A 72,089-nucleotide genomic window follows, 5' to 3' on the forward strand; every position below is an offset into this window, starting at 1 on the left:
AATATAAAAACCCATGCAGAAAAATAATCCAAAATTTTGTTTTGATTTCAAAATGAAGAGAGTGTTTGTTCAGTGAGTATATAGCTTCAGTTTTAATAAGAGGAAATGTTCTGTGGGGCAGTTGCGCAATAATGTGAAGACACTTCACACACGGAACTGTACAGTTAAAATATTTATCTTATACATTTTTTATCACAATTAAAAATCAAAAAATAAATGTATAATAAAAAAGATAACAGGCTTTGTGTAAATGATGAAAATGCTTTTTTTAAAATTTTTTTATTTTTTATAAACATACATTTTAATCCCCAGGGGTACAGGTCTGTGAATCACAAATTTACACACTTCACAGCACTCACCAAAGCACATACCCTCCCCAATGTCCATAATCCCACCCTCTTCTCCCAACCCCCCTCCCCCCAGCAACCCTCAGTTTGTTTTGTGAGATTAAGAGTCACTTATGGTTTGTCTCCCTCCCAATCCCATCTTGTTTCATTTATTCTTCTCCTACCCACTTAAGCCCCCATGTTGCATCACCACTTCCTCATATCAGGGAGATCATATGATAGTTGTCTTTCTCTGCTTGACTTATTTCGCTAAGCATGATACACTCTAGTTCCATCCATGTTGTCGCAAATGGCAAGATTTCATTTCTTTTGATGGCTGCATAGTATTCCATTGTGTATATATACCACATCTTCTTGATCCATTCATCTGTTGATGGACATCTAGGTTCTTTCCATAGTTTGGCTATTGTGGACATTGCTGCTATAAACATTTGGGTGCATGTGCCCCTTCAGAACACTACGTTTGTATCTTTAGGGTAAATACCCAATAGTGCAATTGCTGGGTCATAGGGCAGTTCTATTTTCAACATTTTGAGGAACCTCCATGCTGTTTTCCAGAGTGGCTGCACCAGCTTGCATTCCCACCAACAGTGTAGGAGGGTTCTCCTTTCTCCGCATCCTCGCCAGCATCTGTCATTTCCTGACTTGTTGATTTTAGCCATTCTGACTGGTGTGAGGTGATATCGCATTGTGGTTTTGATTTGTATTTCCCTGATGCCAAGTGTTATGGAGCACTTTTTCATGTGTCTGTTGGCCATCTGGATATCTTCTTTGCAGAAATGTCTGTTCATGTCCTCTGCCCATTTCTTGATTGGATTATTTGTTCTTTGGGTGTTGAGTTTGCTAAGTTCTTTATAGATTCTGGACACTAGTCCTTTATCTGATATGTCGTTTGCAAATATCTTCTCCCATTCTGTCAGTTGTCTTTTGATTTTGTTAACTGTTTCCTTTGCTGTGCAAAAGCTTTTGATCTTGATGAAATACCAATAGTTCATTTTTGTCCTTGCTTCCCTTGCCTTTGGCGATGTTCCTAGGAAGATGTTGCTGCAGATGAGGTTGAAGAGGTTGCTGCCTGTGTTCTCCTCAAGGATTTTGAAGGATTCCTTTCGCACATTGAGGTCCTTCATTTTGAGTCTATTTTTGTGTTTGGTGTAAGGAAATGGTCCAATTTCATTTTTATGCATGTGGCTGTCCAGTTTTCCCAGCACCACTAATTGAAGAGGCTGTCTTTTTTCCATTGGACATTCTTTCCTGCTTTGTCGAAGATGAGTTGACTTTAGAGTTGAGGGTTTATTTCTGTACTCTTTATTCTGTTCCATTGACCTATGTGTCTGTTGTTGTGCCAGTACCATGCTGTCTTGATGATGACAGCTTTGTAATAGAGCTTGAAGTCCGGAATTGTGATGCCACCAACGTTGGCTTTCTTTTTCAATATCCCTTTGGCTATTTGAGGTCTTTTATGGTTCTATATAAATTTTAGAATTATTTGTTCCATTTCTTTGAAAAAGATGGATGGTACTTTGATAGGAATTGCATTAAATGTGTAGATTGCTTTAAGTAGCATAGACATTTTCACAATATTTATTCTTCCAATCCAGGAGCATGGAACATTTTTCCATTTCTTTGTGTCTTCCTCAATTTCTTTCATGAGTACTTTATAGTTTTCTGAGTATAGATTCTGTGCCTCTTTGGTTAGGTTTATTCCTAGGTATCTTATGGTTTTGGGTGCACTTGTAAATGGAATTGACTCCTTAATTTCTCTTTCTTCTGTCTTGCTGTTGGTGTAGAGAAATGCAACTGATTTCTGTGCATTGATTTTATATCCTGACACTCTACTGAATTCCTGTACAAGTTCTAGCAGATTTGGAGTGGAGTCTTTTGGATTTTCCACGTAAAGTATCATATCATCTGCAAAGAGTGCTAGTTTGACTTCTTCTTTGCCGATTTGGATGCCTTTAATTGCCTTTTGTTGTCTGATTGCTGAGGCTAGGACTTCTAGTACTATGCTGAATAGTAGTGGTGATAATGGACATCCCTGCCGTGTTCCTGACCTTAGCGGAAAAGCTTTCAGTTTTTCTCCATTGAGAATGATATTTGCGGTGGGTTTTTCATAGATGGCTTTGATGATATTGAGGTATGTGCCCTCTATCCCTACACTTTGAAGAGTTTTGATCAGGAAGGGATGCTGTACTTTGTCAAATGCTTTTTCAGCATCGCTTGAGAGTATCATATGGTTCTTGTTCTTTCTTTTATTGATGTGTTGTATCACATTGATTGATTTGCGGATGTTGAACCAACCTTGCAGCCCTGGAATAAATCCCACTTGGTCGTGGTGAATAATCCTTTTAATGTATTGTTGGATCCTATTGTCTAGCATTTTGGTGAGTATTTTTCCATCTGTGTTCATCAAGGATATTGGCCTATAGTTCTCTTTTTTGAAGGGATCCTTGTCTGGTTTTGGGATCAAGGTGATGCTGGCCTCATAAAATGAGTTTGGAAGTTTTCCTTCCATTTCTATTTTTTGGAACAGTTTCAGTAGAATAGGAATTAGTTCTTCTTTAAATGTTTGATAGAATTCCCTCAGGAAGCCATCTGGCCCTGGGCTTTTGTTTGTTTGGAGATTTTTAATGACTGTTTCAATCTCCTTACTGGTTATGGGTCTGTTCAGGCTTTCTATTTCTTCCTGGTTCAGTTGTGGTTGTTTATATGTTTCTAGGAATACATCCATTTCTTCCAGATTGTCAAATTTGTTGGCATAGAGTTGCTCATAGTATGTTCTTATAATAGTTTGTATTTCTTTGGTGTTAGTTGTGATCTCTCCTCTTTCATTCATGATTTTATTTATTTGGGTCCTTTCTCTTTTCTTTTTGATAAGTCTGGCCAGGGGTTTATCAATTTTATTAATTCTTTCAAAGAACCAGCTCCTAGTTTCGTTGATTTGTTCTATTGTTTTTTTGGTTTCTATTTCATTGATTTCTGCTCTGATCTTTATGATTTCTCTTCTCCTTCTGGGCTTAGGGTTTCTTTCTTGTTCTTTCTCCAGCTCCTTTAGGTTAGGGTTAGATTGTGTAGCTGATACCTTTCTTGTTTCTTGAGAAAGGCTTGTACCGCTATATATTTTCCTCTCAGGACTGCCTTTGTTGTGTCCCACAGATTTTGAACCCTTGTATTTTCATTATCATTTGTTTCCATGATTTTTTTCAATTCTTCTTTAATTTCCCGGTTGACCCATTCATTCTTTAGAAGGATGCTGCTTAGTCTCCATGTATTTGGGTTCTTTCCAAACTTCCTTTTGTGGTTGAGTTCTAGCTTTAGAGCACTGTGGTCTGAAAATATGCAGGGAATGCTCCCAATCTTTTGATATCGGTTGAGTCCTGATTTAGGAGCGAGGATGTGATCTATTCTGGAGAATGTTCCATGTGCACTAGAGAAGAATGTGTATTCTGTTGCTTTGGGATGAAATGTTCTGAATATATCTGTCATGTCCATCTGGTCCAGTGTGTCATTTAAGGCCTTTATTTCCTTGCTGGTCTTTTGCTTGGATGATCTGTCCATTTCAGTAGGGGAGTGTTAAAGTCCCTTACCATTATTGTATTATTGTTGATGTGTTTCTTTGATTTTATTATTAATTGGTTTATATAGTTGGCTGCTCCCACGTTGGGGGCATAGATATTTAAAAATGTTAAATCTTGTTGGACAGACCCTTTGAGTATGATATAGTGTCCTTCCTCATCTCTTATTATAGTCTTTGGCTTAAAATCTAATTGATCTGATATAAGGATTGCCACTCCTGCTTTCTTCTGATGTCCATTAGCATGGTAAATTCTTTTCCACCCCCTCACTTTAAATCTGGTGGTGTCTTCTTGCTTAAAATGAGTTTCTTGGAGGCAACATATAGATGGGTTTTGTTTTTTTATCCATTCTGATACCCTGTGTCTTTTGACAGGGGCATTTAGCCCATTAACATTCAGGGTAATTATTGAGAGATATGAATTTAGTGCCATTGTATTGCCTGTAAGGTGACTGTTACTGTATATGGTCTCTGTTCCTTTCTGATCTACCACTTGTAGGGTCTCTCTTTGCTTAGAGGACCCCTTTCAAGATTTCCTGTAGAGCTGGTTTGGTGTTTAAAAATTCTTTCAGTTTTTGTTTGTCCTGGAAGGTTTTAATCTCTCCTTCTATTTTCAATGATAGCCTAGCCGTATATAGTATTCTTGGCTGCATGTTTTTCTCGTTCAGTGCTCTGAAAATATCATTCCAGCTCTTTCTGGCCTGCCAGGTCTCTGTGGATAAGTCAGCTGCCAATCTAATATTTTTACCATTTTATGTTACAGACTTCTTTTCCAGGGTTGCTTTCAGGATTTTCTCTTTGTCACTGAGACTTGTAAATTTTACTATTAGGTGATGGGGTGTGGGCCTATTCTTATAGATTTTGAGGGGCGTTCTCTGAACCTCCTGAATTTTGATGCTCGTTCCCTTTGCCATATTGGGGAAATTCTCCCCAATAATTCTCTCCAGTATACCTTCTGCTCCCCTCTCTCTTTCTTCTTCTTCTGTAATCCCAATTATTCTAATGTTGTTTCGTCTTATGGTGTCACTTATCTCTCGAATTCTCCCCTCATGGTCCAGTAGCTGTTTGTCCCTCTTTTGCTCAGCTTCTTTATTCTCTGTCATTTGGTCTTCTATATCACTAATTCTTTCTTCTGCCTCATTTATCCTAGCAGTGAGATCCTCCATTTTTGATTGCACCTCATTAATAGCTTTTTTGATTTCAACTTGTTTAGATTTTAGTTCTTTTATTTCTCCAGAAAGGGCTTTTATATCTCTCGAGAGGGTTTCTCTAATATCTTCCATGTCTTTTTCGAGCCCGGCTAGAACCTTGAGAATTGTCATTCTGAACTCTAGATGTGACATATTACCAATGTCTTTATTGATTAGTTCCCTAGCCTTCGGTACTGCCTCTTGTTCTTCTTTTTGTGGTGAATTTTTCCGTCTTGTCATTTTGTCCAGATAAGAGTATATGAAGGAGCAAATAAAATACTTAAAGGGTGGTAACAACCCCAGGAAAATATGCTTTAACCAAATTAGAAGAGATCCCAAATCGTGAGGGGGAGAAAGGGGATAAAAAGAGGTTCAAAAAGGAAGAAAGAAAAAAGAAAAAAGAAAAAAAAGAAAAGAATTAAAAAAAAGAAAACGAATAAAGAAAAATATAAAAAAGAAAAAATATGTATATTAGATAAACTAGTTAAAAAACGTTAAAAACGAAAAAGGTAAAAGTTAAAAAAAACTTTTACCAGAAGGCGAGAAAGAAAACAAAAAATGAAAAAGAAAAAAACTAAATTAACTGCAAGACTAAAAAAAATCACAGGGAGAAAGCCATGAGTTCCTTGCTTTGTTTTCTCCTCCTCTGGAATTCTGCTGCTCTCCTTGGTATTGAAACCACACTCCTTGGTAGGTGAACTTGGTCTCGGCTGGATTTCTTGTTAATCTTCTGGGGGAGGGGCCTAGTGTAGTGATTCTCAAGTGTCTTTGCTCCGGGCGGAATTGCACTGCCCTTACCAGGGGCGGGGTGAGTAATCCGCTCAGGTTTGCTTTCAGGAGCTTTTGTTCCCTGAGCGCTTTCTGTAGAGTTCCAGAGGACGGGAATACAAATGGAGGCCTCCTGGTCTCTGGCCCGGAGGTGCCGAGAGCCCGGGCCCCACTCCTCAGTGCGCCCTCAGAGAATAGCGCCTAGTTACTCCCGTCTGCCTGACCTCTGGCTGCACTCCGAGCTCATCGAGCCTGCAACGGGTTCAAGGTAACACCGAGCTGTGAGTTTACTGTTGGCTCTGTCTCTGTAGCTGGCTTTCCCGTTCCAATACCCGCAAGCTCCGCTACTACCTTTCAGAAAGTGGTTTTTCTGTTTCCAGAATTGCTGTTCTTCTTCTCTTCGATCTGCCGATGGATTTGTAGGTGTTTCCAATCTTTAGATAAGCTATCTAGCTGGTCTCCTGCTAGGTGAAATAGTCTCAGCTTGCTACTTCTCCGCCATCTTGACTCCTCCCTGAAAATGCTTTTTTTTATAGCAAAGCTTAGATTATTCATAGTGAAGGTTATTGAATTTTAGCAAATTATTATGGTTATATTCTTTGGCATACTTTTTAGCACTTTGCTTCTGCCCTGTGATTGCTGATGTTGTTGTCTTCAATGAGGAGTGAGCACCAGGGCTCATAGATTGATGCCATGCTGACAGTCTGTCACACCCCTTCCCATCTGAGACAGCTTTCCATTTTATATTTAAATTTGATATAAACATTCCTGTCATAATCCCAAATCAGGTATCTCTATTGGATTATATACTTACCTGATAAATACTTATCCTCTCAGGGAAGAAAAAAGTGAAGGACTTTTTGTCTATTTAGTCACAGAAAATTAATGGACCCATTGTAATGAAGTGATATCTGAGGTTTTCAGCATGTTTGTGTTAGCCAGAGGAGCTCTACTAAATAGGCCCGGGTCCTTAGAGCCAGAGTGCTAAAGTTGTGTGACCTTGGATACAAGATTTAGCTTCTTTTTGCCTTGGTTCTTTCATTAGCAGAATAAGATAAAGAATAGAACTTGGCCAACAGGACCTTTAAGAGAATTGGTGAGTAGTGTGCCTTGTGTCAACCAATGTCTGTAACATAGTAAGGTCTATTTAAGGGTTAGCTCTTATCCTTACCTTGAAAGTAATAAGGAAACATAAAATATTTACATATTCTTACCCTCAGGCAGGCAGGAAGACAGCAGCAGGTGAAAGCAAGAAAAATTTTAATGTCATCCTGAATAAAAATTAATATAATTTTAGAGTTAGCCTCCATTTGTTGGCAATGTTTTGTGATACAGCCTTTTCTGAACTACTTTCTGAACTACTGATGGGTGTTTGTATTTTCTACAAAGGAGACCTGTAGGGCAAGAAAAAGCCCTGATACACAGTTATTGGGACAAAGGGAGATGCACGGAATACAGCAAGTACATTTTCCATAATTTGAAGCATTTGGTAACAGTGAGAGATGCTTTTGAAAGGCAGCTTATTCTCTCATATTACCTAAAAGTGTAACAAAATTAAGATATTTTTCAGGAATATGGGTAATATCTCAATGTCAGCAGATGAGTGTATTAATGAAACCAGTATCTAATTTATTTTATTTTTTAAAGATTTTATTATTTGACAGAGAGAGAGAGAGAGCACACAAGCAAGGGGAGAGGCAGGCAGAGAGAAAGGAAGAAACAGGGATCATTACCTGAGCAGAAAACATATGCTTAACCAACTGAGCATAGGCACCCCATAAACCAGTATTTTAATGTATATGATGTGTTCTTTTAGTGATTTTGGCAAAACGCTACACTTTGAAATTGCTCCACACCTTATGCACCAACTCTTCTCATAGAACTGTACTTAAATTTTCTAAATGAATTACATCATTATATCTAATGTGTTTCACTGTGTATTATATATCAGTAGGGAATAAGAAAAGTTTTGGAATATCTTAATAAATAATGCAATAAATATAAAAAGCCTAGATTTTATTTAAATACTTTGAAAACCTTCAACCGATTATTCAAAATGATAGCGTTATTAGGGAAATGCTTTTTAAATATATTTTTCATTTGAAAAGGCATTTATTATTTCTAATTTTTCTCTTTAATTATCCAGTTACATTCATTGGTATTATTTTCTTTCTTAAAAAAAAAAAAAAAAACTTCCTTTTAAAAATTTAAATATGAAATCCATGGTAGAAATCATAATGGAATCCTGAAAGATAATTATGCCTATGTAAGTCCATTCGAGGTTTATGGTTCATAGCTGAAATACTCTTCTATGTAAATGAAATGAATGTTTGAGTTCCTCAAGTCCCTTTCAGAGTATTTGTATTTCTTTACAAATTTTCTTTATAAAGGCGATTCCTTAAATCAGCTTTCCTTGTGTCCAGGACACAGAAATTTTATCATATCATCTCAAAGGAAGGATATAGTATGATGGTGACCACACCAGTCCATAGTAACAAAGGCCAAACATAAGCAACTGAAATATATCTTGTAGATTATTTATCTTTGTGAAGTAGAGATATTCTACAATCTCTGATAAGTACAGACAAGCCAGAGCAAATCTGTATCCATCTTTAAGTCAACAGAGTCAAAATTTCTCAGATCTTAATGAAAACATGTCATAAAATTGGCTAGCACATAGGTTCTACAATATGACAAGTTGCTTGTTTTTTAATCAATAATAGAGTGGTGAGCAGAGAAGTCCAATAATTATTTTACAGAAACTGTCAAAGAGAAGCTAAAAAGTTTTATAAGTTAAAAATGAAAAATAAAGACACATCAAAATTTGTAGGATGCCCCTAAAGAAATGTACAAGTTATTTATAGTACCTGATGATTATTTAAAAGGATCAAATAAAAATGACCTTTACTTTCACTCTAAGAAACAACCAAGCAAACCAACAAGCAAAACCTCAAATTAAATGGAAAGCATGTAGATGGGCTGGAATAATAGAGTAGAATAAGTGAAATTTTTAGAAAATGATAGAAAAAAAAATCAATGACCAAAACTAGTCCCTGGCACAGATTTATCAAATTGAACAGGTTAAGGAGGGAAAGACAACACATCTTAATATCAGAGAGCAGAGAGTTAACATAAGAGAATAATATAAACAATGTATGCAATAAATTTAATTACCTAGATAAACCAAATGGATTTAAAAGTCCTAAATTTCTAAAGTTCATTCAAGAAGAGATAATAACATGAAAAGATGTAAAAATAATAAAAATACTTGATTTGTATTTAAACATTCCAAATGAGAATTTCTGGTTTAAATGACTTTACTAGTTATGTTAATATTTAATCTTACATTTAATTAAGAAGTGATATTTATTTTATATATACTTCCTGAAAACTGAAGCACAGATAAGCTTTGGTACATATACTATGAGGTCATAATTAACCTGATTAAAAAACCTCCCCAAGAGTTTTCATGAAGAAAAAATTCTGTAGTTCAATATCTCTCAGAAACATAGACTAATATTTTTAACATGAGTATGTCAACTACAATAATACACAATGGTTAAAACATCAGAATATGGGGTGCCTGGGTGGCTCAGTGGGTTAAAGCCTCTGCTTTCAGCTCAGGTCCTGATCCCGGGGTCCTGGGATGAGCCCCACATTGGGCTCTCTGCTCAGAAGGGAGCCTGCTTTCCTCCCTCTCTATCTGCCTGCCTCTCTGCCTACTTGGGCTCTCTGTCTGTCAAATAAATAAATAAAATCTTTAAAAAAAACCCACAATATACTGTTGTGCAACCTCAAAATGCAATTTTGTGTCAATATACAAAAATCAATCAATGAAATTCAACATAGATATTATTTGTCCAATGTTGCTATAACAAATTACTACAAAATTAGCAATTTAAATTTTTAAAAAAATATTTATCAAATTACAATTGGAGGTCAGAGGTCCAAAATGAGTTTTAAGGGTTTAAAATAAATGTGGCAGCAGTGCATTTGTTTTGTGGAGTCTAGGAAAGCATGCATTCTTTGTCTTTTCTAGCTTCTATAGACTTCATATTTGTTGGCTCATGGCCCCCTTCTAACAGTAGCAATAACAATAGGACATTACTAAGATAATAAGGAAGACCTAACTAACTAAAAAGGACAGATCATGGATGGTAAAACTCAACATGCTGAAGAAGTTATTTATACAAACTTAAATGTATATATAACATATTTTCAATGCAATGCCAATAAAAACCTCAAATTCCTGCAGGTTTTTCCTTTTATAGAATTTGACAACTTAATCTGAAATCTATATTGAAATTCCAAAGATAACATAAGGCCAAGACAATTTTGACACCAAAAACAATGTTGGAGAACTAATACTACCTCATTACAAAGCTGTATAAGGAAGAAACTGTACAACTGGAATAAAAATAGTCATATAGATCAATAAATCAGAATAAAGAGTCCAGTAATAGATGAAGACGTATTTTGTCAATTGATTTTCAAAACAAGTAGTAAGGCAATACGAAGGAAGAAGAATCTTTTAACAATTGAGGTTGAAACAACTGATAGTCATATAAAAAAAAATTCTCATCCCTTATGTCACAAACATATGGAAATTAACTTAGAAGCCATCATATATCTAAATATTAGAGACAAAGAAAACCAATAGTGAAATAAAATTTAATAAATTAGACTCAATGAAAGTTAAAAATGTTTTCTTTTCTAATATCACTGTTACAAATGTAAAAAGCAAGTCATAGACTGGAAAAAACTATTGTAAACTATATAAAGTAGGTTATATCATATATAACAAATACCTGTTTCTAGAATATATAACAGACTCTTAAAAAGTCAACAGTAAGAAGATAAGTAAAATCAAACCAAATCAAACCAAGCAATATTTGAACACACATTTCACCAAAGAAGATACAGGACTGTCAGTAAGAAAATGGGATATGTTCAACATAATTAGATATCATAAAATTGCAAGTTCAAACTACAGAGACAAACTCTTCCACAACACTAGAATGGTTAAGATTTAAAAGGCTGACCAGTTCAAGGGTTGGTGAGGGTGAGGAGCAACTGGAATTCTTTTTTTTTTTTTTAATATTTTATTTATTCATTGGACAGACAGAGATCACAAGTAGGCAGAGAAGCAGGCAGAGAGAGGAGGAAGCAGGCTCCCTGCTGAGCAGAGAGCCCGATGCGGTGCTCGATCCCAGGACCCTGGAACCTGAGCTGAAGGCAGAGGCTTAACCCACTAAGCCACCCAGGTGCCCCAGCAACTGGAATTCTTATACATATATTTTTTCTTTTTAAGATTTTATTTATTCATTTATTTGAGAGAGAGGTTGGGAGAGAGAGAAAACACAAGCAGAAGGGAAAGGGGCAGAGGGAGAGGAAGAAGCAGATTCTCCCTTGAGCAGGAAGCCTGATTCAAGGCTCCACCGCAGAACCCTGGGATCATGACCTGAGCTGAAGGCAGATAACCTAACTGAGGCACACCGGTGCCCTTCTCATATACTGTTAATGGAAATTTATTCATTGTTTAAAGATTCCATTTACATCTCTAGGGAGAGGGGGAGAAGGAAAGAAAGAGAGACAGAGGGGGAGTGGTGGGAGAGAGGCAGAGGGAGAGAACCTCAAGTGGACTCCCTGGCTTGGCTGACATGGGGCTCAATCCCATAAGCCATGAGATCATGACCTGAGCTGAAACCAAGAGGTGGATTATCAATCACCTGTGCCATTTAGGTGTCTGGTTAATGGAAATTTAAATGGTATAATCCCTATAAATACATTTGGCAATATGTTAAAAGTTAAAATTATTCCTACCATATATTTCACACATCCATACTTTGTCTTTACACATAAGAAATAAAACCGTGTATCAGTCCCAATCCCTATGCATGAATATTCACAGTGGTTTCATTTTTAGTATTTGAAAACTGGCAAGAGATCAAATATCCAGATATATGAATAAAAAAAGGAAAACAAATCTATGGTATATCTTTGTACATGGGATGTTAATCAGTAATAATAAAATCAAACTATTGTATGCAACAAATCTGATTTTTTTGTTTTTATTTCTTTTTTTTTTTAAATTTTCTTAAACATCTATTTATTAGAAAGAGAGTGAGAGGAGGTAGGTGTTGGGAGCCATGGGGCCTGGTGGAGGGCATTGCCTCACTAGGTTAAGGTTTGAACTAATGCAGGCCTAACAGCTAAGGGTGGGATCACCCCGCAGGTGACCACCGAGGGTGGGATAGCCCTGCAGATAAGCATGGTCTATTATTCTCTAGCCTTTTCCTCTGATCCCCGTATCTCTCTCAAACAAAGATCCCCTTGATAATCTGCAGCAAACATCTCTCAGGCTTATGGGCTGGAGCAGCTCCAAGAAGATACATTATTCTGTACCTAGGACAATGGAGAACTTTAAATGTGTACCACAATAAATGGTTTCCTACCTAAGTTGGTGTTTGTCCAAGGCTTTCACAAGTCGAGCCATTAAAATATACCCTGCCTCACACCCTGCCTCCTACAAAGGTAACACCTTCTCATTCCTACTTCTTTCCTATATACTTCGTTTCTTCAGATGGCTTCTCATTTTCCATTAACCTATCTCTTGTTTTCCTACAGTTCTTTACTATCTAGTTTATCCTTAAAGCTCCTCATTTTCCATTAACCTATCTTTTGTTTTCCTACAGTTCTTTATTATCTAGTTCATCCCTATAGCTTCTTGTTTTCCATTAATATATATCTCATTTCACTGCAGACCCCAAAATAAGTTACTAAAAAGCACATATTTGTGCTACCTCCCCTGGCTTTCTGAGGGACATGATTACTCAAGAAGTCAAGAAGACTGTCCCCCATCCCTGAGCCAGTCTGTACCATTATGGCTTAACTAAAATAACATGTGGTGAACAAAGAGAAATTATCTGATGAGTGCTTGTAACCCCCTACCCCAATTAAACTGCCTATATAAGAAGCTCCTTAATCAGAATAAAGATGGAGATGCCCGACTACTGACCAGAATTCGCTGCATGGCTCTCCCATTCATCTCGTCGGTGTCACCTCTCCTTCAGAAACACCTGAACCTGCCAAGGCTGGACCACGGTGGGAAGGGGCAGAGGGAAAGAAAGAATATTAACTTTTATGGACCCCCATGCAGGGCTTAATCCTATTATCCTAAAATCATTACCTGAGCTGAAACTGTAAGGGCCTGGCTGGCCAGAGGGAGCCATTTCGTTGTGGGCTTGGGTTGACCCTGCCCCTCCCAGAGAAACTTGTTTGCAGGTGGCAAATATAGGGGTGGGCCAGGCTGGATGGAGACATCCAATCAGTGGGGCATGCATATATTTGCTATGGTGAGTTGGAATTCAATTGGCCACCCATATTGCTGACTGAGCATGACTGTGCAGTTTTCCCTGTATGTTGCAGTCTCATTGGCCACCTGTGTGTGGGCCGGGCTTGACCACCTCCATAAGGGTAGTCTGTGAGGCAGGGGAGGAGTAGTGATAGTGTCGGGGTCCTTGGGAGCATTGTGGTGGTTGGGAGTGTCCATGAGTGTTGCCTGGGAGTGGCCTCGCTGCGTGAGGGGAATTGTTGGGTAAGGGGAATTGTTGGTGTTAGTGTCCTGGTCGTGGTCGCCTCTTTGTAAGAGATGGCCCTGACTGATCGGTTTGATTTTTGATGCTTGGCGGGAAATAAAGTTGTGCTTGACTTTTGCTTTGTGTTGGTCTCATTCCTTTGATCACAGACCCTAACAAAACCAAAAGTTGGATGCTCAACCAACTGAACCACCCACGGGCCCCTAAATATGATTTTCTTAGTAAAAAAGTAGGATACATAAAAGCAGATATAATTCTATTTACATAAACCCAGAAAATACTGATTAATGTACAGTGAAAGAAAACAGATCTGTGATTTTCTAGGCATAGCAGCAGGGGAGAAACTGATTAAATAAAAGACCAAGAGAACATTTGAAGTGAGAAATATGTGAATTATCTTCTTTTGTTTGTTTGTTTGCTTGTTTTATTTACTTATATGAGAGAAAGAGTGTGAGTGACAGGAGGGACAGAGGGCGAGGGAGAGGGAGAATCACAAGCAAATTTCCTCTGAGCTTGGAGTTCAGCTTGGGGTTTGACCCCAGGACCTTAAGAGAATGACCTGAGCTGAAATTAAGAGTCAGATGTTTAACTGAACCACCCAGGTGCCCCAATATATTGATTATCTTGATAGTTATGATGTTTTTATGATACACACATCTATTAAAACTCTTCAAAATGTAGTTTTTAATATGCAAATTTTATCATATGTAAATTTAAATTTAAAAAGATTTTAATAAAAGATATAAAATATCAATAACAATTACCAATATTTTCAGCATCCAACAAAACTGATGTTGACAGTTAATTGATATCCTTCAAATCGATTTTTGTTCTGTGTATGTTCGATACTTTCTTGTTTACTAAATGAAAATATAATGCATATAAAATATTTTATCATATTTTTTCAAACCACCCACATTTCCCTTATTATTGATTTGTTATGCAAAAGACAAATAGAGTGTGTGTACATATATATATATATATGATATATATGACTAAATGTTTATATAATACTTAATAATTCAATGTAGCTAATAACAACTCAAATAATCTAGTAACTCAATAAAGTATGATGTAGTAAAAATAATACTAATCCTGGCTAGATTTAAATACTGGAAATCTGACTTAGGTTTTCTTATTATTTCTGATATTGATAAATAACAAATTTTCTGGAAACCCACTTTCTCATGATTAGAATAAAGTACAAAATGTTCAAAATTAACTGATTTCAAAATTCTGTGTCTATTACAGTACCAAAGGACAAAAAGTAACTTCATGACTATCATTTACCAAGTAATTAAAAAAAATGATTTCTACTTTATTAATACTATTATTAATTTATATGTTATGTACTTTCAGAAAGAAATACTAACAGGTCAAAAACCAAAACAAAACCAAGCACTGAAAGAGGAAGAGTATTCATTTTCACAATAGAAAATATACAAATATGCCTTTCATAATCTTATTCTGTTTCTGGGGAACCAAAGCCTTTGAGCCTGAAGAAACTTGATTAAGAAGAAGGAATTCACAGGGTCAGACAATTCCTAACTCTTGCAAAGCATCCCCTCTGTGATGCCCTCAGAGCCCATCCCCCATCCAGAGCATCTTTTTTCACTCCCAGATCCCTCCAAGGTCAATTAGTTCCTTTTGTTCCATTTTCTCCAATTTTCTCAATACAGAGATTTCCAACTAGAAAATCATGATCCAGCCCATAAAAGCATGGCTGTATGCCCTTCTAGGGTCTCTCTGACATTCCAGTCCCTGAGTTCTTACCTGCACATGGGTCAGTTCTTGAGTGAAAAAGCTTTAGTGCTGGAGCCCCTGCCTGGCTCTGCCACACAGAATAGGTACACATGGGGAAACCACATTTCTGTCAATACCATTGCAAAAGCTACTGTTTGATCATAGACTGCAGCCAAGCAAAAATTGAAAGAGAAATTTGAAAAGGAGTTCAGAAATATTTGCTTTCAATCTAGATGGGCATGGCTATTTCGACTTCCTCTTATTATTATTATTTTTTTATTGTGTTATGTTAGTCACCATAAAATACATCATTAGTTTTTTGTGCAGTGACTTCTGTTGACAAAATGTTTCCACCCACCACTTCCATTGCATGACAGGGACAATTTAAAAGGAAACTACAGAAAGTCCCCAATTAATGATAGCTCAACTTACTTCTTTTCGATCCTTTAATGGTGCAAAACTAAAATGCATGAAGTAGAAACTGTACTTTTGATTTTGAATTTTGTCCTTTCTGGAGCTAGTGATACTGTCTATGATCTTCTTTCCTGATGCTGAGCAGCAGCAGTGGCTCCCAGTTAGCCATGTGATCACAAGTTTAAAGAAATGATACATTTACTATCGTTTTATGCCCAACCTGTTTTTCACTTTCAGTGTGGTATTCAACAAATCACCATATTTATTATTATGAAATAGACTTTGTGTTAGATGATTTTGCCCAACTGCAGATTCCTAGTATTCTATTGATTTCCTCATCTAATTATCTTTCCTTCTAACATAGCACTACCACATAAAGATTAAGACAACTTAGCTTTTTCACATTATTATATTTCAAGTATTGACTGGTGTTTTGTTAGTGACTCCAAAGAATATCTGGTAGAGGGACAAAATAAAATGACTAAACCACTCAAACCACAAATATATATTTTCTTAGGGTATATAACACTGAGTTCCTACTAAACTTTATTATTAGTTATTAATTTAGATAAGCAGGAAATAAGACAAATCCATTATGTGAGGACTTGAATGGGAATTTTAATTTTATTAAATTGATGTAAACAAGATTCATTTAAAAATAAACAAGACAAATCATCTCCAGCTCAGCCTAAACTCATGAGAGAATTGTTGTGTTGCTGAGATTACATTTGCAATTTGCACTTCATATTCACTTAAAAGTCCAAATTGTCGCTGCAAAAAATGTGAATAATGTTCTATTATGTTCTAAAAATATTGTTCTAGAAAATGTTTGTTTCAATGAAATATTTCAAAAGTGAACCCTTAATTAAAATGTTAACAAAACAGTGATTAGAAACTATTGAGTTCAAGTAAGCAGTAAGTTATTTTTCTAATGATACTTCAAACACTAAGATTTTTCAAAATGTAGTTTTAAACATTTTTTGTATGATAATATTATCTATCGCTATGAGTTGTTATTTTTTTATATTTTATTTTATTTTACATATAATGTATTATTTACCCCAGGGGTACAGGACTGTGAATCATCAGGCTTACACAATTCACAGCACTCACCATAGCACATACCCTCTGCAATATTCATAACCCAGCCACCCTATCCCTAACCGCCTATCCCCCAGCAACCCTCGGTTGGTTCTGTGAGATTAAGAGTCTCCCTCCTGATCTTATCTTATTTCATTTATCCCCTACCCCCCACGAACCCCTGCCTGACTCTCAAATTCTTCATATCAGAGAGATCATGTGATAATCGTCTTTCTCTGATTGACTTATTTCGCTTAGCATAATACCCTTTATTTCCAACCATGTCATTGCAAATGGCAAGATTTTATTTCTCTTGATGGTTCCATAGTATCCCATTGTATGTGTGTGTGTGTGTGTGTGTGTGTGTGTGTGTGTGTGTGTGTGTATCACATCATTTTTACCCATTCATCTGTTGATACACATCTAGGTTCTTGTCATAGTTTGGCTATTGTAAATATTGCTGCTGTAAACATTCGGGTGCATGTGCCCCTTCAGATCACTACATTTGTATCTTTAGGGTAAATATACAGTAGTGAGATTATTGAGTCATAGGGTAGCTCTATTTTCAACTTTTTGAGGAACATCCATATTGTTTTCCAGAGTGCCTGCACCAGCTTGCATTCCCACAAACAGTTTAGAAGGGTTTCCCCTTTCTCCGCATCCTCTCCAACATCTGTCATTTCCTGACGTTAATTTTAGCCATTCTGACTGTTGTGAGGTGGTATCTCACTGTGGTTTTGATTTGTATTTCCCTGATACTAAGTGATGTTGAGTATTTTTTCATGTGTTAAATATATATATATATATTTTAAATCATAGGACAAGGTAATAAACTGATTAATCAAAACTTGAAATTGAGGTGCCTGGCTCGCTCAGTTGGAAGAATCTGTGACTCTTTATCTCAGGGTCATAGATTCAGACCCCACATTGGTGTGAAGATTATTATTATTTTTTTAAGATTTATTTATTTATTTGACAGACAGAAATCACAAGGAGGCAGAGAGGCAGGCAGAGAGAAGGAGGGAGCAGGCTCCCTGCTGAGCAGAGAGCCCGATGCGGACTCGATCCCAGGGCCCTGAGATCATGACCTGAGCCGAAGGCAGCGGCTTAACCCACTGAGCCACCCAGGTGCCCCTGGTGTGAAGATTATTTTAAAAAATAAATAAACTTTAAAAATAATCCTGAAATCAAATTGAACCTGCGTGTATAAATGTCTTCTAATATCCAGTCCCAGGAGTCTTATTTTCTTACATAAATTTTTATTACTGAAGTGTTTACAACTTCCCATAGGAAATAGAAAAATGTCACTGAGGTAATTTCTCAATGAATTTTCATAAAACATATCTTTTTATCACTATCATCGATAGGCTTTATCCTTAAGAGGTCTGCATAGTGTAAAATATTTTTTATTAAATAACTTTATTATTATTTATTATGCTAAATTTTATAATGTATTATCAAATTTATTCCTTATTATAAAGATTTATTTATTATAAGAAATATAGATTTGGTGTTCATCTCTGTTTCTGGTTCACAGTTCTCAAAACACTTGGAATTTCATAAGTATTGGGAATGAGAAGGGTGTCTTTTGTTATGTTAATGAGGTTTCCTTTCCAAAGAAACTTTATTAGGTCTCACTGCCTGGAGGACCAACTAGGTGATTAGAAGGTTGGAATTTTCAGTCCCACCCCCAGACCTCCAGGGAAGTGACAGGGACTGAAGGTAAAATAAGTCAGTGGCCACAATCATACCTCTTTCATGAAGCCTCCAAAAAACCCAAGAGGGAAAGCTTTTTAGTCTTTCTCTTTTGAAGCACACCCAGGCTTAGAGAACCTGAACACCCGTTTGTGTCACTGAGCCAAGGACCCAAGTTCCAGGAGGACAGAAGCTTCTTTGTCCATAACCTTGCCCTATGTCTCTCTTCACCTGGATGCTGAAACATTAAGTGTTTTCCTGAGCACTATGGGGCTCTTAGCAAATTATTCAAACCTAAAAAGAAGGTCATTGCAACATCCAATCTGTAACTTATAGAAACACAGGTAATAGATAATGGGTTGCCTCTGTCATCTGAAGTTAGGGGGGAGGGGCAGGCTTCCAAGACTGAACCCTTAACCTAGGAAATATGATAATCATTCAAGTAAATAATGGCAAAATTAAGTTGAGACACTGTGGTGTCTGAGAATTGTTAGGTGTTGTATATGAGGGAATCCCCTACCCCACTTCAGCACTTGGTCCAGGAATCTTAAAATTGACTAATTTTCCCACTGTGATGTAAAATGTGGATTCATCCATTATAACATGTTGAATATAACAGTGCCACAGAGGAGATGTAACGATTTTGGAGAAGATAGTTGTAGTCAGTATAAAGTCTAGTGAAAAGAAAGACAAAGAATGAAACTATATGTCTTTGTGTTTCCAGCATTAAGTAGGTCTGAGAGTTTTTAGAGTATGAAGGGGACAGGATAATTAACTCGAACAACCTTAACAGAAATATCCTACAAAAATATAGATACTGAAAACATGGCCAGAAAACACAACGTTTCTTATAAATTAGAGACTTAAACAATGCATGCTTCTTTCCTGTTCCTCCTCTAGCCCTTGAGATGACAGAAGCAAGACAGGAACTTTGAAAGCCTCTTTTTGCAGTTGTAAAACAGAAGTGATGTGGATGGATCCTAAGATGGTTAGATCAGTACTAACTAAACCTGGAATTTATGTCAGAGCAGTCAGCACAGTAAGTCAAGCGGAGAAAGACAACTATCATATGATCTCCCTGATATGAGGAAGTGGTGATGCAACATGGGGGCTTAAGTGGGTACGAGAAGAATAAATGAAAGAAGATGGGATTGGGAGGGAGACAAACCATAAGTGACTCTTAATCTCACAAAACAAACTCAGGGTTGCTGGGGGGAGGGGGTTTGGGAGAAGGGGTGGTATTATGGACATTGGGGAGGGTATGTGTTTTGGTGAGTGCTGTGAAGTGTGTAAACCTGGTGATTCACAGACCTGTACCCCTGGGGTTAAAAATATATGTTTATAAAAAATAAAAAATTATATTAAAAAAAAAAAAAGAGAAAAAAAAAAAAAAAAAAAAAAAAAAAGTAAGGTGTCAAATGAAAGGAAATTGCAAAATTAAAGGAAGAAGAGGAAACCTGTACCTAGTCATGAGTGTCCTAGAGAGATTTTAAATATGTGTTGCTCTTCTTTTGCCAATTACAGAGTAATGTTGAGTGTTGAAACCATGCCTGGGGCAGGGAGACCAAGGAGCTAAGAACCTAGAACAATAAATATACCTAGTTCTGGCAGCCTCTGGTCCTTTTTAATTGGAAGTGTTGCAGCCAGGAGGAGAAGTTATGGAACAGAAAAGCAGAGGTGTTATCTTGAGGATGAATAATTGTGATGAATATCTTGTGCGAATAATTGGGGAGCAGATGACCAGTGATTGTAACAAAGCTTCAGAATGAATGTCTTTTTCCAACTCTACCAAAACACACCATGAAAAAATCAAGAACAAAACCCTATCTGATCTTTACAGACTTAAAATCCAAACTAACAAATATATTCATGGGGAAAATTTCAGTATATCTGAGTTACCTTCAGTATTGTGGGACAAAGATAACAATGGAGCATTTGTTCAGGAAGCTGAATTATTGAAAAGTCAGTACACATTTAAAATAAACACAACAAATATCATTAGAGAAAAAAATGAAAATTAACTAATCAAGTGTTTATAAATCATAACCACTTGGAAATAATGGAAATAAAAAAATAGTTGAGATGAAAAACTCAAAATGAAAGATCACATAGTAAATGAGATACAAATGTAGGTAAAGTATAAATTAGTAAAAAGAAACATTGATGGAGATATTGCCTATGTATTTGAAAACCTTTTTTTTTAGAGATTTTATTTATTTATTTGACAGACAGAGATCACAAGTAGACAGAGAGGCAGGCAGAGAAAGAGAGAGAGGAGGAAGCAGGCTCCCTGCTGAGCAAAGAGCCCCATGTGGGGCTCAATCTCAGGACCCTGGGATCATGACCTGAGCTGAAGGCAGAGGTTTTAACCCACTGAGCCACCCAGGTGCCCCTGGAACATCTTTTTCTTTTTTTTTTTTTTTAATTTTTATTTATTTATTTGACAGATAGAGATCACAAGTAGGCAGACAGGCAGGCAGAGAGGAGGAAGCAGGGTCCCTGCTGCGCAGAGAGCCTGATGCTGGGCTCGATCCCAGGACCCTGAGATCATGACCTGAGCCGAAGGCAGAGGCTTTAACCCACTGAGCCACCCAGGCCCCCCTGGAACATCTTTTTTGATTGTTGCCTTTTTATCTGGTTTCCTTGATGAACTATCTAATAAATTTAAATATAAATTTTAATAGAATAACATAAAAGTAACATGGGTGATCATATGTTTTTGAAATTTTTAAAAATTAGCATCACAATCTTTATCTTTTAATCCCCTGTTAATTCTTTGTTAAGTACTTCCAGCCATATTTTGAACACTTGAAGTAATGACATGCACATTTTAATTTTTAAAATATATAATATTTGTTATAAGTTTTTAATATTCTCTGTTTATCATATCTCTTAATTAGGTCTAATAATTTTCCTTCCATTTCTTAATATATTGGGGAAATTGAGAGAGTTACAGGCTAATCTAAGAGTAGGAGACAAACCATATCTCCTCTAGTATTCAAAGGTTCAGGGTATATGATCCCTGAACTGCCCTGGGATCTCTGTACCTCACTGGTGAAGGAACAGTGGTGCCTTTCCATATTAGGGAAAAGAAGCTCATGTCAATGCTGTTCTTTGCACACATTTAAGCCTTGGGCACCTTTTAAAAATTCACAATGATCCCTGAAATTTAGGCCAGCTGTTAGTCTGCACATCTTGGATTGTTCTATTGTCCATGCCCCCATATAAATCTGTACAGAGCCCAGTTTTTAATATAGAGTTCTTATGATTGAGAATCAGGAGTGTGTTATTGTTGCTCATGGTATCAAATAAAAGTCATTCAGTCATTCAGACTGGGTTTTCTTCATGTTTTCCTGTAATCTGGATCCATTTTTGTGCCCATTTGCTCTCCACTGTGAATCTTACAACCTAATCAGATCTGTCATCAATGCCGCTCTTACTATCTTTGCTTCATGGGTTTTGTGGACATGTATTAGTATATGTACACACACACACACACACACGCACATGTGTGTTCCAGCTCTTTAGTCTAACCATCACTTCCTCTGACAATGACTCTGAACTTAGCCTGAGATTTCTTTCTATGAGAAAGTGTGTTGCTTATGCACAAACTCTCCTGATAAGCTTTGGTCATGGGAGTAATGTTAGGAAGCATTCAACAAGTTGCATTATAATTTGTATCACATTTCCTTGGAGATGTTTAGCATATGAAATTTTGGAGGGGTGTCACACAAACAATTCTCATCCTTGAAGTAAAACTTGGTTTCTATTGCGTATTTCTTCCTTTCTTTCCTCCCTTCCCCCTTTTCTCTCTCTTCCTTCCTTCCTTCTTTCTCTCCTTTCTTTTTCTTTCTTTTTTTTTTTTTTTTAAGATTTGCTTATTTATTTTAGAGAGAGAGAGAGAGAATGAGTGGGAGAGGCAGAGAGAGGGACAGTGAATCTCAAGCAGACTCCCTGCTGAATGTAGGAACCTGACCTGGGCTCAATCTCACAGCCCCAAGATCACAACCTGAGCTGAAAACAAGAGTCTGATGCTCAACTGACCATCAGACGCTCCTCCACTGCTTCTTAAAAATGACATGACAGATGATGAGAACCTAGAGAATTATCGTTTATATAAACTCTTAGAAAGAAAGAACATAATTACGGGGCATGAGGGGGGAAGCCCTGAAACTGAAAACAAAACAACAGGTACTAGAATTTCTGTGGGATCATACACTTCTCCAGGTTACTTTAATATTCAGACTCACTAATATTTACATCTTCATTTGAAATAAGGCATACAATGTCCTCTATAGATGCATTACATTCTGTATGTAATCAGTGCTGAGCACATATTTTGTTAATGTAAGTAACACAATTTTTCCCCACTTTACAAATGTTTATAGATATAATAATAAAACAATGAGACATTTAAGCCTCCTCCAATTAAGCACTTCGCCTTGCAAGTAGTAATACTTAACTCTTCATTTGCTTTGTGGATTTTTTAACTGCTCAATTTAAAATAGAAATAAGGTTATGGAATGAAAAATTACACTGCAGGTTACTTGGAATTTTGAAAACTTCTTTTTGCAGTTGTAAAATAGAAGTTAATGTTAATGGGTCCAAAGATGGTTAGATCCTTTTGTTTTCTTGTCTTCTTGGGAAGACAACATCAGGAAGGTTGGAGACATGGGGAAGCAGGGGAAGGACCCGCCTATAGCAGTGGTTATTGTCAAGGTGGCCAGTTAAACCATCAGTTGAATTTTGTCAACATGTTTCAGGAAGTATCAGGATAGGAGTGGGTAGAATTGATGTAATCTATGGATGCCCGTATATGGTTAGTAAAATTTAACATCTCTAATATAATGAAAACCAAATGAAACTTAGCAGAAGCTACTGAAGCAAAGTAAAGTAAAAGATGTAATCCAGTGGACATTTCCCCAACAGCACATTGTACCTGCAAATAACCAACATTATTTTATCTCCTTGTCACAGAGACAACTAGCTTTGCAGAATTGTTGAACTGACTGGGACCCGCATCCAAAACTTCGTTTTTGTGCCTTACAGTTACTGTATTCATCATAGTAGAGGCAGGGGTTAGCTGGAAGAAAAAAGCATGTTTACACTATATTACCTTCAAAATTCACCATTAATAAAGAACGAGATAATCTTCTAAAAGACTTCAATAAAACTATCCAACCACCCCCCCGCCCCCACATCCCAAATGCCTCTGAAAATGACCAATCTGTTTCCCCTATCTGGGAGTTTGTTTTTTTCAGATTCCACATACAAGTGAAACCACACGGTGTTTGTCTATGTCTAACTTATTTTACTTAGAATAATGCCTTCAAGATCCATCCAGGGGTGCCTGTGTGGCTCAGTGGATTAAGCCTCTGCCTTCAGCTTAGGTCATGATGCCAGGGTCCTGGGATCAAGCCCATATGGGGCTCTCTGCTGAGCAGAGAGTCTGCTTCCCCCTCTCTCTCTGCCTGCCTCTTTGCCTACTTGTGATCTCTTTCTGTGTCAAATAAATAAATAAAATCTTTAAAAAAATCCACCCATGTTGTCATAAATGATAAGATTTCCATTTGTTTTATAGCTGAACAATATACATTATATATATATATATAATACATGTATATATATATAATGTATAACTGTTCAGCAATAACAGTAACTTAGTCATGGAAATGACCTAAGGATCCATTGACAGATTTAGTGGATAAAGAAAATATTATAAATATATATATGTGTGTGTATATATATACATATATATTTATATATATATTATATATTATATATACACATAAATATACATATATATGTGTATATACATATATATTTATATATTTATTTATATTATATATTATATATATATATATATTATACACACACATATACATATATTTATAATACTTTCTTTATCCACTAAATCTGTCAATGGATCCTTAGGTCATTTCCATGACTAAGTTACTGTATCTTCTTGAGTTAATGTTTTTGTTTTCCTCAGATAGCTATCCAGAAGAAAAATTGCTGGATCATATGACCATTATATATTTAAATTTTTGAGTAGCCTCCATAAGTGATGGCACCTATTTACAGTCCCATCAGCATTGCATAAGGGTTTCCTTCTCAATAACCCCTTGCCCCTACTTATTACCTCTTGTCTTTTTGATGATAGACATTCTAACATATATGCAGTATATCCTTGCATTCTCTGATGATCAGTGATACTAAGCACCTTTGCATATACCTGTTGGCTGTATGGATATCTTCTTTGAAAAAATATAAATTCAGCTTCTTTGCCAATTTTCTAATTGGATTTTTTATTCAGGTTTTTCAATTCTTTATATATTTTGGAGATTAACATCTTATCAGACATAAGATTTGCAAATATTTCATCTCATTCAATGGGTTGTCTTTTTATTTTGTTGATGGAGATGGTTTTCCTTGCTGTGAAGCTTTTTAGTTAGATACAGTCTCACTTGTTTATTTTTGTTTTTGTTATTTTTCTTTAAGTGTCAATTTGCCCCCCATGATTTTCTTTTCTTTTTTTTTTTTAAAGATTTTATTTATTTATTTGACAGACAGAGATCACAAGTAAGCAGAGAGGCAGGCAGAGAGAGGTGTGTGTGTGTGGTGTAATATATGATTCCTGTTTCATTCTTTTGCATGTGGCTCTCTGTCTAGTTTTCCCAGCACCGTTTATTGAAGAAACTGTCTTTTCCCTTTGTATGTATTTGGCTTCTTTGTTATAAACTAATTGACCCTATATGTATTGGTTTATTTCGGGGCTCTCCATTGTTTTATTATATATATGGTTCCTGTTTCATATATATATTTTATTATGTTCAGTTAGCCATTCTGTTCCATTGATCTATGTGTCTATTTTTATGATAATATCATACAGTTTTTATTACTATATATAGCTTTGTAATATAGTTTGAAATCCAGAAGTATGATACCTGAGCTTTAGTCTTCTTTCTCAAGATGGCTTTGGCTATCTTTTGTTATTCCATACAAATTACAGGATTATTTGTTCTAGTTCTTGAAAAATGCCTTTGGAATTTTGATAGTGATTGTACTGAAACTGTAGATAACTGTAGATAGTATGGAAATTCTAAAAAATATTAATTCTTCCAATCCAAAAGCATGGAATATATTTTCATTTATTTGTATCTTCAATATTTCTCAGCAATATCTTATAATTTTTAGTATATAGGTCTTGGTAAAATTTATCCTTAAGTTTTTTCATCTTTTTTATGCAATTAAAAATAGGATTTAAGAAAATTTCTTTTTCTGATAGTTTTCTGGTAGTATACATAAAATAACTGATTTTTGTATATTGATTTTGTATCCTACAATTTTTTAAATTCAGTTATTAATTCCAATAGTTTTCTGGTGGAGTCATTATGGTATTTTATATATACCATCATGTCATCTGCAAGTAGAGACTGTCTTATTTTTCCTTTCTGATTTTAATTACTTGTATTTCTTTTTCTTGTCCCACTACTCTGAGTAGGACTCCCAGTACTACGTTAAATTAAAATGGTAAATGTAGGCATTGTTGTCTTGTTCATGGTCTTAGAGGAAAGGCTTTTCAATTTTGATTGGTGAATATGATGCTTGTTGTGGGCTTCTCACATCTGGCCTTTATTATGTTGAGGTAATGTGATACCTTTGTACCTAGCTTGAGGTTTTTATCATGAAAGAATGTCAAATTTTTTCAAATGCTTTTTCTGTATCTATTGAGATGACTATATGATTTTTATTCTTCACATTGTCTGATTTGTGGATGTTGAGCCATTCTGGCTATCTTAGTATTAATTCCACTTCATTGTGGTGTATGATCTTTTCAATGTATTGTTGCAATTGGCTTGCTAACTTTCACTGAGAATTTTCCATCTATGTTCCTCAGATATATTGGCTGGTAATTTTTATTTATTTATTTTTTTGTATTGCAGTGTTGTTTTCTGATATTAGTATCAGGGTAATGCTGGCCTCATAAAATGAGTTTGGAAGTGTTCCCTTCTCTTCTATTTTTTGAAAGAATTTTAGAATTATTGGTACTAAATATTTAAATGCTTGGTAGAATTCACTAGTAAAGCCATCTGGTCCTGGGATTTTTTTAGTTGGGAGATTTTTGATTATTGATTAAATCTCCTTACTAGTACTTAGTCTGTTCAGATTTTCCATTTATTCAGGATTCAGTTCCGGTGTGCTGTGTGTTTATTTCTTCATAATTTAGTCTTTGTAAGTTTTATTTTTTTTTAAGTTTAGTTTTGTATGTTGTATGTACAAATAGGATAAATTCCTATTTATCCAATTCTTCAAATTAGTTATCCAATTTGTTGCTATACAATTGTTCATAGCAGACTCTTATGTTCTTTTTTTTGTTTATATATATTGGGTGTAATGTCTTTGCTTTAATTTCTAATTGTAATTATTAAACATCCTCTATTTTCTTTTCTTTCTTTTTCTTCTTCTCTCTTCTTTACTCCTCCTCCTCTTCCTCCTTCCTCCTCTTCTTCTTCTTCTTCTTCTTCTTCTTCTTCTCTGCTTCTTCTCCTTCTCCTACTTCTTTCTCTTCCTCCTCTTCTTCTGGTAAGTGTGGCTAAAGCTAAAGATTTTTCTATGTTGTCTTTTAATTAAGAGCTCTTCCTTTCATTGATCTTTTTCACTGTCTTTTCACTTTCAGTTTTATTTATTTCCACTCTAATTTTTGTTGTTTTTCTCCTTCTACTAACTCGGAGCTTAGTTTGTTCTTTTTGTTTTGAAAATAAAGTTAATTTGTTAAGCTTTTATTGTTGTTGTATTTGTATTTGTATTTGTTGTTATGAATTTCCCTCTTAGAACTGCTTTTACTGCTGTTATAGTATATAAATTATATTAATATATATAATTTGACTTATTTTATACTATGAATTTTATTTTTATAAAATTTATTTGAATTACACTAAACTGCTTTTTTGTGTATATCCAGGTCTTATATTTTAAGCATTGTTTCCATTCCAGGGTGGCCCAATCTGAGATATCTTTCTCTAATAATCCTTATCTTCTCATGCATTTATAGGTGAACAGAGTTTAAGATATGCATCTTTTATGGCATAGATTTAATCTTCTTGAGTAATACTTTCCCTTTCCTACTCTCATTTTACTTCTATTACATTTTTATACCATTATAGACATTCCTTTTATATTTTGGATTAAAAAACACCTACCCCATCCACCCAGCATAGGTAATTAGTAGATATTCTATTTTTTTCCAACCACATTTCTTTTCAGAAATGGGATGCAAAAAGTGAGGTTGAAAGTAAGAGAAAAGGAAAAAGAAAAGAGAGAAAGAAAAATGAGACTTAGAAGAGTATCTATCTCTCTCTCTAGAGAGAAAGAGGAAATTTGAAAAAGAGTATCTATTTTCCTAATTTTAAGAATTAACAAAGTGACTTATTTGGGTTTGGGAAAATATGTCTTCTGGGATTCTAAGTCTGAAGTTAAAGGGCACTTTTCCTGGGCTAGTTTCTTCTCTATAAACTTGTTGAAAATTATCTTAGCAAAATTATGCTCAGGGATTAGGAGTTATGTTTTCAGGAACCTCTAGAAAAAGGAACCCATTTGGTTAGTACTGCTTTGTAGGTAAGGTTTATTTAAGAATTAGAGCAAGTGTTGTAAGGGGACAGTGTGACCATCAACTGATATTTTCTAATGTGTCAGTAGGAACATGGAAGTCTAAGGATCACTCCATAAGAAATTATATGCCCTAATAAGTGGTCAGATAGGTAGGGGAGCTATGGAGCATCAAGAAGCTGAGAATGTTGGTATCCTGAAAACAATATGTCTAATTTCAAGGTTGCAGTAAGAGTGCCCAGGAACTTTTTTATAGAACAGAGAAAAATATATAGTTATACCAATATCTTATCCAAGTTTTCCTTATTAGGGTCATTAAATTTTAGGGTGGGGGGCTTGAGTTTAGACTTAGACATTCTAATATCCATTCCCATAAATTTAATCAATCATCATGTTGGTCACTCAGGAAGGAGAAATAAGAAATAATGTTGATTTTTCCTTGTGTGATGATTCAGAAAAAAGTTATAGAAAAGTGCAATATTGTCAGTCCTTAACTTGAAGTACACATGGCTCCCGGGTCTACATTAAGCAAACTGAATGTAAAACTTACTGCAAAGTTTATTTTCACAGTCATTTGGACAATCTCCACATGGACTTCCTGCGTTATAAGGATTATTCATTTTGGCAGGATCATTTCCCCTTAAAAAAAAGGATAAAGAAAAAGGTGATGTAATAATATAGATGCTTGGACAATGCATATAAAATGTTACTCACTATTTATAATCAACATTGAAAACAATTTTTGAAAACCACTTCTAGATAATGATGATAATCTTTAAGATAGGTTTAAGATTTCTAGACTTGCAATGATGACAATTTATCTTTCTGAATGCGTAACAGGCAACTGTGGGCTCCTAAGAACTTTAGAATTTACCCTATTCAGATAGTTAAGTTCTAACAGGACTGGAATCTATGAAGAGTCAATTCTTTTTTTTTTTTTTTTTTTAAAGATTTTATTTATTTGACAGACAGAGATTACAAGTAGGCAGAGAGGTAGGCAGAGAGAGAGAGAGAGGAGGAAGCAGGCTCCCTGCTGAGCAGAGAGCCTGATGTGGGGCTCAATCCCAGGACCTGGAGATCATGACCTGAGCCGAAGGCAGAGGCTTAACCCACTAAGCCACCCAAGCACCCCTGAACAGTCAAATCTTAAGCAGAAGAGCTTTAGAGCCATTTATAATTTGTCACTTTTATTTATTTATACCCATAAGGACTTGGTAGGCACTCATGTAAAAGGACATGTTGAGAACATTTTAAGTGAGTCAAGTTGGAAATGTTCTAATTTAATCTTGCACAAGATCATGAGAAACTTGATACATGTTTCTCTTGTGTAGAAACATATGGAGCATTATAAAATACGAAAATCTGTCAATATGACTAAATCTAAAGTGGTAGATTTGGGGGAGAGAGAGTGGATGTGAATTTTTAGGTCTAAGCTAATAGGAAATTCAGATAAGACAGTTTTACCTGCAGATATCTAAGAAAACAAGGTGGATTATAACTGAATCTTACATAATGTGCTTGAAAAATAAAGTAAATGTTCTGGTTACAATAGAATTCTAGTTGATATTGTTCCCTTTGATATCTGAATTGTTAGAATTTCATTTTATTTTTTTGCCTTTTTTTTTTTTAAAGTAAGTTTTATGTTCAATGTGGGGCTTGAACTCATAAACTAGAGATCAAGACTTGCATGCGCTACCAACTAAGCCAGCCAGGTGCTCCCAAATTTCACTTTATAAAAGGAACTTATTCCTTAATTAGAGATTTTGTCAGACTCTTGGTCTAATCTTTGCTTCAGAATATTCTCTATCACAGTTCCATGTGTTTTACTTCTGTAATTGTCAGTTCACCAGAAACCACCACTAGCCCCTGAAAGATTTAGTACAGTTGATGTGTTGTAGATGCAAAGAGATCTTACTGACTTTGGTGCTAATTATATAGATAAAATCATAACAAATATTAACTACTAAAATCAAGACACAATAACACCAGAAAATAACTCATATAGAGCACTTATATAAATATATCTATTGAATCTACACTGATACTAGAGACCTCATTTAAAGTATAAATATGGTAACATATTAACAGATAAATAATTTTTACTGATTCATATTGAATATTTTTTATTTTGCAAAACACATGGGGGAATAGCTATTAAACATTATGCTTAAAGCTCATAGTATGATGGAAAATTTGCATATTCAACTATATAGGTACAGATAGCTGAAGGAGACATATGCAGACCACTCATTAACTTTCCTTAGCAGAATATATTTAAACAGGCATTTGTAGTGAACTATTAGAGGATTATAGATCAAGCTCTGAACAATCTCTAATTTCTCATGATTACCACTGGAACCACAAAGTGTGCTCCTGTGACCTTTTACAATCACCTTTGTCTGAAATTGATTGTGCCTATAGAGCAACCACAGTTGAGAGAGCAAAGGAGTCCACCTTCTCCTCACTGAGGCAATCAGATTATCTCTTCTAGGAGTGGTTACTCACACCTTGATAACACATAAATTTAATTTCTAAAGAAAAGGCATAGATCAATAGTTAGACCAGAAAACTAAATAAAGGAACACTTCAATTTTCCATTTGTTTATTCTTGATATTCCACGGTATTTCTGCCCTTGCATTCTAAATATACTTTAGAATGGTTGAAGTAGATATCCTTGTTTTTTTGCTTATGCTAATCAATAACACAGGTAATAGCTTTGAATTTGGCATTTTATTAATAAAATATAAATAAAAATTATTTTAAAAATATGATATAAATAAAATTGTGTGTGTGCGCTTGTGTGTGTGCAATGTTTTTAGGTATTAGCTAAACGACATTTTATCCCTAAGGTTCCACTTAAATTAAATGAAATATTTATTTGAATTTTCTTATATATTCTTTGATAAACTGGATTATGTGAGAGGAATATACTTCTAAAGACTTTGTGATACCAAGCTGTATAATACATACTCATGACAATAGTGACAAACATAGAGAAACTGAGTTGCCAGTCTTTTGGGGCATGATGATATTCCACAGCCAATGAGGTAAGAAGTGGCCCAAACAATCTGTAATGATAAAGAGATTATTTTATTAATAATTTGACTTGGGCTAAATGATTACAATATGAATATTGTTATCCATGGCTGAAAATAAACATGTTTGCTTTTAGGATGCTTTGAGCATGGCTTATTAGGAATTAATAGAAACAGAAAGATTTGCATGTGTCTGGATAACACACATACATATGCACACTTATTGGTCATCCTTAATGCTGGCTCATTTTATTATCAACTGTATATGGAAAATTGAGGTAAGATGATGAAGGCTGGTTGGTGATTGTATAAAAATCAAATAACAGGAGGAACTTTATTTAATCATCAGAGAAGAAGTATGGTATAGAGTAGAATTTGCCTTTAAGGCAAAATATCTCAGTGTCAAATTCTATTTCTACCACTTCCTGGTTGTATGGCATTTACCAGTTTATGTTTTGAAATTTTATTTTTCTATTTGTAAAATTGTATAAATAATATTAGTATTATCTTCTATATCACAGGTGTTTTGTGGGAATTGGATAATAATTTTTCATAAGTGTTTGGAAGAGGAAATATTAGGTTACCATCTGAGTGTGATGGAACTAATGGTCTTAGATATATATAGTGAATTTAGTCTACATTTATCTTAGAGAAATAAAAGGTCAGAATTAATGTCACAAATTTGGCAGATTTTTAGTTCTCTGGGTGATCATTTTATTTGTATTCTCTGATTGTTTGATAAGGCAAATTAAATGAATAGTCTAATGTTATAACATTCTTAGATTCCTAGAACATATCCATTTTATACAAGGGTATAAATTTTAAAATAAGAATGCTATTTGCTGGTCTTTTATTTAGAATATCTGCATTGTTATCCATAAGTGATTTAAGTCTATGATTTTTAAATGGGCAGTCCTGAAAAAGCAGACCAAAGTTGGAAGTCTTATGCTTTCTAATATCAAACCTTACCACAAAGCTATAATAATTAAAACACTGGTAGTGGCATAACAATAGACATATAAACCTTAGAACTAAACTTGAGTCCAGAAATAAATCTTCACATGGTCTTCATATATGGAGAAATGATTTTCAAAAGGGTGCCAAGATGAGCCAACAGTGATTAGACTGTCTTATCCCAAACAAAGTTGGAAAAACTAGATATCAACATGCAAATAAATGAAGTTGGGCCCTACCTTTTACCAAATTACAAAAAATAAGTCCAAATGAATTAAATATATAAGTGTAAGAGCTGAAACCATAAAAACAATTCTTAGAAAGAAACATAAGGAAAAAACTTCACAATACTGAATTTGGCAGTGATTTCTTGGATAAGACACCAAAAACACAGACAGAAAAGGAAAAAAAAAAATAGATAAATTGGATTTTATCAAAATTTAAAACATTTGTGCATCATAGGATACTATTATCAGAATGAACAGGCATTCTATGTAATAGGAATTGATGTTTGCAAATCATATACCTGCTAAAGGATAGATATCTAGAATATATAAAAAACTCTTACAACTCAGCAACAAAACCCCAAATAACCTGATATAACCCAGCAACTCTAACTGGAGAAAGAACTTCTACAGAAGTAATTTAGGTTAAATGAAGTTCTGAGCTTGAGACCATGATCTGATAGGGTTCCTATCCTTGTAAGAAAGTGCTGGCACTCATGCTTTCACTCTCTCTCTCTCTCTCTCTCTTTTTTTTTTTCCTCTCTCTCTGCAAGCATGCACAGACAAAAGGAAAGTAAAGTCCATGCACGGACATAATGAAAAGAAGGCAGAAAGAGAACTCTCACAGAAACAAGCTGTGCTGCAAAAGTTCATAGACTTCCAGCCTCCAAAACTGTAGAAAATAAATTTCTGTTGTTTAGTCCATCCAGATTGTGGTTCTTTATTATGGGAGTCCAAGCAGACCAAAACAGCACGGATGTGGAGAAATCAGAAGTGTCATTGCTACTGGGAATGTGTCAAATAATGCAGCTGTTCTGGAAAACAGTATACCAGGTCCTCAAATAATTCAGCATATGATTACCATGTGATCCAGAAATTCCATTTCTGGATAAATACTCAAAAGAACTGAAAGCAGGATATGAACAGATATGTACACACCAATGTTCATGGCAACATTATTACCCATAGCCAAAAGTGGAAAAAACCTAACACCCATCAGTGAATGAATGGATAAACAACAGGTGGTATATACATACAATGGAATATTATTCGCCTTTAAAAAAGAGTAAAATTTTGACCTGTGTTATAACATGAATGAACATCAAATGAGGATATACTGCTAAGCGAAATAAGGTAGACACAAAGGGACAAAAATTGAATGATTCCAGTTATATGTGGTATCTAGAGTAATCAAATTGATAGATACAGAAAGTAGAATGGTTTTTGCCAGAGGCTGGGGAGATGGAGAAGGGGGAAGTCATTGTTTAATGGGTACAGAGTTTGGGAAGGTGAAAAGTTCTGGAAATCTACAGTTGAGATTGCTTCATAACAATTTGAACGTAGTTAAAGCCACTGAACACTAATGCTACATAATTTTAAAATGATTAAAATGGCAAATTTTATAAAATATATTCATATATGCATATACAAATGATTTTTATGTATTATATATGTATATATGCAAATAATTATATATGATAAATAAAAATAATATATGTGTATATTTTACAGATAAAATTATATTTTACATATAATTTTATCACAGTAAAAATAAACCAGAGGAAGAGGATTCTCTGTATTATAAGGTACTATTTTTTCATCCTTTAGACATATTAGAAATATAATTTATAAGTGACACTGATGTTTTATGATTTTGTTAATTCCCAAAAGTCCAAATATATAAAAAAAGGAGACTAAAGAGTTAAGCAGCTTCTTTAAGCCATCTATTGAGGGAATCACATTTCCTTATGTTTCAAATTATAACAGGAACTCAGTGGGTCAAGTGCAAGTTTGCGAAAAGTGGGTAGAATGATTTTTCTCAGTCCCTGTTTTCCACACATTCTTCTAGACATTTAAACAATGTGCATATTTGCCAATATGCAGCTTACCTGAGTGTAATGCTCAATTGTTAAGTCATCATCTGTTGATATCTGTTCCCCATACTTGAAATATTTAGATTCATTGTACCAGATTTTAATTACACTTGACCACGAGATAGGATAAGTTGTCAAATGCATATTTTCTCCACAAAAAGTATCTGAAAGGGAGAAAAAAAGTCTGTGTCATACTTGAAGAAACTGGGAAATATATTACAAGGATAGTTTCCTCATTTTCATTTTACAAATATTTCACCAGTCATCCAAGCAACGTCTTATTTAAAAAACAAAAACAAACTCAGCTGTATCTCTGCTGGAAATCTCTGCTGGCAACTTGTGGTACTTAGGTTTAGTGAGAAGTTGACAGGAGGAGGTGATGTGCAAGCTTAGAAATCAGGTCAACATTTCAGACTCTGCCACTTCTGAGCTGTTGAGAAGGGTGAAACCAGTCCAAGTAGCTTATGGGTTGTAACAGGGCCCATGACTTGAAAACAGCCACAGAGAAGTATTCATTATGCAAGAGCCTTGGAATAAGTATTTGCTCATTTAGCCATCCACTTGTGATGTGGGTTCTTGATCACAAATGGTATTCAGGAGTGATTTACCTTTCTCTGGGGCAGGAAAGATTCCTACTGCTAATTCATGCATCAACATTGGGCAAAATGGCCAATAATTTGTAAATATGGAAGTTTCATTAGTATTTTAAAAATATTTTGTAATAAACAAGTATCTCATAAGTATTAATAATGTCTACTTGTATAGGAAGTACTAATAGCTTTTCTGGAAACCAGCAGTGATTCACCTGGTATATATGCCATTGAGATGGACTCTTCTATGAGCACCTAAGTTTGTTCTCATGTACAGCTCAGCAGAGTTGAATAGAACTCACCTCTCAACTCTATTAGTGTTTCAAAGGCAAAGGTATCCCTAGGGTGATATAGTGTATAGCTGAAATAACTACATAGAATGGAAAGCTTCTAGCTATCTAGATGTCTATCCAGTTATCATTGTATTACTCAACTATTCTGTAATGTCAAGAGCTTTGATTCTTGTTTCTGATGATAAGAATCTGAAATTTGAAATTTGAATATCCAAATTTAAAAGTTAATAATAAGAAAACAGTGCACTGGGCCACAATCCACTGTCATTTATGGGGCCATATATAGACTGAATGACTTAACTTACCTTTTGCCAGGTTACTTAGTGTTCCCTAAGGATTTTTGAGTATGGAGGTGAGTCATGCAGATGTATATACCTACTTGTAATTCGCCTCTTAATTGAGTTGCTTTCTCGTAATTCACACTGCTTTGACAACATTCTGGCATTTTGTGCAGCTTCTTCACTCCAATCCTACAGTGGAGGAGTAAAATATAAGAACCTGGTCTTATTGGCATTTCCATGATAATATTCTAGTTTATTGTTTCTAAAAATCCAAGGCTAGCAATATCCTCAATTTCATAATCTAACAATTTAAATAATAATATTAAATATTCTGGTTGGAAGAGGGAGACAAAACTTTGACTCACCATGTTAGCCCTTGAATTTATAAAATCAAAATTTGGTAATAATATTCAGATATAGCTTCTCTTTCAGAAGTGTGAAAGAGTTCAAGTAAATGCTTTCAATAAAACAGATCAGGGTTAGAAATCCATCCCATTATTTATTAGCAGTTTCATCTCTGACACATTATTTAATCTTTTTGAATATGTTCTTCATCTGTAAAATGTGACCCATCATTCATGCCTAATAGTTTGTTCTAAAGTCTTAATGTAGTAATTTATGCAACACATTTGTAGTATGACAAATCTTATACTATGTGCTCTATAAGTAAACAAAGACTAGGTATGGTGTCACATGTCTCCATCTAAAATTATAAATAATAATAAAAATAGTAGCTAAAACCACATGTCAGGATCTGTTACCAATTCTGTACCCATATTTTCAAATTTTGACCCGGAGCAACTCTATAAGGGAAGTACTATTGTTATCCCCATTTGCAAATGGCGAAACAGAGATGTTGCATAATTTCTTAGGGTAACACAACCAATAAGTAGCCAAAAAAGAATTAGAATCCACATTATTCTGTCTTCAGAATGTGTGCTCTTAACTCTTAATCGGTGTCAATTGTGTTGAATTGAAGCATTTTGTCAGGCGTATCTCCAGGTAAGTTGAAAGGAGGCAGAAAGTCTATATCATTAATCATGGGACTTTGACGAATGTTCTTCCTAACACTCTTTAATCCTTACCTCTGCATGCAACACATCACCAACAAAAATTGTAGACTTCAGTTTTTACTACCAGCATTGACATAAATCATTCACTTACTCTTTAGAAAAGTTTTGGATGACACCCGACTTAGATTTTCACCATTTTTCCTGGTAGCAAAGATGTTTCACTGTTATACGTGTATGCTGCCATCTGGGTTAGTTTTACAGAATTACCCTTCACGTTGAAGGAATTTAGTAAATCTTGAGATGAATTAAGTAAGTCATTAGCCGTTTTGTAAGGTTTGATTGCTTCATGTGAGAAAAGTTATAGTTTAGTAGTGGATATATCTACCCGAGGAAGTGGAGATGATACAACAACCCTGTTAGGACACAGGATCTCCTGGTGGGAATAACATCATTGCATGCCTTAGTTAAAAACAAAAACAAAAACAAACAAACAAACAAAAAAACCCCTTGCTTATTATGACCAGATATGACCAAGTGATTAGGACTACCTATAAGTTATCTGGGTGGCTTACAACTCATTGCTTGTTGTATATGCCGTGATGTACTACCAGGTCACTTTCTGAACCAAAGCACTAATTTCCTCTTAAGCTAGGAGTCCTGTCTACTGATAGTTCTACTGTCTGTCCTTTGTAAAAATTGTCCTGCACCCAGGAGCCTAACCCCTTCCCTGGGGTAGTCCATACCCAACAACTGATGGATATGGGAACTGTAAATTCCAGGCCACTTCCCTCCTACTCAGAAGGGTTGTCTTGGTTGTATTAAGCTTCCTGAAGAATTATCTGAGCCCTCTGTTGTGACTATATCACAATCCAGCTTTTCCATATGTCCACTGCTGCTTTTCTATCTACCTCTACAGGTAGGTATCCATCTGGTGATTGTTCTCCAATAAACATTCTGCATGCTAATCTCCATCTGAATATGCTTATTTTGTCGCATAAACTACCTGCATCGTTCATTTCATACAGTCTGTGGTTCAGACCTCTTTAAGGAAGCTGTCTAGGATATTACCTCTGATTCATACTGGTAAGATGCTCCTTTCTTTCTGTGACAGACCCAGGATTAAAATCACAAATGAATAGTCAGGGTTATTGCATCAAAGCTATGAATTCTGGCTTTAATACGTGGTTCCATTTAATTGATTTCTAACCCTATGTATGGAAACTTTTAGAAAATCTCTGCCTGGCAGTTGTGATTGCCTCTTCAGCCCTGCTGTAACTCTATCAGTTCCTTTCTAGCCACATCCAACGCATTGTTTATGGAACAGCTCAACACTCGTATTCCTTTTAAAATATGATTCAGTCTTACTGGTCACCTAATTTATAGTCTTGTTGATCTCTCCTGCCTTTACCACCTGAATGTATTCATTCTTACATTAGGTTCTAAAATTTCCTTTGTAGTTGCCTTTAGTCCACAATAATATAATCTCTGAAATCAGAGTTTATACTTTCCATTTATTCTAAAATTTCTTTAAAACCTCCTAGCTACATGTGTTTGCTCCTCTGGAAACCAAGGAGTTTGGACCCTGTTCGTACTAAAGGAGGTGCCTGGAGCTGTGCCATTTGCATTTGTATCTGTACTTAATTCAGTGCTTATTACTTTGGATGCTAGCTAATTTCTCTGAGGTTTGGACTCATTATCAATAAAATGGAGATGACAGTATTATCTGGATCACAGAACTATTGATTTAAATGAGTTAATGTAACAAAGTTCTAAAAGAGTGCCTGTCAATAGTAAGCACAATATACATGTCAGGCACACCCACTCACAATGCAAGAAAGCCTGTGATAGGTACTGAATTTTTATTGTTTTGTTTAAATAACACTTTCTCTTTTAAGGTGACCAAGAGATGAATTTCAAAATAATGTTTTTCTTCACTTGCTTCCCACTTTCATCATTTGCCTGAGGAGATGGTCCCTTAGAATCGCTTTCCAGAACAAGTGCTAATTAGAATTAGAAATTTCTAATTCTTGTACACTAGACCCATCCAAGCAAGGTTAAAGGGACCAGGATAAGGTTGCAGAGAGACCTGAGTGATACTTCAGGTGCAGCTAATCACCTGGTACTTCTGAGACTGCCCTACTCTGTTCACACACCAGGTTTATAATGGATAGACCTGGGGGGAACTGCGAAATAGGTTTGTCAATATTGGTTTATCTGGCAGGACCCCCTAACTTCGAATCTGGACATTGTTATGCCCCAATAATGGGTCCGTGATTAGAGGAGTGAGACTGATACAAAGCAAAGGTCAAGCAAAGCTTTATTTAGCACCAAACATCAAGAATCTAACCGAACATTCGGGGCCGCACCTCTTATAAGAGAGGGCGACCCTTCTCTGCTTCACAGTCTAGCTTTTAAGGACAAAGGCCATGCGGTCAGGCCTGGCCACACACAGGTGACCAATGAGATTGTAACACACACAGGAAACTCCACAGTGATGCTAGGTGACCAACTGAGTTACAATTTACCCTAGTAGACATTTGAACCAGCCTATCACACCTTGATTGGGATTGGCGCCAAAAAGGGCTCCCAGAGGGCGGGGCCCATACTCCTTGGTAACCAGGGAGACAGTATGCATGCCCCCACTGATGTCTCCACCTGGCCACCTTTGTATCTGGGCTTTGTTACCTGTAAATCTCCTGGGGGAAGGGGAGCAGGGACAGTTTCTAAATAGGTCCTTACAGACATCTTGATTCTCAGATGAGAGTCTAGTCTCTGGGCTGCTGCCCAATGAAGACAGTTATGAATTGCCTCTATAACTTATAGCTCACTGTGCTGACAGTACTGGCCGGCAGCATCAGCTTCAACTGGGAGCTTGTAGGGTCTCCACTAGAGACTTTCCAGATCAGGATCTCAGACAGTGGGGCCCAGGAATCTGTGTTTTAAAAAGTTCTTTGGCAATTCTTTCAAGATTAAGAAGCACTGTCCTAGGGTACATTAGGAATAAAATTAGACTTTCTGAGTTGGAATTGTTGCTCTGTCATTTAAAAACTATGTGATTTTAGGAAAGTTACTTACCATCTCTGTGCCTCCATTTTTTTTAAATTTTAAGATTTATTTATTTGAGAGAGAGAAAGAGAAAGGGTACATGCACACAGAGGGAGAGGGAGAAGCAGACCCTGCCGAGCAGGGAGCAGGATGTGGGGCTCTACCCTGGGACACTGGGATCATGACCTGAGCCAAATGCAGATGCTTAACTGACTGAGCCACCCAGGGGCCTCTGTGCCTCCATTTCTTCTGCTGTTAAGTCATAGATTTGTTTGGGAAGACTAAAGTTTTAGTATACTGAAAGTGAAGAGAACTTAATAAAAACTCAGTAAACACTATTACTATTATTGACATCATTGTTGCTGCTTAATTAATCTCACCATCTTCAGCATGTTGCTGGCTGACGGAACTACTCCTCTCCTGAGGGTGTTATGTACAGTAACGATTTCTTCTTGGACAGTTGCCAGTTCAGTGAGGAGAGTATTATATGGAACATATGGAACTGGAGTTGGTTTTGCCTGTGATCAGAAAATTAATTTAATTAGTCTTATTTCTTTTATGTGTAATTCACCACTTATATTCCTAGCAGACCTACAGCAATATGAATTTGTAGTTTATATTTACTAGACAATGATCTATAGGATTTTAAAATTAATGATTGGTCAATAGATTATTTTCCATTTCTCCAGTGCTAGTCTTTCAGGTTTCTGAATGTCATTTTACATTATACAAGTGTATAGCATAAAATACGGGATATACTATGATTGGGGTTCTTCAAATTTATGATTGGTACGTTGAGCCATGTAAAAGTACTTTTTAGGGCCATATAAGCCACAGTGAAAGATATCTTGACATTATACTGACTTCCCTTCCTTGGCTCCTATCCCAACCCATTTCCTGCAGGTGTTCTCTTTGGTTCTTAAATAAACCACTTGCACTCAAATACTGTCTAAAGGATGTGTCTAATCTAAGATATTAATTATTGAATACAAAGCCTCCAGTGTCTTCAACTCAGATTCTACCTTTTTCTCTTATGCTTATGAAAAAACATTAGCATTTACATGCGTATATGTAAGTATAAAATAGAATTAAAATCAGCTATAATCCAGAATTAATGACTATTCTTTTAATTTGTTTACCCTTTATCTTGCAACTAAGAAGAAAACTGAATGGCTTTAATATTTTAGGTTTTAATTCTATGAAGAGCAGCTTCTTTTTTGTGTGTACTATATATCACATACACTTCATTCCTTTTGTTTAAAAAGTGGCAAAACATACATAGTATAATTTGAATAGTATCTGTTTATTTCTCAAGTACCATAGGAACATCAGCAATTTCTGAACAAATAGGATCCAACACCATACTTTGCTCAAATTTGGTAGTTGTTTCATTTATTTTATATCCACATAAAATAGGAATGGGAAAAAGACATAAATATAGAATCCAGAAGACCCTTCTAGAGACTATTTCCTGTGGATATCATTTCCTCAAAAACACAGTCCTATGTGCTATTTTCCTTCATACTTCAGGTAGCCCTCATCTGTACTCGAAGAAAGGTAGGGAATGACCAGAATTCCCTTCCCATATCCAAGTTAAATTTTCTTTGTTCCTCCGAACTCTGCTCCAGTGAAACTCATGACATATTGCTCTACCATCTCGTTTCTGAACATTCATTCTCCTAAAACGTTTTTGTATCACTTCCTCTCATTCATTGAAATTGGGCCTTCTGGTTTTTTGGTGTGTGTGTGTGTGTGTTTAAAGATTTTATTTATTTATTTATTTTTTGAGAGAGAGGGAGAGAGCATGAGCTGGGTCAGGGAGGGGCAGAAAAAGAGTAAGAAGTAGACTCTCTGCTGAATAGGGAGCCCCATGTGGGGCTTGATCCCAGGACTCTGAGATCATGACCTGAGCCTAACACACATGTTTAACTGATTGAACCATCCTGATTCCACTGATTGAATTTGTTTCAGAAGGCCCAATTTCAGGGAATTGACTGCAGAAATAGACGTGGACAGGATGAATTTGTTTCAGACACCTGAAATTGGGCCTTCTGAAACAAATTCATCCTGTCCACGTCTATTTCTACAGTCAACACAAGGGACTTCAGTATTCACATGGATAGTTCCAGTGATCTTCTATCTCAGACTCTTGAGTTTTTTTTTTTTTTTTTTTTTTTCTCTTAGACCTCTCCTTCAAGTCTCATTAGTCTCCACCATGGTGGTCACAGCCTATATTTTATAATCATACTAAATGCCAAATCACCTAGTCAAACTTTTCCCTGCCTAATCAGAATTTCCCGCTGTTTCAGATTGCTAGGGTCAATCACTCTATTTTCAACATAATCTAGTCTTCTAGCTCTTTTTTCATTATCTCTATTTTCTCTCTCTCCTTTTTTCTATTCATGTTCTCTCTCTCTCTCTTTTATAAGATTTTATTTATTTATTTGACTGAGAGAGACACACAGTGAGAGAGGGAACACAAACAGGCAGAGGGAGAGAGAGAAGCAGGACTCTCACTGAGCAGGGAGCCTGATGTGGGCCTCAATCCCAGGACTCTGGGATTATTACCTGAGCCAAAGGCAGACACTTTATGATTGAGCCACCCAGGTGCCCCTATTCATGTTCTCTTATTTCAGCAAATTCCTTGCTAAAATATTGAATCTTTCCCCATCCATTGCCATTTAGGAACGTCCCCACTTTGGGTGAGACCACAAATTTCCCTGCCCATACAGAATCAGATGAGCAATGGCAGAAAAATATTCCACAAAACGCCAGGTATTGGTATCATACAAAATCCTGATGTCTAATCTCAACCAGTCCCTTAATTTTGCTCATCAATTCTACTTATTTTACCTGGTTAGTTCACTTTGTCTTTCTTCATAATGTTATTGCAGAATTTTTGCACTCTACCCCAATTACATTGACTTCTCTCAATAGATTTTGCTATGTCCTACTTTCCCCAGTAAAGAGACAGTCTCTGATGCCAGCTGTTTCAGCTGCTCTTGGTCAGTCTACTAATCTGCTTCTATCTGTTCTCATTCTTTTCTCCTTATCACTTGTGGTACTACAGAACAGATCACACTGTCTTGTTTTTTAACCATCTTATGGAGGTATAATTGACATGTAAAAGCTACACATGTTTAATGTATACAATTCAATGAGTTTGGGTAACTATACACCTGTGAAACCATCATCACCATCAATATAAACAAACAAAAGAACACAAACATATCAATCACCTCTCAAAGTTTCCTCCTGCCCCCTTTCCTATAACTATTGTTATTATTTTGTGTATCTTATAAAAACATTTAACATAAGATTTACCCTCTTGGCAAATTTAAAACTGGATGTCCACATGCAAAAGAATGAAATTAGACCCTTATATCACAACATACATAAAAATCAATTTACAATGGATCTGAAAGGTCCTATAAGGCCTAAAATCATAAAACTCCTAGAAGAAAACATAAGTAACAACTTCCTTGACATTGGTCTTGGCAAGCACAGACAATGAAAGAAAAAATAAGCAAGTAGGATTGTATCAAACTAAAAAGCTTCTGCATAGCAAATAATAAAGATGAAAAGGCATCTTAATGAGTGGGAAAGTATTTGAAGCTATATATCTGATAAGGAATTAATATCCAAAATATAGAAAGAGCTTGTATAACTAACAAAAACAAAACAAAACAAAATACCTGATTTTAAAAATACGCAAAGAACCTAAACAGATATTTTTCCCAAAAAAGACTTCTAAATGACTAACGGCTATATGAAAAGGTTCTTAACCTCATTAATCATCAAGGAAATGAAAAATCAAAACCACAGTGATCTATCACCTCACACCTGTTAGGATGGTTATTATTAAAAACAAAATTTCAGGTGTTGCAAGGGACGTAGAGAAAAGGGAACTTTGATATCCTGTTGGTGGGAATGAAAAAATGGTAAGACCATAATGGGAAATAGTATTCTCAAAAAAGTAAAAACAGGTCGTTCTTTCAAAAGCTATTTATCCCCAGTGTTGTTTACTGCATTCTCTTCCACATTTCCCCAAATCTTACATTACTCATTACCTTTCCACTATAACTTTAACCAATTCATTTTCCTTCCCACTTATTCATGATCATTTTGCTTATAACTTAAAATAAACAGATAAAACTTTTCATTTACTTCACTTCCCCATTCATTTGCTGTACTTTCTATTTACCTTCCCAATCAAAATTTCTGAAAATGTTGCCAGTTCTCACGGCCTAGTTGTTAGTCTATTTGTTTTCTATCCAGAGTCTAAAAAGAGAATATACCATACTGTTTATTTTTATTGGACAAACAGCAACAGTTTATTATTTCCTTTAACTAGGATTCATGTTTAAATTTTATGCAATGAATTTGTGTTTGGGGCTTAATTTGTCTTATGATGTTGTTTTCTTTTAAAATTCTTAAGCCTTAATTTTCTGAGCAAACTTTCTGTAACCATGCAAATGTTCCAATAACTATCTGTCTATAGAATATATACCAGTTGTTTTATCAATGCCTTCAACACTCATATTTTTCCTTTGTATTCTTGGCCAGTAAGTAGATGAGGCTCTGGTTCCCCTGACTGAAAGGAGTTCTTGTTACATACTTTTTCATCTGGACTTTTAACTCTGATACTGATTCCTTCTTTCACATGGCAGCCTGGGCCAGGCTGTCTCCTAGAACGTGTACTAAGTGACCTAGACTAGCCTAGTACTGATTAGGTCTTAAAGGCAAAATCTGCTTTCTCACTGTGTTTCTCCTTTCCCTCTGATGGTGGGTTTGCTTCAGCTCAGCCTTTCCTCACTGTGAAGTGTGAAGGTCCCACTTCCACGTTGGGAGAATAAAATGGAAAGAGAACCAAAGGAAAAGAAGGAGAACTCTTTTTAAGACTGTACTTACAGCATACTGGAAAATTATTGGGTGTTGGATGAGAGCTCTACCTGGTTCATCTTTGAGGAAGAGGTGTGAGTGATAAAATCAGCACCCCTATCACCCAAATCAGCACCCCAATTGTCTGATGTATAGAGATTTTCTTTTATTTATAAAATTAAATGTATTCCATTTTTAACTTCTCTTACCTAGGACATGAAAACATAAAAATCATTCATTTTCTATACCAAATCTCTTGACTTTATTTCATCATAAAAATATTTTGAGTACATGGGACGCCTGGGTGGTTCAGTCATTAAGTGTCTGCCTTTGGCTCAGGTCATGATCTCATGGTCCTGGGATGGAGCCCCAATGGGGTTCCCTGCTCAGTGGGGAGACTGCTTTTCCCTCTATCTCTGCCTGCTGTTCCCCCTTCTTGTGCTCTCTCCCTGTCTCTGTCAAATACATACATCTTAAAAAAATATATTTTGGGTAAATTAAAAAATGAATTTTTTGAATCATTGAGGCTATTTAGAGGTACACGTTGTTGGGTGACCACAAAATATTAAAGACATTCCTTATACCTCTGAGTGTTTTGTTTTTATTTTGTGATTGTTGAAGTTCTTGTCTTTAATGAGTAGTGAGGTGCAGGCCTCATACTCCATTGCTTATAGCGCCTCACACTTCTCTTCTTCTTGTTCACACCTTGCATTTCATATTTAATTTTGATGTGTCCAATTCTTGTTATAGTCACAAATCAGAGGGTACAATTGGGATATTGATAAAATACTTTCTTTTCTGGGTTAAAAAAAAATCCAAACACTATTTTTCCCATTTAGTTTATGGAGAATGCATGGTATATTATAAAGAAGTAATTCCTGCTTTATAGTTTTAGCTGTGTGTGTGTGTGTGTGCATTTGTTAAGTTGTTATTTCAATTTCCCTAGTTAAGATATGGTGTAATACTAGCTTCAGGTGTTCAATATACTAATTCAACACTTCCACACAATACCCTGTGTTCATCACAAGCATACTCCTCAATTTCCATCACCTATTTCTTCCACCCCCTCCCCTCTTCCCTCTGGTAATGAACAGTTTTTTTCTCTATAAGAGTTTCTTTTCTCTAAAGTTAAGAGTCACTCTCTCCCTTTTTTCCCCTTTGCTCCTTTGTTTGTTTCTTAAATTCCATATATGAGTGAAATCACATGGTATGTGTCTTTCCCTAACTGGCTTATTTCACTTAGCATAATACTCTCTAGTTCCATCCATGTTGTTTTGAATTATCCAGAAGAGCTATTATGAAATTGGCATTACCCCATGAAGCCAAACTGGCTAGGTTTACTTTCAGGGTCTGCCACTCCCCAGTTACCTGTCATTGCCACATGACTTCACCTGCCTCTGCTTTGGTTCTTTTCTCTGCAGTGTGAAATTAACAATAGTACTTGCCTACTAGAGCAGGTAAGACCAGGGTGAGTAATGGGTACGGCGTCCTCACAACAGTGTCTGAAACAAAATGAATTCTATGGGGGTAGCTCTTATCCTTTTCTGTAAAGCAATTATGAAACATACAATCCTCACATACTCGTATAATCCAAATAGGCAGGAAACCAGTAGCAGTAGCCAAATACAAGAAGTATTTCATTGTCATCCCTGAGAAGAAAACATAAATTTAGATTACTGTCAATTCCTGGGATTATGTTTTATTATAAACCTGTTTCAACCCTCTTTTGCAGTATATTTGCATTTTCTGCAAAAGGAGACTCACAGGATCAAAACAAATTTGAATATGCTAATGGACCAACAGAGGAAGACAGAACTTCGATTGGAAGAATGATAGATTTTATGTCTTAATCCCTAGAACCTTTGAATATATTACATTACATGACAAAAGATAATTAAGGTAGCAGATGGAATTCAAATTGCTAATCAGCTGACTTCAAAGTAGGGAAATTGGGGCACATGGGTGACTCAGTTGGTTAGGTGTCCAACTCTTGATTTCAACTTAGACGATGATCTCAGGATTCTGAGATCGAGCACTACATTGGGCTCCATGCTCAGTGGGGAGTCTGCTTTCCTTCCCCAAACTTGAGAGCATATATGCACACACATACTTTCTCTCTAAAATAAATAAATCTTAAAAATAAATAAATAAATAAATAAATAAATAAATAAGCAGGGAGATTATCCTGGATCATCTATGCAAGTTTACAAGGGTACTTAAATGTGGAAGAGGGAACCAATGTCAGTGATGAATCATGACAAAAACTAGACCCACCATTGCTTTGAAGACAAAGGAAGGGAACTCGAGCCAGAGAATGTGGGCAATCTCTGGAAGTAGGAAAACACTAGGAATTGGATTCTCCCCTGGTGCCTCCTAGCTGAATCTTGATTTTAGCCCACTCAGTGAGACCATTTGGACTTTTGACCTCCACAACTGTAAATTTATATTGTTTTAAGACACTAAGTTTATAGTAATTTTTTACAGTAACAACAGGAAACTAATATAAAAACACAAGATTATATTTGACCTCTATTGCCTATAGAGAAGACATGTGATCAAAGTCCTAGTAATTTATATACATGACTTAGAGACATTCTGTATATATGATCACTCTAAGAATGGTTGTCGTTGTAAGTCAGGCATATCAGAGTTAATATACCCTCTCCTTTATTTCTGTTTAATAAGGTTGCTGACTCTAAGGTATTAAATTTATTAGTATAGGTTATTAAATTTGGTTAGCACATTCTTTAAACAATCTGCCATGCTTATTTCTGAATTCATCTTGTTGAGTGGAAGGCATTAAAAAGCAACAGTTTTGTTCTTATTTTAAATAAAAAAAATTAAAGAACAGATTAAATGACTTGGGCTGAATAATACACGTAATACGATTTGCTGTTGTTCTCACGCTTCTCCTGCCCACTGCTGAAGAGGGGAATTCTGTAAATAAATTCTTTCAGGAAACATGGACATGGAAACAATCTCCTCTTTATCACTCCTCTTTGTTTTTTTCAACTCTTTCTTTCCCTTCCTTTCTTTTCCCAAAATGTCACATACTTCCAAACCTTCAGATTTATAGTAATATAGCAACATGGATAATGAAATATAAATTCCATTCTTTTACTTAATCCTCAAAAAGTCCAGTAAAACAGATATTTCCACCTGTGTTAACTGAAGAAAAAATAAAATAAAAAAGAGCTTCTGCAATATAGTAGATTGATATATATTTATCATACACACGTTAATATTTATACCCATCCACATTGAAGTGTTGTTATTCAAGTTGTTCCCCAATATGAAGCTGTTTGTAACTTTTGTTGCTGCATTTTCTGACTGGAAATATGGGGTGATGGTGTGTGTGCTCATTGTCTTAATGGTTACAATGCTTTCTTGAGTATACACTAACATATATCTTAATTATACCTCAAAAAACCGTTATAAAAGTTTTAAGAAATAAAGTTATCCATTTCACATGAATCAGACAACTGACATTAACAATTTAGATTTTGTCTTTTCCAGTGTTTTTTCCTTATATCCAAATTTAATACTTAAATTTACACCTAAGCAAATAATTTATATAAAATATTTTATCCTATTTTTCCCAGATTTTCAATTAGTATACATTATACTATACTTCATCATTATTATTACTTATGTATATTTTAACACAGACAACCAAGCCATTTTTAGGATTTTTTTTTGAATAACCATAGGCCTTGTGCTCCAAAATTGAAATCAATTTAAATCTTTAGACTTTTTTTTAGATGACATAGATGTAATTTTATTTCTAAGTGTACCTGATAGATAATAGTGTTTAATAAATATTTAATAAATGAATTGGTTTTGGTACAGTTGAAATAATTGGCTACTTCAGACACACACAAGCACACACATGTATCTATTAATTCACTTTAGTGATATAATATAATAGATTATATCTTATTAATCTCTTAATTAATATCTTATGTTATAGATATAATATAATAGATTAGATATAATAAAACTCATTCTGATCCTGGAGTTAAAATATTACTGTTTTATCCTAGGTTCTCCTATTATTTATGATGCTGGCAAATATACAAGTTCTCTGAAAATCAAATTCCTTTTGTTTAGAATGAAATCCAGTATGTCAGAGATTCCGTATCAGGAATATATAACACAACCAGATCTTTAGTGTTTAAATTTTTTTATTCAGAATGCTGCGATCTGCTTAATGGGCTTCATAATCCAAGTTTAAAAGCATATCATATTTTATAAGTGAAATCTAATTAATTCTGATAGAAGTCCTTTGAAAACATACAGTATTGCCCATATTATCATAAATATATAAATACACCCTGGAAATTTTACATGTAAATATAATAACTTTTGTCTGTCATAACTGGGTGAAAATCATTATTTTATGTCATAAGATGCATAATGAATTTGACACAATCCTGTGTAGTGATGATTTAATGCCAGTATTTGTATCCTATGCAAGAATTGAGAGCAATCACAAGTAACTATTGCAACTCTTGAGAATGATTACATGACAATTAGTGTCAGTGGGAATTATAATTAACTTGGCATTTTTGGATCCTCCAAAAAACTTTGATTTTTTTCAGTAGCATATGATTTATTAATAACTAGCTAAAGCTCTTTGGTGTCTTCATGTTAAATATCTTATATTTATTATTGATATATAACTGACATACAATATTATATTGGTTTCAGGTATACAACATAATGATTTGTAAAATAATAAAATATTGTAAAATAGTCAATGTAAAATAGTCAATGACAATTGTCAAATGACAATAAGTTCTCTTACAAAATTAATACAGTATTATTAACTATATTCCCTCAGACCTATTTATTTTATTTGTTTATTTATTTATTTTTTAGGTTTATTTATTTTATATCTGGAAATTTGAACTTCTTAATCCCCTTCACCCATTTCACCCTCCCAACTGACCCCTACCACCTCCCCTCTGGCAACCATCAATCTATTCTTTGTATCTATGACTTTGGGTTTTGTTTTGTTTGTTTTAGTTTTCAGATTTTGCATAAAAGAGAGATAAGGAGATATTTGTCCTTCTTTTTCTGACTTATTTTACTTTGCAGAGTTAAGATCAAACTAAGGACAAATTCAAAGTTAAGGGCAACTGTGCTGGAGGGTAAGTGCTAAAATAGAACCCTCAGCTTTTTGAGTCCCAGTTTTGGTTTGAGGTTTATGAATAGGTAAAATGTGCACACTCAACCAAAAACTCCTCAGAGAACAGAGACTATGAGGAAAATAGGAGAATATCTTTAAGAGTCAGACATACACTTGGAGCAACTGATTCAGAACACGAAGGTAAAGGTTAACATGGGGGCAGCAATAGTGTATGTTAAGCATTTTTGAATGAGGCTTGAATCCATGCCATTATGAAGGTATCTTTTTTGATCAAGAATTATTATGAAGTACGGACTTTGGGGTCTAGGCTAGTCCTCAGAAACAAAGTTTCAAGAGTCAGGCTGAAACAAGCAATAGGCAGAGATTTTGGCAAACAAGGAATACTGCAGATATAATACTACACAAAGGTCCAGACACAGAGGTTAGGATTGGAGAGCATGACGCAGAGGTGGAGTAGAGGTTGTAGGGATGGAAAAATAAGTGGGTCTAGGGTAAGAGGTTCTGGTCACCCAGACTGAGGCATCTTCACTAGAGAATTAGAACAGCATTGGTCCCAGGGCCTGGACAAGAGCTAAAACCTCCAGAATGGTCTGAATCATTCTCCATTGCTTGGAGGACTACAAACTTAGAAATCAAGCAGGTTATTTTAACCAAGGAATTATAGATGCTTTTCTGAACAAAAATACTATGAGAGCAGCAGAAATATCACCTTCAATACCAGTACCTCAGTATCAGTACTTACTTATCACAACTATTTGATGTGCAATAAGCAATTTTAAGCCAAACTCTTAAAATATTTTCAGATAATAATACCAGAAACTTGATGCACTAGTTGATGCACTTCTGTTTTTTTACTGTATTTAATCTTAATATATAGGCAGAACATGGAGTTTTGCAAGTTAATATTTAGCAGGAGGAAAGATCAAGAATGAAGGAGAAAACTGAGAATTGATTACTGCTTCTAACATGCCCTTGGGAAGACATTCTCACATATTAACTGGCTAGACCAAGACCTTCTCAAAAAGCATGATGTCCCTTCCCTGCCTGAACCAAAGAAGTCATAAGAATAAACTGTATAAGAAATATATCATGTCTTTTTTTATCTTTGCATCTGTGAATTTGTCAATTTAGAAAAAATTACTAAGGTAAAAATTATATTTACTAAATTCCATAAATTTCAGTATACAAATTGATACATTTGTGAATATGTATATACTGTGCAACCACAACCAAAGCAACCAAGAGGATCCTTCATTCCTCTATTCAGTCAGTAAGTCCCAAGAATAAAAACCATTCTGATTTCCATAACGGGGGGTTAATTTTATCAATCTGAAATTTCACATGGGTAGAATATGTGTTTTTGGTGTTTAACCTTTCCCCCTTAATATTATGCCTATGAGATTCATCCATGTGGCATGTAAAATTTATTTTTGTTAATACCTGTGCAGTATTGTACTGTATGTAGACAATATAATTTATTTACCCATTCTATTATTAATGAACATTTCATTCATTTTCAGTTTAGATCTATTTATGAGTAAAACCTATATAAACATTTTGTCCCTGGGTCTTTTGGTACATATTATTATTCACTTTTTTGGGGGCGGGGAATAGATATCCATTAATGAAATTATTGAGCTATATCGTATATACATATTTTCCTTTAGTTGGTACTATCAAATATTTTTCCCAAGGAGTTCTAGAAATTTATACTTTTATACTTCCATCCACTTTATATTCACCCATACTCAGTATTTTCAGCTTTTTTTTTTTTTAATTATCCATTTGGTTTTTGTAATGGTATTTTATCAGTTTTTAATTTGTATTTGCCTAATTACTAATGATATTGAACACATTTTTGTGTGGGTTTTTTTAGTTTGTTCATTTATTTATTTATTTATTTATAAAAGATTTTTATTTACTTGCTTGAGAGAGATCAAAAGTGAGAAAGCTCACAGAGGGAAAGGGAGAAGACAACTTGCTGCTGAGCAGTGAGCCTGATGTGGGGCTTAATCCAGGACCCTGAGATCAAGACCTGAGCTGAATGCAGATGTTTGACTGACTGAGCCACCCAGGTGCCACCCCCCTTGCAAAACTTTTTAAAAAGTTATTTAAATTCAACTAACCAATACATAGTACAGCATTAGTTTCAGATTTAATAGTCAGCAATTCATCAGTTGTATGTAATACTCAGTGCTCAGACTTATTTCACTTAGCATAATACCCTCCAGTTCCATCTATGTCCATGTAAATAGTAAGTATTCATCAGTTCTGATGGATGAATAATATTCCATTGTGTATATATACCACATCTTCTTTATTTATTCATCTGTCAAAGGACATCTCAGTTCCTTCCACAGTTTGGCTATTGTGGACATTGTGCTGTGAACATTGGGGTGTAGGTGCCTCTTTGTTCCGCTAAGCTGTATCTTTGAGATAAATACCTAGTATTGCAGTTGCTAAGTTGTAGGGTATCTATATTTTTTAACATCTGAACAAACTTCATACTGTTTTCCAGAGTGGCTGGGTCAGCTTTCATTCCCACCAACAGTGTAAGAGAGTTTCCCTTTCTCTGCATCCTCATCAAAATTTGTTGTTTCCTGCCTTGTTAATTTTAGCCATTCTGACTGGCATAAGGTAGGATCTCATTGTAATTTTGATTTGTATTTCCCTGATGACAAGTGATGTTGAGCATTTTTTCATATGTCTGTTGGCCATTTGTATGCCTTCTTTGGAGAAATGTCTGTTCATATGTTCTGCCCATTTTTTGACTGGATTATTTGTTATTTTTTGGTTTTTTATTTGTTTTTGTTGTTGTTGTTGTTGTTGTTTTGGTTTGGTTTGGTTTTTGGTTTGACAAGTTGTTTATAGATCTTGGATACTATCCCATTATCTGATATGTCATTTGCAAATACTTCTCTCATTCCATAGGTTGCCTTTTAATTTTGTTGACTGTTTCCTCTGCTGTGCAGAAGGCTTTTTATCTTGATGAAGTCTTAATAGCTCATTTTTGCTTTCATTTTCCTTGCCTTTGGAGACATGTCTAGCAATAATTTGCTGCGGCCAAGGTCAAAGAGGTTGCTGCTGGTGTTCTCTAGGATTTTGATGGATCCCTGTCTCACATTTAAGTATTTCTTCCATTTTGAGTTTATCTTTGTGTATGGTATAAGAGAATGGCCCAGTTTCATTCTTCTACATGTGGCTGTCCAATTTTCCCAGCACCATTTATTGAAGAGACTGTTCTTTTCCCATTAGATATTCTTTCCTGCTTTGTTGAGTATTAGTTGACCATAAAGTTAAGGGTCCATTTCTGGGGTCTCTATTTGGTTCAATTGACCTATGTGTCATCTAGCATCTAAGATCTATTTGTTCTAAAATTTGTTCCATACAAATTTTAGGGTTATTTGTTCCCGCTCTGTGAAAAATGTCAAAGGCATTTTGAAAGGGATTGCATTGAATGTGTAGATAGTTCTGGGTAACATAAACATCTTTGTGGTATTTATTCTTCCAATCTATAAACATGAAATATTTTTCCATTTCTTTGTGTCTTCCTCAATTCCTTTCATAAGTGTTCCACATTTTTTAGAATATAGATCCTTTACCACTTTGGTTAGATTTATTCCTGGTATCTTAATGGTTTTTGGTGCAATTGTAAATGGGATTGATTCTTTAATTTCTTTTCCTTTTGTCTCATTATTAATGCATAGAAATGCAACTGATTTCTGTGCATTGATTTTATGTCTTGCCACATTGCTGAATTTTGGGGTGGAGTTTTCTTGGGTTTTTCACATAAACTGTCATATCATCTGGAAAGAGTAAGAGTGGACTTCTTTGCCAATTTGAATGCCTTTTATTTCTTTTTGCTGTCTGATTGCCGAGGGAAGAACTTCTAGTACTATATTGAACAACAGTGGTGACAGTGAGCATCCCTGTTGTACTCCTGACCTTAGAGGAAAAGCATCAGATTTTCCCCAATGAGAATGATATTCACTGTGAACACATTTTTATATGTTTATAAGCAATTCTGATATCATTTTTATACTACATTTTGTGAAGTCTTTCAAATATTTTGCATGTTGGTATAATTAGGTTGACTATCTTTTTTATTATAATGATGATTGACTTGTAGGAATTCTCTATATGTTTTTGATATGAAGTATTTGCCAAATATATGTGTTGTAAATATTTTCTCTTAGTCTTATTTTTGAACTCTTATTTGTGTCTTTCTTTAAATAAAAGTTTTCAATTTAAATATGTCCAGTTTGTCTTTTTTTCTTTATGGTTCATGTGTGTGCTTGTGTGTGTGTGTGCATGCAAATGTGTGAGAAAAAGAAAGAGAGATCCTACTTAAGAAATTTTCATCATCCCGGGACGCCTGGGTGGCTCATTTGGTTAAGCAGCTGCCTTCGGCTCAGGTCATGATCCCAGCGTCCTGGGATGGAGTCCCACATCGGGCTCCTTGCTCAGCAGGGAGCCTGCTTCTCCCTCTGCCTCTGCCTGCCATTCTGTCTGCCTGTGCTCGCTCTCTCCCCCCCTCTCCCTCTGATAAATAAATAAAATCATAAAAAAAAAAAAAAGAAATTTCCATCATCCCAAAGTCATGAGTCATGAAGTTTTTTCTTCTAGAACCTTGATTCAACACTGATGAAAATATTGAAGACAAAGCTGGAGGACTACCAGATACTAAGATTTTCTACAAGGTTATAGTAATTAAGACAAAGTACTAGAGGCACAAATATAGATATGGACCAAACTAATATAATAGAACACACATACAATTTCATGTAAACACTTACCTGATTTACAACAAGCCAGGAAATGCCTGGTGATTCCCCAAAGTAAAAGTTGAAACTAGCCTCTCTTCAGTTAGAAGAGAGATAGAGGGCTACTGTTTGCTTGAATATGACTGACTGATTATTTTGGCAGCAGTGTCACATAATTTTTGAAATAGAAGATACCTATCTTGGTACTTTAGAATCTATGCAACTAGTTGGTAATCAGCCCTACATGAAAAATAGTTTTCCTTCACCCTACTATAAGACATTTATGGGAATGATCTGAATTATTAATATTACCTTACATTTGTATGTATAAGCTATTTAATTCTCTTGTTAATATCACAGAAATAAAAAGCATTTACTTTTAGATTATAATGGATGGTGTTAAGGTAAGACCATATACAATCTTTTATTTGACATTGTGACAATAGGATAAGGTACTCATTTATGATTAACCTCACTTTTCAAGAAAGTAAATTAACATTTAAAGACACAATATAACTTACCCAGTTTCCCACAGTTTCTAAAATTCAGTGTCGAGAATAAGAACCAGATATTTGGCTCCGTGGTGTGCTCTTGCCTTTAAACAATACTCTGCAGGGACAATTTGCTCTATGAGGAAGTCAGTTCAAAGAAAATTCTTGTAAGAGATCCAGGAATTAAGGGCATGAACATATAATAATCAGAACAAATCTAAAGACTGTGAAGATTGCAAGTCATGATTGTGGATTTATTTCTAGTTTAGGATCATCAACAGACCTCACCAGTCTTAAACTTCTACATGTTGAACAAGTTGCAAAGATTAGTTGCATGATTCAGTGGAGCCACAATCAGATAACAAGAACACAGAAAGGGAAAGTGGCCCCATGGCCCAGTAAGAGAGGCAATTTATCAGCCTTATTACATGCATGTATGCAATCATTCAATAAATATTTATTGAGGTATTACTAGGAATCCTGCCTTCTTGTAGATACTGAGGTCACATAATATAACCAAACATAAACTACACAATCTTATGAAGTTTGAGTTTCTGGGAATGAAAAGATAATCTGTTTTTCTTTAGGAAAATAGGAAATTGTTCAATAGGAAAACCACCAACAATATGGGAGCATTCTATTAGAAATTTGTCCAGAAGTCATGTGGAAACAACTAACTGAAAAGTCTGAATATAATAAGTCATGTTCTACCACATAGTAAATAGCAAAATATGAAATGCTTCAGATACTATTTGAGCTAGATGACAATAAATAAATAGGACTTTAACAACAAAGAAGGATGGCACGGATAGAAATCATCTATGATAGTAGAAAAACCACTCTGAAAGTAGGTATAATCAGATGGTTTTGATTTATTATTCTGAAAACTTGGGAAATGTCTGTATTTATGAATGTGTGGCCATTTATATTAAAGTTTCTATCTACATGACTGACTGGTATCTTTTCCTTTTTCTCTTTTTTCCCCATTGTGGAGTTTGCCTTTGTTCTCTAGAAGAAAGGAGACATTATTATTTAATAATAATGTTTCCCTCAGACCTTTCCTGAGAAAAGCCAGCTGAATATCTACAGTGAACAAAATAAAGTAAAAAGCGTGTAGTCATGAGTTATTTTGTGTTATGTGTTGAGGTGGGGAATATGAAATAAAAAAAATAATAGATTGGAGGCTCTTAAGACAGAATTTTCTGGTCTTGCCAAAGAGTTCATAATGAATATATGGAAACAGTCTGCAGAAAAGGAGGACTATACATCATTCAAAACTTTCTCACTGTGGCCATAAGAATATTTCTGTTACTGTTGATGCGAGATGGTATTAAGCTGGAAGCATGCCAGAGCTCATCTATAAATCCTTTAACATTTTGCAGACAGAAAATTTCACATGACTTCTGAAGTAAATCTCACAAATGAATGAGCAACTTTTTTTTTTCTTCCACATCGTAAAATGAAAGCTGAAAAAGAATTCTGCTGCTTCATCAAACCAGCATGGTTTATATATTGGAAATGTATAATTTGTCATTTATGTCTTGCTATGCTGTTGTTTATAAAGAAGAGTGTTGATTCAATGGCAAGTGTTTATGGAAACTTAATTGCTTTGGTTTTATCTGCTGGTCCTGTCAATTCCTGGCATTGCTCTACCCAACACAATGCTGTCCGTATTTATATCACTGATGTCTTCATATAGAGTTGCTAACCAGCTTCAAATATGGTTTTAAAGGAATTTGGGAAGTGTTGGAAAGCAAAGAATAACTTGATTTGCATGTGAGCCCCAAGCATGGATGCCAGTTGGCTGCTTCTGTTCACATCTCTCCTATTTTCATACATTGTTCTTTTTCTGTTAAAGCTTCTTCACATAGTAAGAATGATCTGCCATTACTTTTTTTTTTTTCCTGAAACAAAAAAGCAAGACACATTGGTCTAACATATGATATAACAACATTATGGAATTTTTTTTTTCATTTTTTTTTTCAGCATGAATTTTTTTTAAATTTCTTTTCAGTGTAACAGTATTCATTGTTTTTGCACCACACCCAGTGCTCCATGCAAACGTGCCCTCTCTAATACCCACCACCTGGTTCCCCCAACCTCCCACCCCCCACCACTTCAAAACCCTCAGATTGTTTTTTCAGAGTCCATAGTCTCTCATGGTTCACCTCCCCTTCCAATTTCCCTCAACTCCCTTCTCCTCTCCATCTCCCCTTGTCCTCCATGCTATTTGGTATACTCCACAAGTAAGTGAAACCATATGATAATTGACTCTCTCTGCTTGACTTATTTCACTCAACATAATCTCTTCCAGTCCCATCCATGTTGCTACAAAAGTTGGGTATTCATCCTTTCTGATGGAGGCATAATACTCCATAGTGTATATGGACCACATCTTCCTTATGCATTCATCTGTTGAAGGGCATCTTGGTTCTTTCCACAGTTTGGCGACCATGGTCATTGCTGCTATAAACATTGGGGTACAGATGGCCCTTCTTTTCACTATCCAAGAAAAACCTCCAGAGATAGATGAAGACTAATGTGATTGTAAACACATGATGCTTGTTAAAATATATGCATTTCAAAAGAACTTTATCAATTATTTACTTAGAAAACATAAAACATATAGCCACTGAGAAAGGAGAAACCAGGATCTATGTGTTGAACATGATCTGAAAATAATACCTATACAAGAACAGTTACATACATCATTGTTGTAACATCCTGAGGGCAAGAGTCGACCTCATAATATCTCCTGTGTGATTTATGCTGCTTTATGCAGGCACACACACAAGCCAAGTTCAAGAGAGATTGTTGATACAGGAATTATACAAATATGTGTTTTAATTTCTCAACTTTAGTTACTTGTGAGACCCAGTCATATTTCCTGTCCTTGGGTTATGAAGGGAATTATTCTCTGCTTCAAATCAATTCCCAAATTGTGCTTAAGGTAGTCTGTGTAAACTTTAGTTTGGGTTCCCAGCAATAAAACCATCTCTGCCTAAGACACATGTCAACATCCATTCTTTTACTGTGACTCACACTGTATCCGGATGTATTTTGCTAACATGGAACAAGAACTGACACAGGACATAAAGGGTGTAGTTATGAGTCAAGTTGATGAGGGAAGTTGTAAAGCTTACCACGTGTGTGATAGAAAATAGTAAGACTGTGTTATGAACCATGAGGAAAAGAGCCTAGTTCTGCCAAAGTACAGAAGTTTTGGAGAGAAGAACTGTAGACTTCAGGTAAACGTCAACCTGAAATTAAAGGGGCGCTTGAAGTAAGTCCAGGTGTTGCAAGCCCGAAGGTAAAATAGCAGAGAAGTATGATGTGGAGAGAGAATTCCTGGGTCTGAATCCTGTGGCTGCTTTTCATTGGGATAATTGTCACATGACATCTCTGTGCTCCAATTTCCTCATTTCTATAAACAGGTAATCTTAATGTCCACCTCTCAGGGTTCCTCTAGTGATCATTTTAATGAATCATTAAAATGAATCTGAAGCATTTGATGAGTTTCAAGCACTAAGAATTAGTTATTTTCATCATCATCATTACGATAAATCTAATATCCTTGAAAGGACCTACAACCTGAAAAAGAAAGACATCAAGAAAAATACAGGAAAGTTTAGTTTGAAATGATAATTACATACATGAACTGGGAACCATGACATGTGTGTATTTACTATGTAGAAACAGGATCTGGTGCCTTCCTTCCAACATGATGCACCCATTCATTTAACGAACAGTGATCGAGTGCCACTTTGGGGCCAGGTGGTGTATGAAGCGATGAAGACGGTGTGCCTGGGTGGCTCAGTTATTAAGCATCTGCCTTCAGCTCAGGTCATGATCCCAGGGACCTGGGATTGATCCCCGAGTCTGGCTCCCTGCTCCACAGGGAGCCTGCTTCTCCCTCTCCCACATTCCCTGCTTGTGTTCCCTCTCTTGTTATCTTTCTCTGTCAAAGAAATAAAATCTTTAAAAAAATGATGAAGACATGGTTGTGAACAAAACTGGGAATGAAACTGCCCTATGAAAATGGAACTGCTTTACAGTGACTTTGTGATTGCAGGAAATGGATACAGTTATGAGAACAAAAAGATGATGATGCACAGGACGTCAATAAAATAGGGAGATAATTCCTGTTGAAGAACATGAACCAACGTTAGATTACCAGGAAATTGTGAGAGCACACTAAACAATAAACTTGAAACTTCTTTCTGTGTCCTCATGTTGAGATGTTTTCTGAGGGAATACACCACTTAAAGTGGTTCTTCAATGTGTGCCCTCAGACTTACAATATTTTGGGGTGCAGTTTACACTATTCAACAGAAAAATGAGAAACAAATAGGGACAATGTACCAAGAACTAAGTTATGTTAAATATAAAAGAGTGTTCTTTTTCCCAATATGTCTGTTTTATGCTGTTGGCATTAAATTTTTTTCTGTAATGAAATTTTCATAATAGTATATGGAAGATTTGAAGTTGTTTTTAAAGGTTAGTAGACACAGTTGACAAAATATAAATCTGGGACTTGATCTCCAGATTTCATTTCTCCAAATAGTTTAATTTCAGTGAACCGAACCATTAATGTGAGCTACTAATACATTTCAAAGGCTATTGGACTGATACCCACAAGCAAATACCTCTTTATGAATTGTCTCCTAATTATCTGGTTGGCTTAAATAGACTTTTGTTTCCTTATTTTTAAAATGAAGAAGTTAGAATATATGCTTCCCCAAGTGTTCTACTTGAATAATAAGCCATGTTGAATTTTTAGCTTTTCCCCACAGTCCCAAAGTTGTCCTGTTAGGAAAAAATAAGTGAATGAGGGGGGCACACTTCTAGTCAGTAATAGAATTTTAGCAAACCAGTAAAATACATTTTGCTATCAATGCTAGATTGTATTATTTTTCGCAGTTATGGAAAAATAAGCATGATTCCAAACCATGTTAAAACTAAAAATCTTATTTAATTTATTAAGGCAAATACCAGTACTCAGTGCTATAAGTTATTGTTTTTAATAAACCCAACTGATTTCAGATAACTAGAAACATTCAGAAGAATTGAATTGTTTTCTTTGTGTTCTGCCAGAAAACTTCAAACCATAAATGATAACTTTTGAAGGGTAATGACATTTGATTTTGATGATAAATGTAAAACAAACAAACAAATGAACAAAAAAACCAAAACCTTTCAGTTTTTCTGCACTTTAAATTAAAACAGATCTGAGCCCTTTCTTAATTCACCTCTTGTTTTTTGGCTTTACATAATTATTTATTGCTCCCTTGTACTTCCCTGGTTGCCTGTCAGCCTTCACTTTGCCTGGCAAATGGAGAGACTGTCCCATATGGATTACATAGCAGGAGTATCAGTACTTCTAGATCTTAAAAATTGATGAAAATATGGGCTCTAACTTCTGCAAGAAGGGATTTAGGAGCAAATTGTGACTTACAGTAAACGTATCATGTGTTTCTTTCACTAAAGTCAATACTTCTGAACGCACTTTCTCCACACAGAATCCCCCCGTGGGTCTTCATGGTTTTTATGATTTGTTTTATATCATTAGTTAACAAACCACATCCCTCAAAATTTGAACCTGCCTACATCTTTGCTCACATTTGCCTTTGTAACCTCTTCAGGCTCATTTGGAAATCTCTGCCATTGTTGTGTTTGCTAAGTAAATCACTTCCTAGCTGTTTCTGGTAGGGGTGGATGAGATAACACAAGGAGCGTGTTTACATAACATGTAGTCATTTTTCTTCATTTAAAAAAAAAAAACCTGTAAACTGAATTGGCTCTTTTTACTTTATAATTACTTTCCCTGTTTGTTGGCTTTGGTACCTTTTATTTTTATGCTCAAAATATTTGCTGATCTACGGCTGTCAGCTCATACTTGAAAATGAAGCCCTGCAGACACTAACTGGAAGTGAAGTAGGTGGGAGTGAGGCTTAGCCACCGGTAAACTTGACCATAGTGTAATCACACATCAGAGTGGCTTTTATTTTAGAGGTCACCCTGAGATACAGGATACCTGGCCATTTACCTGTCAGAGTTAGGTAAACTATGTTGATGGAGAAGGGTATCTCATGGGATGCTTAAGTCCAGGTATGGCTTCTCTTGGTTTCCAAATCCAATTCCAAACAACAATGAAATTTTAACACTTATGACTCTACTTTCACTCTTGCATAACCAGTAAATTATTGCCCATTGGTGGGTGGTAGCAATAACCAAGAATTCTGTTTTCTTGTCTGACCATTTGGTGTTGCTTGGTTGATGGAGGACAGAAATCTGTTAATCATTTTCATTTATTTGTCTATTTGCAAACTCAGATAAATGAATAATTTTATGCCTTCTGGTGAGGGAATGTGCAAGTTTTTGTAGTTATGTGACCTCTGGCTGAAGTTGTCCAACTGAAGCTGTAAGCTCTGGATGTGTTTGTACATCTGTGAGTCTGTGTGTCTATATTCAAGAAAAGCATTGACTTTCATTGCATGAGTATGAAATGTTTCCCTACCTCCAAAAACTATTAGTAAACTGTTATAAAAGGAATGTGCATGACCGTACAAAGCATGCCTTGTGAAAGACTAAGGCATAGAACAATTAGAGAAATAATTTAACTCAGTCTATTGCAATAAGGAAATAGGGATAGGGAACAACAAGAAACAAGGTACAACAAGAAAAGGAATCTGGGGTTTTAGAGGCAGATAAACAAAGGGGTCATAAGTGTATGAGAGACATGAAAAAGGAGGGAAAATTATCATGTCTCTAACTATGTGAGAGCAGGATGGTCCTTTGTGATTAGCCTTTTCTCAGAACACACAGGTGGGGGGGAGGTTCTTAATTGTTGTTTTCTAGGAACATGCTCCTCAGATAAAATTGGCGTTACATGTATTCATCATGTTAATCTCTCAACATGTTTGCATATGACACTCAATTCTTATTTATACTTTCCATGTTTTTCTCTGTACAATAGAAGTAATGCTATTTTGATTAAAAGTTATAAATAGTACTGTCAGTGAAGTTTATTTAAGGAGTAACACTGACAGAAACACCTGTGTGTATATGTTCTTTTTTTTTTCTCAAAGAGAAATAGAATAGTTTTATCTTAAAGTTTCAGTTTGTGCTAGAATATGAAAACATATATAACTACATACAAAGAAAGGCAAAACTAGTATAGCACAGCTGGATCTAAGAAGCGATGGCACAGATTAATGTTTTTACAAAGTTTGCTCAGTTCCAATGGGTTTCCTCCTTTGTTTTATTAGTTAATGCCATCCTCTTCATTATGAATGAGTATTCTTTACCTTCTAGGTAATGTGCTTATATAACAAAGATTCCTTTCCTTACCAGAATTATTTTTAATTATTTCAAAGGAGATAACACCCTTACCTCTCTGCTTCTGCGAGAGGTAGAAACCTAACTGTGGTGGGGTGCCTTGATCCAAGTTATAATACTACTTTCTATCATAAATATAAGAAGTTTTTTATTTATTTTGAAAAAAAATTAGCAAACAGAGATTACATTTGCCTTCCCTCCAATTTTGTCCAGGAATTTTCTTCTAGCTCATCCTAGACCTTAAAAATCCTACAGCTCTCCACTTCAGAGTAATTGAGTTGACTTAGTTCTGATCTCTCCCCCATTGCAAAAATCTCTTTCCCTCCCTTATAATTAAAGTTTTTTTTAAATAAAAGTTTGTTCTTACTAAGTTTAGATTTGTTTTTTATTTGAATTTATTACATTTCTGTAAGAACCATGATTTTCTCTTTAAAAATATTTAAACATCGCAAATGTCAAAATATGGGAGCTGCCCCCAACCCCAAGGGGAAAATACCCTTTTAATTTAAAGGGTAAGGTATAGAATTGTCTCTTGGTATTCTTGGAGCAGTGGGGAAGATTATAATTTAGAATTCTGATTTTGAAGATAAAGATTACCATGTAGCATCAATTTATCCTTGTTCTGTGCTTCATTTTGCATCCCTGAATGCAAAGTTTTTTTTTGTTCAATTTCTCCAAGGTATAAATCTCCCATTTTCAGAAGGTGGGGAGCATCTGCCTAGAGAGATAAAGAAGAGAACTGAAGAAGGCCTGGAAGAGGTTAGCTCTTCTAAATAAAGAATTTTATCAATTACTTCTTATTACCAAACATTTATGTACATTTATGTTGTCCAAACTGGGTTATAAATTCATGTTTTAAAAATAATGTCTTTCTCACTGATAGTAGTAGTACGAGACATGTAGGCATATTTGTTGATCAAATATGTGATAAGCTTATAGTCACCATATTTGTTTACACCTATAAGTTGCAAAACCCCTGAGTTTGTTATCTTCTTTTATATATAATAAAATATTCTGAGTTTTTAAATTATTTGATTATTATTACTATTATTATTATTTTAAGGACAAGCATCATCATTCAAGTATTATTATAGTTGCATTTGTGGAGTCTGCATTTCTGCTGTGACAAACCAGACTGAATTCCCCCAAAATTAAAAAAAAAAAAAGATCATTAATAGTATGAAATTAGTGTGAGAAGAAAGGGATTTTTAAAGTGAGCCCTCTATATGTTCCACAAAGGGCTTCCCTGAATCTAAAAGAAGAAATGACTCAGGAATTCCTCTGTTTAGGAGCATAGGGGAAATGTGTTGTAATTTTAGCAGTGCCAAAAAGTGGTACAGATGGGATGCCGAGATAGCCAGGCAGATGGTGCCAAGGCAAGAATGGCAGCTGCGGGTGCTTGAGTGCAGAGCAGATGGTGCGCTGACATAGGCCAGGGCAGCTATCAGCAGTGAGAAGTACAAGTTCACAATGGAAGACTCGGCAACAGCTGTCCTGCACCTTGTACAATATGAAGTCATTAATTTCGACGATCATTTGTCGTGGGCACTGGTATGGAGTGTTTGGGGAAGACAACTAATGATCATCGATCAGAGGATACCTCTATAAGAATAGTCATTAATTAAATATTTTCAACAATCCAATTGGGTAAAGCCATTATTACTCGTTGCATGTATCCTCTCAGGAATAAGGAGACCTAATATTTGTACTAGGCATCATTGTTGATGGTTTTCAAGCACTATCAAAACACGTAATTTCCTAATCCTTAAAGCTAGTTTTTCTCAAGGTATGAAAACCTTTAGATGTATAAGAAACTCACAGGATATTGGCTTAAAAATTGCAAATTCCTGAGTTCTTTCCTGAAAGAGTTATGTCAGGAATTCTAGGAGTGAAGACATAAATCTGTCAATGACAAGCTTCTCTAGGGATTCTTATTCGCTCTACATTTAGGTTCCCCATCTTAAGGATATTTGGGAGGAAATTAGAAACAATGAAATCTGTGTGAAATATAGTATAGTTCCAAATGAAAACAATATGTTTGTCATCTGAATATTGGAAGTCAGATGGGATGGTTTTGACATTGTATGTCTAGATCCAGAAGCTCTGATGGATTTTCTCCATCTTTTTTGCCATTTCTAAGGTTAGCTTGTCTCTGCTGGGCCTCGCTCTGGAAGGTGCTTGAGAGCAAGCAACTTCTCTATTCATGAATTCTGTTCTGAATGGGATTATAAATATCATCCTGGAAAACGATCATCCCGAGGTCTGCAATAAGGACCTTTTCTTTGGCTGGCAAGGGTAATGACCGGGAGGGAGAAGTGTGTATGGATCACTTGAGAGATAAAATACAGCTTGATTGAAGTTACAACCAAGATGGGATGGGCCTGAAAAATCCATAGAGAGCAGATCAAAATAATCAGATGCTAAAAAGTTTGACCTTATTATTGAGGAAATTAAAACACTGAAAGATTTGCTCAGGCAATTGACAGCTTTAGATAATCATTTTGGAAAGATCGCCTTTATCATTCACTATATTCTCAGGTATAAATATTGTCCTAAGTCTCCCTGAAATCTCAACAAAGGAATCTTAACAATGGATCTCCTCTCATATCTCCAACTTCTTACCTCAAAATGTGCTTCTTTTAAAATTGATGAAGGGACACAAACCATGTATTTTTCAAAGAATTTACTATGGGACCCAGAATTTGTAATTCCGCAGCATTTTATTTCTAGGAACAAGTGTAGAAAGTGTTTTGTCCACATTCAAGAAGAAGGAATAGGAGGAGGAAAAGGAGGAGGAGGAGGAAAGAAAGAATTTTATTTATGTAAGGAATTTATATCTTTGTGCCATGATGGCAAACTTGATTTTATCGAATTCTCTGTGATATGAAAATGCCCCGTCTAAAAACTGATTTTGTCTATGTCCTGACCTAAATATTAAAAAAAAAAAAGCTAAAGATTAAAAGTTGTCAAACAACTTGGGAATTTGTGACAATATAAGAAAAATAGTTCTTCATGATTAAATGCGTACAAACATGTTAAGATCTTAACATGTAACATCACTTGATTCTCACACAATTCTATAAGGAGGTACTAAAATAATTCCCATTTTCAGACAAAGGATTTGAGAATGTAAGATATTAAATAGCCTGGCTAAAATCATGTAAGAAGTAAGTGACAATGTTTTTCTGTCAAGACATAGCTTCTTAATTACTATGGCCATCATACCACTGGAACAGATTTTATCTTCAATTTCCTAATTCATAAAATGGATATAATACTGCCCCATAATACTATACATGAGAGTATTAAATGAAACATACAGACATACAAAGTAAGTAAGGCAATAATTTAGGCTTATCATCTTCAATGTGAAAATTCTCAAATCACTGTGGCTTTGGAAGAAACAGAGTATTGCTTACTAGTAGGTTTATATTCTTAGGGCAAGAAGTAACTCATTTCACATTTGCTCACAGTGTAATGGCTGGAGATGTATGAGGGCTGAGAAGTATGGAGAAGTAGATGGAATATTTGGTGAATGGTATTGTTACTCAATGAAATACAGCCAACAAAATCATGTTTTGATCTCAAGAAAGGATTGTCATGATATAAATCTTAATTTTGCCTTAAATGTCATATAATTATAGGAAGTATTTAAATGGAAGGGGAGCCTGGGTGACTCAGTTGGTTAAGCCTCTGTCTTCGGCTGGAGTCATGATCTCAGTGTTCTGGGATTGAGGCCCTCATTGGGCTCTCTCCTCATCAGGGAGCCTGCTTTGCCTTCTCTCTCTGTCTGCCTCTCTGCCTGCTTGTCTTTCCCTGTCAAATAAATAAATAAAATATTTAAAAAATAAAAATAAATGGAACGGAAAATTTTGATCTAATTTTCAAATCTTTAAGCGATATAATTTTAACCTTCACACTATGTTTTAGTTTTTTTTATAAGAATTCTCACTTGGGAGGAGTCAAGAATTCACAGACCTGTACCCCTGGGGATAAAAATATATGTTTATAAAAAATAAAAAGTTAAAAAAAAAAAAAAGAATCAAGTTAAAAAGAAAACTATACAGGTTGTTGGGGGAAAAACAGATAAAGAGCTTATTGGAAAGGTAGGAAAATATCTCAAATAATATATTGTTAGAATTAAAAGAGAACTTAGGTATTTTCTTACTAAAAAAAAAAAAAAAAAAGAATTCTCACTTTCTAAATGGTCCTCAAATCACAGATTTTTAAAAAGTAATTCTGACATTTATATGTCTTTATTTTTATACATAATTGTTAATTATTCTGCATTTCACAAAACACAGTGAGACTTTATATTCCTGGTTTTAAAATATAAACAATTAAACTAGCCACATTAGAGGGGGATATTTCTGCCTCCTTTGTGTCTAAGAACCAGGTTGTAGTCATATCGTGACTCATAATTAGCAAAATGTCAGCAGAATCCCCCTTTCTCATGCAGAGTCTAAACAAAGAATAGCAAAAAGTCATTTTTTATTTATAATATTAAACACCCTACATAATACACATTCATGAGAATGTTTTCCTTGCCTCTTACTTATAATTCTGAGCTTTTCTTATGATTTCAAGAGCACATTATAAAAATGTGGTTAACATTTTACAAATATGTAATTGATTTGATTAAGAGTTTATTTTGCCCACAAATTTTCTTGCTTCATAGATTTCTATCAGTACATGATAACCATAACCAAGGAAATGATTAATTTGAATTCTAGGAATTCCTACAGGAATAACATTTTCCTGGCAGTGTTAATGAATACTTGCAGATGTGCCAAAAATAAATCATGAGAGAATGCTATTTGTCAGGATATTAGCCCCAAAATGGGTTATTGTCAGCATCTAGCAGATGTGAGGTGATGACACAGTGGCAGGTCATATTCCCAACTAGACTTGGCAGTCCTTTGAGTAATAGAAGCCAAGGCATGTTAACTTTGACTTAGGGTAAAATACCCCTTTAAAATTTCTGTTCTTCTCTAACCCATAAGTCCGCAAGGCTTCTTAGGCCAATGAATGTATCTAATCCTAAAGGTAAATAACCAAAAGTAGCCTGGATTTAACACCTGCATTATGTGTAAACTGGCTCTTTAGAAGATTTATAGATAAAGAGGAAACATCTGACTTGATGAAGGTGAGGTTTATTCTAAAGAAAATATTAAACTCTTAATTTTGTATTTTATTTGGTCCCTTTACATCTAGTGTGTCTGTGCCATTGTCATTTACTTTAGAAGTTGTTTCTACTTATTTTCTACTTACAGGTTTATAGGTATGGTTATAAGAAGCTCACTTATATTAGGAGAACTCATTCTGAAGCTCTTTTCATAAAATATGAGATCTTTTTCTATGCTTGAAAAATGGATTTAGTTCACCATGTAAAAGTATTAATTAATTTGCTATAGATATTTACTTTTTAATAAAGTAAAAGAATTGAAATGAGTCTACTCATATTTAATGAGTAGACAGTCCAAAAATGACATTGCAGATTTATTTTTAAGAAAGCCCTATGAAAAAATTATGTGGCATTTGTTCTTGTAATCAACCAAACTTTCTCTATCTATTCAGAAGGATTTTCTTAGTTACCAACTCCTTGAAAGTTACCTACTCATTGAAAGTTGATATGCCAAGTTGAGATGTCTACAGGATAGAAAATTCATCAAAGAAGAAAGTTGGTAACTTTCTAATGTGCTTTTTACTCGTCATTACAGGTAATTCAAGAAACATGCTTATTATATCTGAACCTAGGTGGTAAGATGAAGACTCATTATTTTATGTTTAGTTAAGAACCTATCTTTAGGGGATCCTGAGTGTTTCCATTAAGTGAACTCATGATTTTAGCTCAGGTCATGATCTCAGGGTTTTGAGATTAAACCTCTTATGAAGGGTGCCTGGGTGGCTCAGTGGGTTAAACCACTGCCTTGGGCTCAGGTCATGATCTCAGGGTCCTGGAATTGAGTCCCTCATCGGGCTGTCTGCTCAGCAGGGAGCCTGCTTCCCTCTCTCTCTGTGCCTGCCTCTCTGTCAACTTGTGATCTCTCTCTGTAAAATAAATAAATAAAATCTTAAAAAGAAAAAAAAAAAAAAACCTCTTGTGGAGCTTTGCATTCAGTGTGGAGCCTGCTTGAGCTTCTCTCTCCCTCTTCCTCTGCCCTTCCCCTTGCTTTCACTCTCTCTCTTTCTCTAAAAAAAAGGACTTGTTTTTAGGTATACCTACACTGTAAAGAAAGGCTTTACTTTTTAGTCTGGAACATATAAGAACTTTGCAAAATGTTTTGTGAGCAAAATATATATTCAGAATATCTCAGTGTATGAGTTTTGAAAGAAGGGATAAAGGAATAGCATATACTGCTAGAGTAATTTTTAAGATAATAAGAATGAGGATAATGTGTTGGAGGGGATATGGAGAAAGGGGAACCCTCTTCCACTGTTGGTGGGAATGCAAGTTGGTGCAGCCTCTTTGGAGAACAGTGTGGAGATTCCTCAAGAAATTAAAAATAGAACTTCCCTATGACCCTGCAATTGCACTTCTGGGTATTTACCCCAAAGATACAGATGTCATGAAAAGAAGGGCCATCTGTACCACAATGTTTATAGCAGCAATGGCCACGGTCGCCAAACTGTGGAAAGAACCAAGATGCCCTTCAACGGATGAATGGATAAGGAAGATGTGGTCCATATACACAATGGAGTATTATGCCTCCATCAGAAAAGACGAATACCCAACTTTTGTAGCAACATGGACGGGACTGAAAGAGATTATGCTGAGTGAAATAAGTCAAGTAGAGAGAGTCAATTATCATATGGTTTCACTTATTTGTGGAGCATAACAAATAGCATGGAGGACATGGGGAGTTAGAGAGGAGAAGGGAGTTGGGGGAAATTGGAAGGGGAGGGGAACCATGAGAGACTATGGACTCTGAAAAACAATCTGAGGGTTTTGAAGGGGCGGGGGGTGGGAAGTCGGGGTACCAAGTGGTGGGTATTATAGAGGGCACGGATTGCATGGAGCACTGGGTGTGGTGCAAAAATAATGAATACTATTATGCTGAAAATAAAAAATAAATTAAAAAATAAAATAAAGATAATAAGAATGAATATAATATCATCTATCATTTTGTATCTTTACTGCCAAATGCTCAGCTAGCCATTTTATCTCCAAAAGCAACCCTGGAGTTAGTACACTTTATAGAAGACAAAGAGGTTATCTAATTACCCAAAGACACATAGTTATGAAATTCTTGAGGTAGGATTCTAATTCAGTGTTTTGTACTTCTCTGCTCATGATCTTTCCAGGGCATGACACTGATCTTATCTCATGAACATTTTTCTCAATATTAGGCTTTTTGGTCTAGACTCCAATATTTGCATTAAAGTCAAAGAGCCATGCTTTCAGTTAATAAATTAAGAACTGACCTAGAAATGAAAAGATATAATATTGGAAATGAATGGTTAATTTTGTTCATTGCAAACATGTTGAATGTCTTTCACCTAATGAAATTTATTCTCTTATTTTAAAGCAAGTTTGTAAAGCATCTTGAGACTTAAAATATTTAGTCCCTAAACAGTAACATTGGTTATTAACAGTGCCCAAATAAACTTTTCATATCACTTTTATGCATCAAATTTCACAGAAAGCTTCTACTGCTTTTGATTTGAGTTTTACTATTAGTGTATTCATCAAATCACCTTATTCCCCAACACAGTATTTGAAATTTGGTTACCACAATAACACATTTGCATGTGACTTTAACTCTTCCTTCAGCATGGCAACTAAAAGCAAAAGAAATGGCAGGATAATGAATTAATGATTTTGGAGATAAGAAGTATTTATTATGAGTGCTGTTTGAGAAAGATAAACATTTATAAAAAAGTAACAATCTTATATTCATGGGAAATGAACTCAATCTCACTTCTGAGTCCTCATCTCCATTAAACACCCATACAATGTACCCAACAAATTCCAATGTAGCCAACAAAATGCAATGATAACTCAGTGGTCTCTTTTATTTCTTACCTTCCACCTTTATCTTTCAACTGAGGATGGGGACTAGCCTTACTGATATGTGAAAGCCTGGAATAATGAAAGCAAGGAGTTTAAACTAAATGTAGAAGTGTAAACCTTGGTAGTTTAAGCCAAGAACAGACCTCTGAGAAAGATTTGGTTAAAAATTTCAACAAAACCCCCTTAGAAAAATGTGTTTGTTTTTAAGTAAATAGATAATGAAAAATAAAATTTGGAGTAACTAGGAGAAATATTGACATAAAAAGTCCCTGTCAGGGGCACATTTGGCAGAACATACAACTCTTAATCCTAAGGTGGTGAGTTCAAACCCCGTTACTTGAAAAAAAAAAAAAAAAAAAAACTCTGTCAGTCAATCTTAGAAGGACACTGCCTATGTGGAGTGATAACAGTTGCTATGTGATCAAAAACAAACAAACAAACAAAATCAAAAATTGAAATAAAACAAAGTATATCTATTTAAGTTATATACATATTTCAAAGTTGTTATTAAGGATAGAACACAGAAAATTAAGGAGAGAGAAAAGTGGGGAGAAGTACAGACCTGGTTGCTAGTTGTACTAAAATACAGTGCTGAGGGTCTCCAAAATGGAATATTGCAGAATGTAGTGTTCCCAAAATGGAATATTTTGGAATGTAATTAAATTCAAAGAGCATTTATTGAATGCCTAACAATTTCTTTTTTTTTTAATTTTTTATTTTTTATAAACATATATTTTTATGGCGGAGAAGTAGCAGGCAACAGATGCCTAACAATTTCTTACTACTGGCTTATATATACAGAAATAACCTGTTTCTTATGTTCACTATGAGTCAGAAATTTTTTTTTAATATCAGATATAATGTAATTATTTTCATGGCTTTCTTGTTTCCTTAAAGTATATATTTTTTTCTTATGTGTTTAAATTCTTTGTTCTTTACATTTGTTATCTCATTTAAATCGTACTGTGAGAATGAATCTGTACAATCTAATTTAGTAAATGTTGATAGAGCCCTACTCATTGAAAGTTGATATGCCAAGTTCAGATGTCTACAGGATAGAAAATTCATCAAAGAAGAAGCTGTTGTATAAATAAAAATAACAGGAAATCATTAGTAAAAAAACGTGATTTATTTTGTGTTTCACATAGAACTTAGCTCTGCTCTATTCACAATAGAATATTGTGAATATTCACAAAATTCTTTTTGACTAAGTAAATGAATGGTTCAACTTTATTTATTTATTTATTTATTTATTTAATTATTTTTGCCAGCACAAGCGAATTTATGTATTAATTCATTCAATTCTCGCCATCCACTCATTTGCACTTTTCATATATAAACCCCTAACAGCTTTACGTAGTGTTAAAAAACATAAACTGTGGTATGTTAAAATTTTAAAAGATTTTAGTTGCACATTTATCCATTTTTTTTCTTTTTTTCAAATTTTTTATTTTTTTATAAACATATAATGTATTATTAGCCACAGGGGTACAGGTCTGTGAATTGCCAGGTTTACACATTTCGCAGCACTCTATTTTTATTTTTCTTTTATTTATTTTTTTACATATTGCTTCATTTTTTTTTTAAAGATTTTATTTATTTATTTGACAGAGAGAAATCACAAGTAGATGGAGAGGCAGGCAGAGAGAGAGAGGGAAGCAGGCTCTCCGCTGAGCAGAGAGCCCGATGCGGGACTCGATCCCAGGACTCTGAGATCATGACCTGAGCCGAAGGCAGCGGCTTAACCCACTGAGCCACCCAGGCGCCCTTGCTTCATTTTCATTTGGAAAACTAGCACAGAAAATTTGGAGAGTTGGGCACAATAAAATTTTGACTTAAATCAATTTTACTAACATTGAGAAGATTAATATATGAATACGTATAAGAAATCAATTCTTTCCAATGGAGGAAAAAAATTGTCTACCTATTTCTGGATAGTATGTATATTTCTTCATTTGGTTTCTGCAATTTCAAATTGAATAAACTAATAAGAAATTTTATTTGTACTATACTATACTATACTATAAATATACTACATTTATTACAAATATTAATATTACCTATTTTTGTACTGAAGCAATAAAGTGATTTAATGTGATATTAGATTTTTAAAAAAACCTTTTTT

At 35.1% G+C, this 72,089-nt stretch overlaps 1 protein-coding gene across 1 annotated transcript; it reads right to left on the reverse strand.

Moving 5' to 3' along the window:
* Positions 1-22,558: 22,558 nt before the first annotated feature.
* CRISP1 (cysteine rich secretory protein 1) lies at positions 22,559-54,709 on the reverse strand. The gene is made up of 8 exons (XM_082729335.1): positions 54,643-54,709; positions 45,788-45,855; positions 39,706-39,843; positions 35,366-35,456; positions 34,119-34,267; positions 30,987-31,084; positions 28,566-28,654; positions 22,559-23,489 (listed from the first exon to the last, which is right to left on the reverse strand). Exons 2-8 carry the CDS (start codon positions 45,851-45,853, stop codon positions 23,362-23,364), a joined length of 759 nt encoding a protein of 252 aa, XP_082585461.1. The 5' UTR covers positions 45,854-45,855; positions 54,643-54,709; the 3' UTR covers positions 22,559-23,361.
* Positions 54,710-72,089: the final 17,380 nt, after the last annotated feature.

The sequence above is a fragment of the Mustela nivalis genome, assembly GCF_964662115.1.
Source record: "Mustela nivalis genome assembly, chromosome: 5".
NCBI classification, from domain to species: Eukaryota; Metazoa; Chordata; class Mammalia; order Carnivora; family Mustelidae; genus Mustela; species Mustela nivalis.

Bases quoted from the DNA above. Each gene is read 5' to 3' on its own strand.
- CRISP1 (XM_082729335.1), bottom strand. From the start codon at position 45,853: ATGACAATGAAATACTTCTTGTATTTGGCTACTGCTACTGGTTTCCTG. The intron at 39,844-45,787 runs GTATGTGAGGAT...TTCTGATCACAG, and splicing joins TGCCTATTTGGATTATACGA to GCAAAACCAACTCCAGTTCC. The intron at 35,457-39,705 runs GTGAGATTAATT...CCTCCACTGTAG, and splicing joins CCAGCAACATGCTGAAGATG to GATTGGAGTGAAGAAGCTGC.